We start from the raw sequence: 54,409 nt of genomic DNA, 5'->3' as shown, positions 1-54,409 counted from the left end.
CAAACCCCCTGATGATCTCTCCCAGCGGCTTCATATAGATGTTAAAAAGCATGGGGGAGAGGACGGAACCCTGAGGCACCCCACAAGTGAGGGCCCAGGGGTCTGAACACTCATCCCCCACCACCACTTTCTGAACACGGCCCAGGAGGAAGGAGCGAAACCACTGTATAACAGTGCCCCCAGCTCCCAGCCCCTCTAGACGGTCCAGAAGGATGTTATGGTCGATTGTATCAAAGGCCGCTGAGAGATCCAGCAGAACTAGGAAACAACTCTCACCTTTGTCCCTAGCTCACCGGAGATCATCAACCAGCGCGACCAAGGCAGTTTCAGTCCCATGATGAGGCCTGAATCCCGATTGGAAGGGATCCAAATGGTCCGCATCCTCCAGGCATGCCTGGAGTTGTTCAGCAACCACGCGCTCAATCACCTTGCCCAAGAATGGAAGATTTGAGACTGGGCGATAGTTGGCCAAACTGGCCGGGTCTAAAGATGGTTTTTTAAGAAGCGGTTTGATGACCGCCTCTTTCAGCGGATCTGGGAATGCTCCCTCACAGAGGGAGCATTCACCACCCCGCAGAGCCCATCGCCCAGCCCTATGTTGTGGCTGCAACATAGATTTATATAACGACATTATATCAGCAGTTTTATTATCCATTCCTTTTTTAATGATTGCCTTTTTCAGTCATCAAGCTATCCACTATGACCCCAAAGGCAGTTCCCACCTGCTCAACTTCCATGATAGTATATGTGAAATGAAAGATTTTTTGCACCAACATGCATAAGATTTCATTTGCCGTTCTTTCCCTTATGCCTGAAGAGGTCTTTTTGGAAATCTTCGCAATCTTTGTTTTATCCACAATTTTGCACCATCAGCAAACCTGGCCACCTCATGGTTCACCCTTGATTTCAGATCATTTATAGGGTTGCCACAAAATTCCTGACACCTGCAAAATTGTTGAGTGCTTTTTTTAAAAGGAAACCACCAAAATAGTGATTTTAAGCTTATGGAGCTTTTCCCGCTTTTTCCATAGCATTGCCATACATCTGGGTTTCCCCTGACATTTACAAGTACGCAGTTTTGGCAACCCCCCCATGCCATTTCTACACCTTAAAACTAGGACATGTCAGGGATTTTCCTGACGTATGGCAAGCCCATCACTTAGGAGCAACTTGAAACCCCCAGTTCCCAATCCCATCCTTGGGAGACTCCGGCTTTCCCCATCTCTCCATTCACAGAACTGTCCACTTATTGCTACTCCCCGCTTCCTGCTGATTAACCAATTTCTGATCCGCCCGAGGACCTCTCCTCTTATTCCCTGACTGCCGAGCTGAGCTCATTCACACCTTCCCACACGCCTTATGCACACGCCAACTCTTTGAATGGAAATGCCCATTAACTTTGGGGAGGCGGGCGGCGGCGGCGGCCTCCTCAAATACATTATTGTGTTGGCGAAGAGAATGCCCGTTGCCAGAAAGGCTGAGGTTGCCAGAAAGCGCGGGCAGCGCGTAGCTCCGCCCCGCCGGCATTAAGCGCTCGCAGCTCAGCGAGCTTAGAATAACTTTCCCGGCCCAGGCTCGCCGCCGCCGCCGCCGCCTCCGGCTTGGTGGAAATGGGCTTTGGCGGGTGCCAGCTTTACGGCTTGCCGCGGCGGCGGCGGCGCGTTGCCTTTCCTGCCCCGGCGGTTGTGTAACCCCGCCACGTCCCCTCCCAGGCGGCGGCGGCGCGGCCAACCGACGGGCCGCTCTCCACGCGCACGGCATCTTCTCTGCCTTCCCTCCCCAGGCGCTCCGTTTAAAAGCGGCTCTCCCCGCCGCCGTTTCCATCTGCGCGCCTCGGCGAGCCAGGCGGCCAAGCGCTCTGCTTGCAAACCCTTCTGCCTCGCGCTCCAGACGCGGCGCCTTTCTCCGCCGGCTTCCCGCCTTTTTCTGAGAGAGAAAGCGCGCCAAAGCGATGAGGGGAGCCCTGTGGCCTCTGGCGCTGAGCTTCTTTTGCCTGCTGCTGCTGCTGCTGCCGCCGCCCGGCTGCCGGGCTCAGCTGTACGGGCGGCGCTTCGAGGAGCGGCCTTGCCCCGAGCGCTGCGAGCGCGCGCGCTGCCCGGAGCTGCCGCCCGAGTGCGCGGGCAGCGGCGAGTCTCTGGACCCGTGCGGCTGCTGCCCGGTTTGCGCCGCGCAGGAAGGCGAGCCGTGCGGGGGCCCTCCGGCCGGGGAGCCGTCGTGCGCCGAGGGGCTGCTGTGCGTGGTGTCGCCCGGCGGGCCCGGCGTGGCTGCCTCGGCCACCGTGCGCCGGCGGGCCAAGGGCGGCCGCTGCGTGTGCGCCAGCAGCGAGCCCGTGTGCGGCAACGACGGAAGGAGCTACGGCAACGTGTGCCAGCTGCGGGCGGCCAGCCGCCTCTCCGAGGGCCAGCGCCAGCCGGCCGTCATCGCCATCCAGCGGGGCGCCTGCGGGCAGGGTAAGCCTCTAGCGGGGCGGGAAAGGGCTCGGAGCGGGGATGGCGCAGTAGGAGGACCCCTCGGGCGCGCAGGGCGCTACCCCTGAGCTGGCGTCCCACGCTGGGCGCATTTGTTTTTCGGGGCGCTTTGCATATGGTCAGGAGCTCTTACAAAACAGAACCCGACGGCTTCCCAAGGCTCAGGTCTTGTATGGGGAAAAAGGGCCAATTCAGATAAGGCAATCAAATGAAGGTTGTAGCCAAATATAATATTTGAGAGCCCCCCCAAGTTTAGTATTGCCATTCAAATGGTGGGTGCTGGAAGAATGGACAAACTTTAACGATTACTTAGCTAAATTTGTTAAGTTAAACTAATTGGAAATAGCTTGCAGGCAATAGATTGGCTTAGGAATTTATATATTTAACATGTACAGTTTCGAACTGAAAAGCTATAAGGATGTTAATGGACTAAGTTAAGTTTATAAAAATTACGATTTGGAAAGCCGTTATAAGGATATGCATGGAAATTCAACCAAGGGGAAGCGTGGAAGTCACTTAACAATGTCAGTAAGTGTAATTTTAATAGGGTTATGATTTATGTTTGTTTGTGTGTGTGTTTTGTTTGTGTATAATTTTGTGAAACTTTTTTTGGAAAAAAACAAATGGTGGGTGCCCACCGTGTTATGTGATCAATTATGTGGGGCGGGGCTTACCAGCCCCCACCCCAGTATTTTATTCAAGTTGGCACCCCTGTGGAAACGTATGAACATAAAATAAAGAAGAAAATACCGAAGAGCGCCAGCAGGCTTTCCCCCTTTCGTTAGCTATGTTCCTTTAAAAATCAATCAAGCCATCAAAACCTCAGTTGGTTTCCTGCTCAGTATTGAGGGTTTGTGTGTGGGGGGGTGCGCTTCTTGGGCTACAGTTCTCCAGCGTCAGCATCCACCTGTCTTGTGTCCTATTTCTGGCCTCTAATGGTGGTAGCACAATAGAGAGAGCTCTAAAGTAGAACCATGGGGATTACTGATATGCAGATGACTCAGAAACCAAATTCCCTGGTCAACACCTTGGAGAGTTCACATTATTCTCTCCCTCTTCTCCCCGCCAATGTGAACAATAGTTATGAGCCGTAACACTGTCAGTGGAGAGGAGAAAGTGTGCTCGGAGAGACGTTTGCATATGGGTCGATGTGGTCTGATTTAGGAGACGGGGAGAGGTAGTTTGTGCTTGTGGGAAGAGGACAGGGGTAGGACTGGGTAGAAAGGTCATGAACTGGAAACAGAGGCAGGGGAAACATCTCGGCTTGATGCTGAACAAAGAGAAGTGAGTGAGATGAACCTGGAAAAGCCCATTTTTGGATAGGCACACTGAGAAGTGATCTGATGGGGATGGAGGGTTTGTTTTTGTTCATTGTTTTGCTGGATTCTAGAGTGAGGGTGGGGAGTGTGAAAGAAGCCAATGTTGCTCTAGATTTTTGTTGCTTTTTAAAAAAAGTAAATGATCAGTAATATAGATTTGATTCTTCTCATTAAAAAAAAAAGTACAATGGCTACCTATAAGCATATCCTCTAATTCTATTTTACAGTGGCCTGCTATGAAATGTACTAAATATAATGTTATGAAGCAGTTGAGCAAGACAGCATAGGGTGGGTCAGACTGTCTGTGATAGTGTTACATCCATTGATCATAGTCCCTTGAATATTTAGAGCACAATCCTATAGATTCAGATGTCAGCCTGTTGCAGCCTTCATCGTGGATAATGTCTCCATATCTCAAGGAGCTAGTTTTCTGTTACTTACACTTGAAATCTTACACTGTCTTTTGCTTGAGGGTCATTAAGGGCCAAATTACATAGCAGGTGAGTGCTTGCTTAACTCTTTCTACTTTGGCCATTTCCCTGCCTTAACGTCCCCTCACCAGCTGCTTTTCCCCTTGCAGGGCAAAATATACAAATATACAAATACTTATATGTTTCTTCTGTGGCCAGAAAACCATGCAATGGTGAATGGAAAAGCAGCCAAGAAGAAAGGGTTAATCAGTCTCCTTCCCTCCATTCAAATTTCCAGAATCTTCCAGTTACTTTTCATAAATATCTATATTCATATTAAGAGACAGTTATGCATTTGCTGTGTAACATTTGGCTTGGCTTGACTCTAGCTAAATATTTTCATTTGAAAGAATATTATTGAAAATCAACAAGAATTATGCCTTGACTAATCTGCTACCTGCTGTCTGCTTAAGGCTGCACTCCCACACACATTTACCTGGGAATGAGTCCCACTGAACACACTAGGTTTTGCTTCTCAATCAACATAGGGTCTGTCTGTAAGGCTGCAGTCCTAGCACAATTGGGAGTAAAGACCAGACTAGATGCGTGATAAATCTGTGGGCAAAAAAGGGTCTGCCATTGTTTCATTGTAGAGTGGTATTGTTGAGGTGGGGTGATTTAAAATGATCAATCCTTCCCCCTGCTCACTATCTAAAATGATTTTTTTTAGCTGTTTTTCTCCCAGCAATAGAGGTTGGTTCATTAGGGCCAATGGGTCACTGCCCTACAAACATCTTGTCTCCCCTTCCTCAGCCCTCACCTGCTTGCCTTCTTATTTACAGTCAGTCAGGGTGTGGTTCTGCCTGTCTCAGGGTCTGGCTTCCTGTCTTCTGCCCCATCAGTCCCAACGATTACTAACCAATTACTAACCACCACTGTCTCCCAATGAGGCTCCATGAAGTGGATAAAATCCCTTTAAAAAGTGGCTTGGGGTGTAAATGGAGGGGATACAAGGATTCATCTCTGTCAGCCCTCTACCTGCACTTTAAATCATCTCCACCCAACCTGGTTTAAAGAGAATTAGCAGGACCTGAGATAAGTTGTACCACCACCCTGCCCATTTGCATCCTAAGTTCTGTACAGCTCAATTTGTAGGTAAATTGGCCTCGAGGAATCTGGCTACATGCATGTTATACATTGATAGCTAGTAACTGTGGATCATCTGGTAATACATGCAGTGAAAAGTTCATTGGGCTGGCGACAGAAGTTTTAAATCTGGGATTCTAGAACTAAGCTATGTGGTCTGGAATGCACATAGACAACTTGAGTAACTTTGAAGTACCTCCATCCTCCATTTATAAGAATGTGACAGAAAGGTTATATAAACATCTGGCAGACATTGGGATAGAAGGTACGGGAGCAAACACTTCATTCAAAAAAGAAAAGCCTGAAACCACATTTTAATGAAGTAGAATAAATAGCTGCTTTGATGTTGGGATATATCTGTTCTTTACACATTAAGCTTTAAGGAATCTATTTTCTTTCTAGAGTCCCCTTCCCCCAGTATATACAGAAACACACTTCAAGCAGCTGTTGAAGAAAATCAAAAGTGGTTGCTAGAACCTTTAACCATTCATCCATTTCTACATTGCAGTTTTTCATGTTTACATACTGTTTTTTAAGTCCTTAGACTATTTTACACATTTCGTATATGAAAATAATATGGGAATTTACTTTACATGAAACCATCCCCCACAGCAAATGTAGCTGGAAGGCTTAATCTAAACTTCTGTGAAGAGCTTTATGACTAGGTGCCCTTGAGTCAAGTGACATCATGGAAAATATAATTAGATGTGCAAAGTAAGCAGCAACAGTGGGATGAATGGTTGCCATAAGCCTATGGACCACTTCTTGGCAATACTAAAACCCATCTCATCAGAATCTGCACATTATTTGTTAGTTTGATATGGTGCATTTTGTTCGAGGGTAGACAAAATAAAGTTCACAATGTCATTTTTATTAAAGTGTATAGAGTAATCAAGCTGATCAGTGCTGAGAACCAGCAGGGAGATCCAGCATTTTTTTTTGGTCAGGGGAGATTTGAGCCCAAATCCTGCTCAGCTAAACTTATGATTGAACAGAGGTGCATATGATTCCACTTTCATGCAAGTTACTATTATGTAATCTACTTCACAAGACTGTTGCATGCAGAAGGTTGTAGGTTCAAGCCTTGGCTTCCCCAAACCCTGGAGAGCTGCTGCCAGCCAGTGTAGACAGTACTGGGCTAGAAGGACCCAAGGGTCTGGCACAGTATAAGTCAGCTTCCTGTTGTTGCAAAACTGTATTCTGTGTAGGAACAAAGAAGGCTTCACTGCAGTACTCTTTAAGTGATTAGGGTTCAGGATTAGGTTGTGTGATAACACAACTCTTTCATGTTCAGCTGGTATATAAATTTACATGTGTGGGTTAAACCACAGAGCCTAGGACTTGCCGATCAGAAGGTCGGCGGTTCGAATCCCCGCGACGGGGTGAGCTCCTGTGCTCAGTCCCAGCTCCTGCCAACCTAGCAGTTCGAAAGCACGTTAGTACAAGTAGATAAATACCGTAGGTACCGCTCCGGTGGGAAGGTAAACGGCATTTCCGTGTGCTGCTCTGGTTTGCCAGAAGCAGCTTAGTCATGCTGGCCACATGACCCAGAAGCTGTACGCCGGCTCCCTCGGCCAATAAAGCAAGATGAGCGCAGCAACCCCAGAGTCGGTCACGACTGGACCTAATGGTCAGGGGTCCCTTTACCTTTACTTTATAGCCCTTTGAGTATGGTGGGACTTTCTTAGAATCATAGAATTTTAGAGTTGGAAGGGACCACGTGGGTTATCTAGTCCAACCCCCTGCCATGCAGGAATTTTTTGCCCAAGGTGGGGCTCAAAACCATGACACTTGAGATTAAGAGTCTCATGCTTAACCGACAGAGCTATGCTCTACTGACTGAGCTTTGCTATGTAAGCATCAATAGAACTGAGCTATCTGTGACCTAAAGAGCCTTCCAGCATTTTGACGGATGAGGCTGGCCTGACCTTGTGTTATAAATTACTGTTGAAGGCTATATGCCAGCTAGAACATGGTTTGGCTTTCCAAAAGATTAGTCATGTATTATTGATTCAAATGATTGTGGTCCTGAGGTTGTCTGATTAAAAAAGAAAAGAAAAAAGTTTCAGAATGGATGCAGCTGCAACTTTTAAAATATTTTGCCTCCACCTCTTCAGTCCATAGTTAAAACAATTTATTTTATAACTAAATATAAAATAAACTCCTGTGATGCTGCTCTTCAGGAACAAGCAAAACAAAATATTTTTTGTACAACTTTTAACTGTTCAGGAAGTTTTCTTTTGTATCCTTATTGAAAATGGCAGTGCCCGTTTGTATCATGTTTTGTTTAAAATTTGTATTGTAACCAATTGGGAATAATTTGAAATCTGTTCATTGTAATTAGCAGTGTGATCTCAAAGTCTGTCTTTAAAAAATGTTCGCTTTAAGCATCACAGCAGTACAGCTGTCTTGTCCCCACCAAGTTTAAACATTCCTAGTTGCTGAAGGAAAGTTTGCAGAGCATTACTAATTCCTGATCTATGCTGCTGCAGGGGGTTTGGGTATGTGGATATTTCCCTTCTGCCCAGCTCTACTTGATCCTGCCAGCAGAATGTGATAGGCATAAGGCCCTGAAATGAGGCAGAGCGGACAAAGGGTGTGTTGGCCTGGGTCCTAACCTGGACAAGCAGACAGAGGGGTGTGATTTGGGTCTCTGTGCTGCACTAAAGCAGGTCCTCAGTTACAGAGGGGGTTGTGTCACTCCATTCAACCACACAACTTCCAGACTGGGAGTTAGGATTGCCCTTAAAACTTGTTTTTCTATCCCAGAAGGCTAAGAGTGGAAGATGTAAAAGCAAAATGGAAAAAAGTTCATTACTTCCATTCAGTACAAACCCATGCTTGTTAAGTGTGTGCCTATGACTCACACATCAGTACTTGAAAAACATATTGCTTTCAACAGCAATAGAGAAAGCAATGCACAATCAATACATTAGCAAACACAAGAATCTAATAAAACAGCAACAATCATAGTAGCCAGCGGAAAAACCACTAACCTCAAATTCCTCAGTAGTCTTATAAAAATGTACATGAACCAGAAACTTAAATGGATGCTCTGAAGCCTACTAATACATGTATATCTTCACAAACTCTCCAGAACCCTACAAGGATTTATAAAAGGATAATGATTCAAATGTCTTCCTTGTGGAAGCTTCCACTTGTCCTCCTGAGAAGATATGAACAGATTTTAACAAAGATACAAACTTAGATCATTCAGTCCCTCTAAGGATCCATCCCCTTACAGATGAAAGGATTTCCATCTCTCATGCACATCAAACTATACACATGGGTTTATCTGTCCTTTTGATCATTTAACTTGGCCTTTTCTGAACAGTAGAGGCTCAGAGAAGTTCTTCTGTTTCCTCTGTAGTCCCTTGAAAATCTGCTCCTGTGGGTTGGGGGACACTTGGAAGTGGGGGTTGGGGAAAAAAATGCCCTCACATGTGAACAGAGGAGCAACGTGGGATCTGAGCCCAAAAACTTACCGTACTCTGTTGACTTCTGCTAATAGTGCAAATTTCAGACATTTTCAGAATTCTTCAGACACTGGCTGATTTTTTCCCCTCTCAGCAGCTCTGACATCATTTAATTGACAAAGTTGGACAGAGCACTATTTAAATGTTGCCACCTGTCTAGTTTTTGACCTGATTACCCAGTTCCTAGGCTTCTCGTCTGGTTTTTAGACATCTCTTTGTCCCCCCCCCCCACTACTTTCCCCCTCTTGACTGTAATGTGTGTGCTATGAATATGAGCTACTTAGGAGGTTGGTTTTTTTTTGAGAAGCAGTGTATATGCCTGCATTTCCTCCGGCTGGGGCTTTGTCTGGATGTTAGTAGGAACTAAAGAGAGGGACTGGAAAAGCAGGTCTCATCCCTGATGCAGCAAAAGCAACTTTTGGGTACTGGGTTTGATCTTTTTTATAGCAACTTATAAAGGATGCTTGAATGGCCTCAATAAACAATCGATTGTATAATTCTGGGTATTTTATTTCATATCACTTTCTCAGGGAGTACACTGTTTCCCTTTTTACAAAATGAGGTTCTTAATTAAAATAAGTTTTGATGTAATTCCCAGGATTAACATTGTTTGCTCCTTTTTCAAAAGCATAGCAATGAGTTGCAGTGCACAGTTCTTTCCTCCCTCCGTTCCCTCCTTTTTTGCAAGCGCTTAATTGGACCGAGAGATTGAAATTCTCCTTTGCCCCCACCGAATCACCGCCTCATAGGCAGGGATATGAATGTTGTGTGCTCTGCTATTGCTCCTCAAGTGCTTTTGCCTGTCTGGAATGTATCCTTGCACTGTGACAATGGCTCTTGCTTGCCTTAATGGAGGGTTGTGCATGCTTAGAAACCCAGTGCTTTGGCATTGCTGGCATGTAGCCTCCTGTCAGATCCATTGCCTCACCCACCTTTGCCTTTTGTCTGACCCACTGGCATGTAACCTCACCCTCCAGGCTGGAAAAGGTCCACCATCATCTCCCTATTTGTTCTGCTGACTGATGAAGCTCCAGCCGAATGGCCCGGCCACCTGTTTTGTGGGGAGAAATGTGTTCCTCAAACGTTTTTTTTTGGGGGGGGGGCATGTTGTGTTCTTTGTGCGGCTGGTCTGCTTGCCCATGCTTAATAATCAGCCTGTCTGAAAATACTATGGATACTTGAAAAAACAAATGTTAATAAGACACAAGACTACTAAAAAAAATTAAAACTCCATATTCAGATTTGTTGTAGCTGCAAAACACTTGCCTGAAAATAGGTCATCTTTTTCTGAATGCAGCTTGAGATATGGCAAGGCCCCAGTGGAAGAATGCTAAGAATTGCTATAGACATACCCTCGTTGTATGAACTTGGTCTGCTGATGGAATAATCAAGACAGTATTTTCCTGGAGATTGCAAATGAGGGAAGAGGTATGCTAGATATGTTGGATCTAATACAAGCAAAATTTTGTATGATAGAACCAGTCCCTTGACTTTTGCTCAGGCGAGTTCAGAAAAAGCTACTGAAGTTTCAGAGCGTATCTCGGTTGAGAGGCAAACTCCATGAACTACACAAGCTGCGGCCCTGAACCTGCCGTGCTGGGGGAATGTTTGCTATAATGAAGTTTCACTAATGCAAAAGGTAAAGGGACCCCTGACCATTAGGTCCAGTCGTGACCGACTCTGGGGTTGCGGCGCTCATCTCGCGTTATTGGCTGAGGGAGCCGGAGTACAGCTTCCGGGTCATGTGGCCAGCATGACTAAGCTGCTTCTGGCGAACCAGAGCAGTGCACGGAAACACCACTTACCTTCCCGCCAGAGCGGTACCTATTTATTTACTTGCACTAACGTGCTTTCGAACTGCTAGGTTGGCAGGAGCTGGGACCGAGCAACAGGAGCTCACCCCGTCGCGGGGATTCGAACCACCGACCTTCTGATTGGCAAGTCCTAGGCTCTGTGGTTTTAACCCACAGCGCCACCCGCGTCCCTTAATGTAAAAGATAACTATTTGCAAATACAGTGCTAAAGTAAAACATAATTGCTCCTTATGTACAATAGATGCCCCAATCTAGCCATAGTAACCTACCAGTAGAAACAGGTTCTATGTGCGGACCTGCTTTAGGAGAGCTTCAGAAGGCCACTGGACAAGGAAAGTGTGTTTTTGTTCAGCATCCTGCTATGGACTGGTGGTCCATTGGTCAACTGTTGTTGTTTTTTTTAATGCCCAATTTTTCCATCAAAAATGTTTGCAAGTTGTAAGATACAAAGATTCCACGTGTTAATGTCACATCTCCCTTTCTTGGTTTTGTAACTACACATAAACATATTTATATGTAACACATTATGCCTAAGGCTCTAACTGCACATGCCATTTATTTTATAATTGCTCTTGAATGCATGTTCCTCTGCTCAAACAACAACAACAACAACAACATTGCTACCATGGAACCCACTCTTCTGAACTGAGGCCCTAGCATGGAAAAGGTGAGGAGTAGGGAGGTTTTAACCATTTGCAATCATCCAAATCTGGGTCATGTCCCTTCTGCCTTCCATTGACAGAGGAAATAAGCTCCCATTAAAACAGGAGATTTGAAGCAAATTGCTACCATGAAAGCCAATGGGCCCCATTAGGACCATAGTGGGGGACAAAGGGTTAAAGCCCTATTGTCACCTAATCCAGATTGGGCACTTCATGCTGATAGGGGCTTTTTGGGGGGGGGGGTGAAGGGCTTGTACTTTGGGGTAAACTACAAAGTAAAGTACGGTATCTTTTTTTGTAATAAATTTTTACCCATTTTCAATTACAGTTCAATAATAGCCTCATTTATAACAATATAAATTTATAATACAATTATTAATACCAATCATTTAAATACCAGTAAGTAAACTGTTGTCACCATTTTCTCTCTCAGCCTGGAAAGAAAAGTGGTCTATCAAACTGCAGATGACTCAGTAAAGAACCTTAGTTCCTTGGTAGCTCACAAGTCTCCTTTCATCCTTCCTTCCAGCTGAAGATATATGAGCAAATATACTTCCAATTAAATTAAATTCCAAGTCCTCTTAGTGTTATTCAGTTCACTTTGTAGATAATAAAGGATGGGGAAGAACCAGCTCTAAGTTTCCATCTAAACCTTTTGCAAAATAGAGCTTCCCTCCTTTTTTCCTTTTTTTTTAAACACAGAGTTTTGTTTGATGTTATATTCAATATTTATAATCCAATTTCTTCCATCCTCACTTGTACAAATATAATTTGAACCAGCATTCAGAGGAGGGCTGCTGAATCATAAATGTAGAGAAGAAAACATTAAATAAAGAAACAGTAGCCTCCCCTCCCCCACCATCTTTTGCACCTAATGAAGTCTTACCTCAAGTTCAAACCTTGAAGTCCTTGCAGTTGGTTTGTTCCACAGTTTGTGATCTCATCTCTTCTAGCACACGCCTGTACTTTAGTCCAATTAAGCTCTAATTAACAGGAGAATCTCTGCTTCTTAATGGTGGCATTGGAGGGTTTTCAGCAAGTCAAGTGCTTTCACATTCAGTACCCCCCTGCCCCCACCCTGCATTCCATGCTGGAGCGAGAGCCAGGTACTGAGACAAACTGAGTGAAGCCGTTCTCCCCGTCCCTGGAGGGAATGTGCAAGGATGATTGTTACCCTGAATCATCCTTGTTTTTCCTTCGCCAATGATCTCCCGCTGTCATGGGGGCTGCCTCCATTAAGGCAGAGCGGAACCGGAAGCCACAAAGTAAAGTATCTTGTGTACTTTGGCCTTGTGTGTATGTGCACCATAGCTGCAGAGTGTTTGCTGCTAGATCGTGCCAATTTTATTATGAGGTTGACTTTCCCAGTCCTTGGACTACTGCCTGGGGAATAGAGTGAACTTCTGAGACCACAGTAGCTGGCCATTCTTGGTCTAGATGATGAATTGTAGTATGAAGTTCTCTGTCTCTCAATGTGGCCCTTAGGCTGAACTGCCCCCCACCTCAAGTTCTGGCATGCCAAAGAAAAGCAAAAAAATTACAAAGCAAAACACTGATGAACTGTTTCAGCGCATGCTAACTTGCTCATGTATTGCATCCCATTGAAAAAAGTGAAGCAAGTAAGCTAAAGCCAACTCTGGCCTTGCTACTTTCTACCCATGCACAAATCAGATGAAGATGCATTCATATTGATTTCTAAATTTAGAGCAAGCCTTGGGAGTGAGTGGACAACTATTAATTCAGGTGCAGACTTTTAAAAGGTTGTTTTGATTGAAAACTTGATTATCCTTTCTGTTACACAAACGTTGCTGAATTATTACCAAAAGCTTATTATGCCAGATTTAGGAGAAACACATGGCTGGAAGTAGACTTTCAATGTGCTTGCTGAATTCCAGGAATAAGATGTTGTAAATGGGATCTTGGATTTCAAACATGTATCCAGATAAATTTGTAGCTAGTTGTGAAACAAACATAAAATGATTAAACTCCTAGGCACTTATTTTAGTTTGCTTTGAAATTTGACTAAGATTTACAAAGCTTCAGCGCTGTGTGGGAGCTGTCTTTTCCATCTGTCTGTTAGTATTTTAGGTTTTTTGTTTTGGTCTTGTAGGCTATTTTGTATTTATTTATTGAGACATTTCGTGGAGACAGCTGGCTCTTTGTGCCTACAGCAATGATCTCTGGTGTACTGAATATTAACACTCATCAAACATTCTCTTTCACTAGAACATTCTACTAAATGGAATAGCTACATCCTGTTTTCCAAAAGCTAAATGTTAAAAATTTACATAAAGCCCAAATGTGGGTGCACATTTTTGTTATCACATTGAGTCCCATTTTCCTTTGACCATTTTATTTCCCTTCAGCATGGTTTCCTGGCCATCAAAGTAGAAGTAATTATGAAAGCCCCATGTTTTATCTATTATGTTATTAATTTAATTGGCAAAATGAGTAAGAATTTACTTTTCAAATCAAAGCAGGTAAATATAGATAGAAAGTAGGTCATGGATAAAGAGTTGGTCACATTGGCTTGGTTCAGACCAACCACCAGACCACAGTTTAGTGCTATATGAATGTGCCTCAAACTCCCACATCCCTTCAACTCACATGCTGTGATTGCTTTCCTTACCACTTGTTTACAAACCATAGTTTCCATTACATGTGAACCAAGCAAACCATGGTTTGGCAACATACAGGAAAGAGTTGGATTCACAGTGCACCAGGAGAAGAGTATCTGTGTGAGGGTGAGGCTGGTTCATGTCCTGCTGAGCTACTGTTTCGTGTTAAATCTGAACTGAACTAGCATCCTCTTAAAATCCTGATGGTTCAGTTTTATTAACAAAACATAATTTATATTTTAAGACATATTTAATCTTGGCTAAGGGACGCGGGTGGCGCTGTGGGTTAAACCACAGAGCCTAGGGCTTGCCGATCAGAAGGTTGGCGGTTCGAACCCCCACGACAGAGTGAGCTCCCGTTGCTCGGTCCCTGCTCCTGCCAACCTGGCAGTTCGAAAGCACGAAGTGCAAATAGATGAATAGGTACCGCTCTGGCGGGAAGGTAAACAGCGTTTCCATGTGCTGCTCTGGTTTGGCAGAAGCGGCTTAGTCATGCTGGCCACATGACCCGGATGCTGTACACCGGCTCCCTCGGCCAGTAAAGCAAGATGAGTGCCACAACCCCAGAGTCATCCGTGACTGGACCTAATGGTCAGGGGTCCTTTTACGTAATGTGAGTTGCTCATGCAGGCAACCCAAGGGAGTCCTCGCTACAGGCTTTGAAATAGGTTGGGCCAGTGCTGATGGTCCACAGCCTGACTGGTGAGGGTGTGGAACAGGATGCAGAACTGTGCACTTCATTACCCCACCCTCTTAAGTGAGAATCCCCAATTACGCAGCTTAAGAGTTAAGCTGCCACATTAACAAAGGCTAATGCTAATCAGGATTTGCTCTTCGTTAAGCTTTCTTTTAACTGAGGTTTGACGCAAATTCAGAATCCCACTTAAGAGAAAAAACCTAGCAAGTGCTAACTGTGGCTAACATTAATGGCAACAAATAACTCTTAAGGATGCATAATGCCAGTGGGTAGAATTAGTGGTATAAAGGGGAATCCTGTGGTTGGTGTATGATCCCTTAAACACCATTAAAGATGGACCGAATTATGTCTGCAGGAGCTTATATTACTTTTCAAGTTTCCTCACTTTTCACCTAAGTTACTCTGTTTGAGACAGGGTCTGTGATGAGCCTAGTCCTGTCTGTTTCACTGTCCCCACTGCATATCTTACCTTCTTAGAAATCATTTCCAGCACTGTTCCATATATTGTATCTGAGGCTCCTGAGCAGAACCTTTGTAAGGCAGACCCTTTAATGCTGGAGTTCATTTGCTATAGAAATGCCCAGATCCCCATTTTTCATCAGCTACTGAGTATCTGTCATTCCTGGGTTATTTTAGTCATTTGGCACTGTTCTCCTTGGTTTATTTCCCTTCCTGTCTCGTCAGAAAGCTTTCTTCCTCATTGATTTTGAAGATCAATAAATGCTTCTCAAATATTTCCACTGATGTAACTTCCAGACAGCTTTGATGGAGCAAATGTAAAATGCAGTAAATAATGTTAGGAAGCCCACTGGTAATATTTGGTAATTTTAAGGGTAGCTTCTTTTGCAGTTTGCCAAGTTTTAATTAAACTTCAGGCCAGCCATCATTGATGGAATATTATAACCATTTCAAAAGTAGGGTTGAGAAATTGTGGTTAAATACTATTCACCAAGACTATTGCAGCTGAGAATAGAACCGTTAAGTCACGAATTGTCAACACCTACTTTAAGCAGTACACTCACTTTTCTTTACCAAGAAATGTTCTATTTTCCTGCTTTTCTTGCCGATGTTTTGTAGCAGCTGGTACCACTATAGTTGTGAAGATGTTCGGCTGATTCATACACCACTGACTGTGGTTTACAATTTAGCAGGGAAAAGACTTCCTGTTTAGAGCCAAGCTATTCCTGCATGAAGGAACAAACATGACTGCATTCTTTATTTTTTATTTTAAAAAATAATTAAAAGGGACTAGCCTAGCCAGGAACTGGACTAAGAACTGTGAATCCCAGGTTCAAATCTTAACTCAGAGCTGTTTCATCCATTACAATTTCCAACATGGAATTGTAGTGTAGGAAAAAAGTATGTATATTTTCACATTTGAAGTGCAATGAGTTTTTCTGCTCAGACACACCAGATGGGCAGGCAACACTGAAAATAAACTTTAGCCACACTTAAAATAGCTTTATGCTGTCATATTTTTCCTCCTTCCACCCCATCCCTATTTTGTTTTGTGCCATGTATTTAAAAGCAGGTTCCATCTTGTTTTTATTATTATTATTGATCTGCAGACTACACGGGGGGGGGTCTCTTTTGGCTGAGAAGTAGAGCAAAAGTGCTACAAACAAACCACTCACATTGAATGAATTTATCCTATGTAGAGGTCAAAGAAGTGCCCATTCATTAGTTATCCAGAGTTTTGTTATCCTATAGCAGATGTTAAGCAAAACATTAGAAATAAAGGCTGTGTTCATGGAAACAGACACAAATACTATTTTCTGTAGTGGTTGTTCAGGACTAAGCAGCTTTATTATTTACAAATAAAGAAGAGTGCATCCCCTTGTGTTTTACAATGTTACATAAGGTTTTCTATTAATGACGGTGTGCCTGTTAATCTGGTTTCAATTCACATGTCCTGGTAGATAAAGCAGAGCCAGGGAGAAGCACTGCAGATTTGGGATTGTAACTAAAATTATTAAATGGTTTATTGATATACAATAGAAAACAGAAAAAGAAATATGTGAATTGACCATATAAGAACATAAATGGACATCCATCAAAGCTCTGCAAGATGGATAGCCTATCTCTGATCCTCCAGATATTGAATTGCATTTCCCATCAGACCCAGCTAGCAAAGCCATGGTCAGTGATGTAGTGCAGCAACACCTGGAGCCTTAGCCTAGCACCCTAGCATCCCTGCTGTATAGTGTAAACAAAGCAGTACAATATCACTAGAATCATCATCATCAAGCCTATGCAGTGCGAATAACAGCATAACCATAAGAAAATTCACAAACCAACTATAATTTGCATAAGAATAATTAGCAAAGCTACCAGTAAAGAAATCTGAATAAGAATAAAGCGAGGACCTATTTGTCTCTCCAGCCCATTTCAGTTTAAAGCACTGTTTTACCACTGCTCCCTGAAGAGCAGTGGTCCTTGCGTTGTAGCAAGCTTCTCTACACATGGAAAAGTAAGCTGTTTGAGGCTCTCCAAGTATAACTTAAAAAACTCCAAGTTAAACAGCTTGACTAACAGTGCTGCTGCTACTTAGGAGAAGGTTGGGGTGAACACGTGTCTTCTGCAAGATCTATTACAGAGAACTTTCCTTTTATTATGCACAGAGAATTCAGACTATTACTTCCATAGATTTATTGCTTAAATATATTTTTTATGGATTGGTAACACTGTTCAACAGCTTCTGTACATACATTATTTGAAACATGAATGATTATGTCCAATCAGCTTTCCCTATAGTTCTCTCTAATCGTGGTGAAACATCCTATGTTGCATTTAAATAATTGCTCCTGTTTTCCAAACACTATAATTACTTTCCTTACCCAAACTGTGAACTTGCATCTGAAATGTAACCATTATGAAGAGTAATATGTTAAAAAATAAGGACTAAAAGAGAAAAGGAGTGCCAATGTTAGCTTTTCCTTTCCGGGGGGTGGGGGTGGGGAATCCCTGGCATTGCTTTCATACTGAAGTCATACATAACTTTGGTTTCTGTGCAGAAAACGAGGTATGCTCTGGCTTCATGAACAAACTGGCGCTGATCCTATAATGCTGTTCTTTCTCATTGTCTTTTAAACTTTTTCTTTAAGGTCTATGGAGACCAGAATCTTAAGTAAAATTTAACTAGCTCTCTTCCATGGGGCTGTGGACTTTCTGTTTTTCAGAAGCTATCCATGTTGCCACACAGAAATCTATTGACCCTCTATGCACATCACCATAAACCAGGGTTGCCAACTTTTCTGGGCCTGCGGGCACATTTGCTAACTGAACAAACTGTGGATGCCACAGACATGCCACAACCTAGCACATACCACAGCTTATTCTATTAGCTACAGCAGAATGTTTTTTCACACCTTTCTATTTTCAGCAGGGGGAGGGGACCCTGCAGGCACTAGGGAATGCCTCTATGGATCCCTGCCACAAACCAGACACAATGGCTAAGACCCAGACTAAGTACTCACTGGTTTCAATGGGAACTAAATTAAGTCTTAAAGACGTAATTTGTCCCAATGACTTCAGTGGGGCCTATGCACAACAAATTTAGTCTGCTTTGTGTCTGGAAAAGTACTCTGGAGTAAGAGGAAAGCCTAGATGTTCTCACCATCTGTAACACATGCAAAGAAATGTATCTATTTTCTACAATTTTTGTGTGTGATGAACAAGGAACTTGCTGTTGATGGAAACCAAAACCTGAACATAAAGACTTATAGTGTTAATATTCAACTTTGAATAATGCAGTAGTGAGTGCTTTTGGTGGCTAGGTCTATTGAGTGTTTTTGGCATTGCATTTCTCTTATTCAAGGCCTGTTGGTGCACATGCAGTTCCAGCCCACTTTCAACTTACGTGTAGGATGGAATATGCTTAAAAGGCTGTTACCCATGTGCTGGGCAGTGAGTGTGCAAAATCAAGAGCTGTGGTAGTGGCCAAGTGGGTGATCTATCAGTCAGTAGGTTTTGGTTCAAATGTGGCCTTTGTCATTAACATGCTAGACAAGCCACTCTCTTGTCAGCCTAGGCTCCTCTCCCATTTTACGTATGGGATAATAATGGCCAATCTTACAACTTTGTTGTAAAAGTTATATTGTATCAGTATTAATTATTATTATGTGCATCCCACATTGCCACAATTTGAGGTGTTTCTGAAGGATAGCCTTCAATACAACAACTCTAGCAAAGTGTCTCTAGCAAAATATTAGCATAATGTCCATGAAATCTAATGCCATGGTAAATCTCTTCATCACTAAAGAGCTTTAAGATTCACCTGAAATGTGTGCATGTATATGTAACTGTTAAGTTGTGGATGAACATATCAGACGACACAGTGATTCTTCAAACAGCTCTTGTTTATTCAGAGGCCAGAACAGAACTGAAGGGTTCAGTCAGCCTGCTTATATAGAGCTCCAGTACAACGTAACTGTAACAATTTTCTAAAATTATCCAATCACTGAACGTCACTTTCGATCCCTTATTTGCATAACTATCTACAGTATCCTCCTGCTGGCCCAGTGTGAGAACTTCAGTACATAACAGTAACAGAGACTGAAGGTGTGCATTGGCAAGATCTTGCAAATTAAACTAGGGCAAGCTTAGATGACCCAATCTCACTGCTCACAAGACATCCAATGAGATCATTGCTGAGGCTTGGTGAGTCCTGCTTAATTTTAGTCTGGGAACACTAAAACAGATGGACAGAAATGCTGTGGATTAAAATGAAAAGGAAAAAAAAACTTTATAAAAGATGAATGGCTATGGACAACTGGTAAACTGTGCTCCTGTGCATTTGCTACTTTTTATTTCTCCTTCCTGCCATGATTCTAGACTGACAAAGAGCAAGGATGGGGACTGGGAGAATGGTGTGCAACAGAAACATCTTTTCCCATGCTGAGAGACACTCTGAGGAAAGCACTGTCCCCTGAGAAAATAGCTTGAAAAATTGTGAGGTTCTTTCATTTGTCTTCAGCGAGGAACTTGAGAATGTGTTTCTTAACTGCTCACAGAGTTCCATTATGAAAGTCCTAGCAATCTGTGTATGTAGAAGGCAAGATGTTTTCCATTAGATCAGTTTCTCTCCCCCACAACATCTGTTGCAAAATTGTGTTATACAACTCAAATGGTTTGCGCAAGAATAACGTAAGATACACAAGAAAAGCCCTTCTGGATCTAACCAAAGGTACATCTAGCCCCAGCATCCTGTTTCTAACAGTGGATAGCCAGATGCTTCTCGGGTAGCTTGGAAGCAAGGCATGAAAGCAGCAGCCCTGCCCATTCCACCCCAAGATACAATGCTCCACACCTTTATTTAATATTCATGATTGTAGCTGTTGATAGGCCTGTCTGCAAATTTGTCTCTTAGACAACTCTTAAACATCTTGCCATTTTTATCTTCTGGAAGAGAATTCCATAAGTTAAGCATGTGTTGTTTGAAGAAGTCTTTTTTTATCCTTTATTGAATATACAGTGGTACCTCAGGTTACATACGCTCCAGGTTACATATGCTTCAGGTTACAGACTCCACTAACCCAGAAATAGTACCTCAGGTTAAGAACTTTGCTTCAGAATGAGAACAGAAATGCAGCAGCAGCAGGAGGCCCCATTAGCTAAAGTGGTGCTTCAGGTTAAGGACAGTTTCAGGTTAAGTATGCACCTCCGGAACGAATTAAGTACTTAACCTGAGGTACCACTTGTACTGCTAATCGGTTTCACTAGATAACCCTGAGATGTAGTATCAAGACAGATGGAGGGCAAAACCCCTTTTTCCAACCACTTTATTCACAGGTAGATATAATTTTATAAATATTTTATTACCAGTTGAATTAGCCTTTTCTCTGAAGAAAGATACTCCAAATCCTGATCTTACTGGTTGCCCTCTTCTCCAGCTTTATGGTATGCACTTTGAGGTGGGTTCAGTAGAACTGTACAGAGTATTCTAATGTGGCATTATTATGTATCTTAATAAAAAAATTCCTTCCAGTAGCACCTTAAAGACCAACTGAGTTAGTTCTAGGTATGAGCTTTCGTGTGCATGCACACTTCTTCAGATATGTATCTTAGCTGTCTTGTTTTCACCTCTGTCCTAATAATCTCTAACATGGAACTTGCCTTTTTCACAGTCAATGCATACTCAGAGTTGACAAGTTATTAAGCTGTTCAACATGACCAAGAGCTCTTTCCTGGACAGTCCCCATCAATTTAGACCCTTAAACCTATAGAAGAAGCTAAATGATTTGCATCTTTGTGGTTCATTTTACACATCTCTTCAATCTCCAGTAATCCCTGTACATATTTGTTATCAAGCAGTCCAACTTGTCTTGGTTTTTTGTTTTGCTTCTTATTATGCGTTTGAGCCCCACGTTGGGCAAAGCATACCTGCATTGCAGGGATTGGACTAGGTGACCCTTGTGCTCGAATTTGAATTTGGACTTGGAGAAAAACAGACAGAAAGTTTAGGCTTGACTCTGCTGAAATGTAACATTGATGTGGCCGCAAACTTTGTTCTTTAGGGATCCCTGCAAGTTATAGGCACACCCTAGATTCCAGTATGCTCCGTGTTTATATTTTGTAGGTATTGCAAAGGCACCATAAGTTTCACCATATGGGATAGACTCTGTAAAGAAGCTACCCTTTGAACCTCCTACTGTTTGGGAAAGCTGGTCGGGGGCTGCTGTCTTCATAGCATTATCATGCCTATATATCTAATTAACAAAATTTAAAGACAACTGGTTCAATAGTCATCTTTAAATTTACTTTGCCCAGTATACAATGTGTGGATGAATTAATAGTTGAACTATTTAGTGTAGTGACTGCCCAGACAGTGATTTACACTTATGTGACACTTCAGAGAGTTAACTAAATGCTGGGAGATCTGGTTCCCCACCTGTCCTCCCCACCCCCGTCACTAAATTATGAAATGATGGTTTGTCATTTCTAACCATAGCTAGGTATCTCTTGCCTGCTGTTACTTAGAAATCCCATGGTTTTTGTTCCGCTGCAGTTGCCATTTCTTAAAGTAAGACAGGAAAGGAATTTTCATGGAGCACAGCAGTCAGCTCTGCCTCTCCTTCCAAGGAGAATGTTTACTCTGAAGAGCCATACATTCATGTTGCAAATAGATAAAAACTGGATAGATCTAAGAAAGGGATAACTGTTTATAGAACTCTCATCTTGTATGTTGTGCCAAAGTTTCGTTTGCTGCAAAAAGACAGAAACACTATTTCATTATGAATAGTGTTTCTGTCTCTCCTTTTTTGCAGTAAATGTAACTTTAAAACCACATACAAGATGAGAGTTCTATAAACAATTGTCAAAGCAATTGTATTTCCTTTAGGATGTGGTGGCTTAATTGTTCTGGTGCAGCATCACTGTTGCATTCCACCCCAATCTCCAAGCAGTACAGGATTCCAGGGGTTCCAGGCACTTACTCAGGGTTCAGTTTCTTTGGAATGAGGGACAGTGGAGACCATGGTGTCTTTATGATATCTGGTTTATTTATACATATATACAACCTGAACCTACAATGGTTAATGCTCACAGCTTTAACAACCCCAGAAGGTCTTGTTTCTCCCAGCCTTGGATTCAATCAGAACTCAAGCATGGCACTCACTCTCTGGCTTCTGTTTGCTTCTAGCAGCTTCCTTTGTCAGACTAACTACCCATACCAGGCCCTTGCCTGGCTAATTCAACAATGGAATAAAGCATTAGGTTTTAACCCTTGCTAGATCCAAGAATTAGAAGGGATTCATACAGCCTAACCTACCCCACAACTCACAACAGTACTTTGATGAATTGAAGGCTGTAACTAGCGCTGACACCTTATACCTGTGTAGTCTTTTCTTAAAGTGTTTCATTTGGGGGGGGGGTTCAGTTTATGGGATTATGGCTCATGTCCCAGCTAGAAAAATTACTGTTGTTGGTTTTTGGATCAATAATTTAGGTCTAGGGAAAGTCTATTGCTAAATATTTTGGCAGGCTGTTGTGGAAGTATTCCTAGAAATGAGACACATCTGTCAGTTACAGTGGTGCCCCGCAAGACGAACGCCTCGCAAGACGGAAAACCCGCTAGACGAAAGGGTTTTCCGTTTTGGAGGCGCTTCGCAAAACGAATTTCCCTATGGGCTTGCTTCGCAAGACGAAAATGTCTTGCGAGTTCCTGCAGGGTTTTTTCCCTTTCCCCCCTTTTTCCTAAGCCCTAAGCCGCTTATCAGCTGATCTGCTAAAAGCCGCTAAACCGCTAATAGCGCTAATCCGCTAAGCTGTCAATGGGCTTGCTTCGCAAGACGAAAAAACCGCTATACGAAGAGCCTCACGGAACGGATTAATTTCGTCTTGCGAGGCACCACTGTATAAGTAAAACAGAGCAGAATCATGAAGAGTGGTGGCCAGAAGGATCTGGGCCATCAGTAGCAGCTGATGGGAGACAGGAAAGTTAATTGAATTGAGCTATAAAATGCAATTGTCAGGGCCCGTGGGAGGTCTGGCTAATGTGTGGTTTTATGTCCGGGTCCTGTAAATGTTGTTTTACTGAAGTGAACATAGAATGCTATTATGGGTCATTCCCATAATAACCACTCCCTAGAGGTGAGTGTACCTAACCCTGTTCCTAGCAGGACGCCTGGCACAATGCAGATTTCTACCCAGAACTCTCATTTGTGCTGCAGTTTGCAAGCAGGTAGGAAACAGCAGCAGGTGGGAGTGCCACTGTTTCTTACTTTCTTCATACTCTGGACAAAGGAGAGAGGATGCTTAATCTCTTTCAAGCCCTCTGTGCATGCCAGGGTGACCAGCGGGAAGGGCTCATTGTTGTCACAAATAGACTGGCTAGTAAGCCAAACCAATGTTTGTTAACTCATGTAGCTAATTATACATAATTTTAGCAGTGTGTAAAATATATATTTTGATAGGAGAGGAGCCTCTGCTGAAACTGTGATGCTACTATATTAGATGATATAAGTAGTTCTTACCTGACATTTGTGAGAAGAGCACATAAGAGGTGAGATAAGTGGCACAGTTGTGCACGGCTCTGCTATGTAGGTGAGGATGTTTATGATATGGTGATATGTGAAAATGCCCTGCCTTGTGGCAGCCTCAGAGGTGTGGTGACTCATTTGATAAATATGGGGATGCTAAAACTGAGTAATCTTCTTTGTAATATAATGAGACCCAGTGCTTTTATTGGAGCAAGTTCCCCCCACCCTCACAATTTTATTAATTAAAAATAATCTCAACAACAGTCTTGTTGTGACCTCTTAGACTATTTTTTTAAAGAAATGTTTTTCATAGATATCAGCTCTGTTTTTAATATGAGTATTTTGCAACTCTTTATTGCTGACATTGATGAATTATGACAATTGTTTTATTTTTCATTCCTCAGGCCAGGAAGATCCGAATAGTTTGCGGCACAAATACAACTTTATTGCAGATGTGGTGGAGAAGATAGCACCGGCTGTGGTTCACATTGAATTGTTTCGCAAGTAAACAAGAAATCCAAGTTTTATTATTTAACTGGAGACTTTATGGGTTTTGTGTGCTGTTGTGAAAAACACTGATGCTATATTTTAATGTTGTTTATGAATATAACATTATGTGTAATGTATGAATAGTATAGCATACATTATTTTCTTAGTGACCAGCTTTTTTAAAAAAAGTTAATGCATTAATATATGTGTTGCGAAATTCCTTTATGTCTCATATTCTAAGGTATCATAAAACCAAATATATCATAATAGTGTGTAATGGTCATAGAAGCAGATTGTCTTTGCTATCTTCAGAAACTGCTTTGCTTCTTGATCTTGAAATTCCATGTCTTTTAGACTGCCTTTTTCAAAGAGGGAAGTTCCTGTTGCCAGTGGGTCAGGGTTTATTGTTTCCGAAGATGGCCTGATAGTTACAAATGCCCATGTGGTTACCAACAAGAACAGAGTGAAAGTGGAACTGAAGAATGGTGAAACACGTGAAGCTAAAATTAAAGATATTGACGAGAAAGCAGATATTGCACTAATAAAAATAGACACTACGGTAAGTCAATTATGAGCAAGGGATTATTTATGCATCTGCTATTTGATTGATATTGCTATATTCTTACATGAAAAACTAGATTTATAGCAAATGATGGGCTTGTAAAGAAGTATGAATATATTTACATGCCAAATATATAGTTGAATCAAGTTTAAATAAAACTTTCAACCATATCAAGATACTTAGGATGTCAGTATAGCAACAGATTCAATACATTTTGATTTGTAGTCATTTTAAAATTCACCTCCTGTGAGAGTGATGCAGTATCAGTCATCAAAAGGGTCTAAAACTTTTTAGGGCTGCAAACTGGCAAAGTTGTTCAGCAAGACTAAAAAATAAAGTGCTACATTTTTTTAAAATCCCCATTTCATGTGATTTTGCAAGCATGTAAGAGCAACTTAGCCATAGTATGAGGAGCTGATATAAATGCCAGAACCAGTTATTTGAATCATAGAATTGTAAAGTTGGAAGGGACCCTGAGGGTCATCTAGTCCAACCCCGTGCAATGCAGGAATCTCAGCAAGCAGTCCCCAACCAATTTGAACCCATTCTGGACCCTGATTGTGCAAGGAGATTTATTGCTGCACCATTACCTATTGTTACCCATCTAGAAAGAGAGGCAATGATTGGCTGTGATAGAAATACACACAGTTAACATTGATTCAGTATTGCCATGCACACATTGACATACAGTCACATGTTTCTACAGCCGTGCTTGGACCTGCTGCTTGTGTGCAAAGGCTGCACATGAGCAGAATAGGAATAAGCATGCTAAGCTCTGCCCCCATGTCACCATGGCTGCTGCCCACCACAGGTTAGGGGGGCAAAGTCTGAAGCAGGGATAATAATAATAATAATAATAATAATAATAATAATAATAATAATAATAATAATAAATTTATTATTTATACCCTGCCCACTCTGGGCGGCTTCCAACAAAATATTAAACTACAGTAGTCTGTTAAACATTAAAAGCTTCCCTAAACAGGGCTGCCGTCAGATGTCTTCTAAAAGTCTGGTAGTTGTTCTTCTCTTTGACATCTGGTGGGAGGGTGTTCCACAGGGCGGGTGCCACTACGGAGAAGGCCCTCTGCCTGGTTCCCTATAACTTGGCTTCTCACAGTGAGGGAACCGCCAGAAGGCCATTGGAGCTGGAACTCCGTGTCCGGGCAGAACGATGGGGATGGAGACGCTCCTTCAGGTATACAGGACCGAGGTCGTTTAGGGCTTTAAAGGTCAGCACCAACACTTTGAATTGTGCTCAGAAACGTTCTGTGAGCCAAGGTAGATCTTTCAAGACCGGTGTTATGCTCTAAATAATGTACTGAGTCCTCACTCTACCTTCCAAGTTGCAGAGAGCAGACAAAGGGGCAAAGGTTAGTGAGCTCATCCCCACTCCTGCGAACATATGTGCAGCCCACCAGAAAAGGGCTCATGCATTTTCAATATCTACTTCCAAAGTCTGCTACCCTTTGACATGCAGTGCTCTGAATAAAGAATGCTGAGATGCTATCTAGGGCTGATGAGACGATGAGTGATGCAGTTCAACGACATGCAGTGGGCTGGCCTAATGCCATGGCTGGACCTTTTATTGTGTATGAATCTGAATATACTCCTACCACGCACTTTTCAAGCTCACATACAAAGAAGCGCTTCTAACGCACTGTCAGTATGGCTGGCAAATTATTTTTGCGGCGTCAAAACAGGCTGTTAATTCTGCATGGCTGCCTTCTTAACATGGGGTCACCCTGGGGCAAAAGGTACTTGCCTTTTCCAGGGCGATGCTTCCTCCCGTTCATGAGCCCTACAGAGTCCAGCTGGGAGCACAGGCTGTTACTGTGCAGATGTGCCCTAATTCAGTACTGCGGCCTTGGAAGGGGAAAGCACAATTAAGACATAACTCAAGTTCTTTGGAAAACATCTCCTGGCATGTGTTTGATTTCTGTCCGAAAACGTAGCAAGAATAATGTTTGTTTATGCCCTAGAGTGCACTCGGGTTTTCATGTGGTGAGCTTGCTTTGCCACTGTATTCATGCTATTTCAAAACCTCGCTTTAATGCACTGCAGGTGTGTGTTTGTGTGTGTGTGTGTTGTGTTATACAATTTGGCATATTTAAAGGGACAAATGCTGTTTCGTTTTCCATTGCTAAGTGCTCTGGGAAAATTAAAACACATACAATACTTTATTCAGTATTTCAAACCCTATTGGGGCTATTGATCCAGCAGTCATTATCACGTGGCTCCATCCTACTGCCTGGATGCCTTTTTTTTTTTTTTTACTGTGCTGCATAAATGTTTTACTTAAATATGCAAAGAGAACCTCATCCTCATGGGGGGAAGCATAGCTTTGAAGTGATGTACAGCGTGTTTGGGATGCCATCTTTGCTCTTTTTATGTATTATTAAGGATTTTTATGCCTGTAGAACAGGCAGTGTCGGGGCATATATCTACGATAAAGAGCTGTACACATATTTAAAAATATTAGCTCATTTCAGATAGCCGTGATCAGCATAGGTAATGGGGATTATCCTCCCACAACTTTTTAGGGATCTGGAATGCTGATTCAGTGCAATTGAGAGTTAGCAGAAAGAGTGAAATAAATATTTTTTAGTTTACATTTCCCCAGAGGTTTGGGAAGGAGGAGTTAAGAACATGTTATATCTATATAGAGAATACAATGGGTGGATCTTCCTTAGTTTACAGTGGTGGATACTGCTGCAAATTGGAGTTTTGGCAAGGATTAACAGAGGAAGTAAGCAGATGGACATATACAGTAGCTGAGTTCAGCAATTTCCTTTTAAGCATTGTTTCCTGGATTATTTTATGTATTGTTTCTGGAAAGGGTGAAATGCTCCTGTGAAATGCTGTTCAGTTACAGTATTTTAGCTAATGCAAAGAGGCAGGGCAATCCAAAGGGGGCAGAGGAAGGAAAATCTGAAGCAGAGACTCTTCCAAAGCCAAAGCCCTGCTGGATTTATTCTGTGAACCGCCCTGAGACCTCTGGGTATAGGGCGGTATATAAATTCAATTAATAATAATAATAATAATAATAATAATAATAATAATAATAATAATGGATTTAGCACTGGCAGAGCAGAAGGTGGAAGATCAGCATTTCTACCAACTTTCCATGCTTTTTTATTCTTATTTGTAAAAAAGCTTTGGTCCCAATGGAAAGAAAGGTAAGTTTATTGGCCTTAGGGACTGTGTACTCCCCAACCCCCTAATCCATGGGTAGGCAAACTAAGGCCCAGATCCAGTCCAATCGCCTTCTCAATCTGGCCCACAGACGGTCTGGGAATCAGCGTGTTTTTACATGAGTAGAATGTGTCCTTTTATTTAAAATGCATCTCTGGGTTATTTGTGGGGCCTGCCTGGTGTTTTTACTTGAGTAGAATGTGTACTTTTATTTAAAATGCATCTCTGGGTTATTTGTGGGGCATAGGAATTCATTCATTTCCCCCCCAAAAAATATAGTCTGGCCCCCCACAAGATCTGAGGGACCCCCTGTTGAAAAAGTTTGCTGACCCCTGCGCTAATCTGTGCCAAAACACATCCTCCAAAGCACCAGAGGAGGAGGGATAGCTGTGGAGGTTTCTGCAACTGCAACAAGGATGCTCCTTCCACAGAGAAGCAGATTCACAAAACCTTGTGGCCCCAGGACCTTAGGACTGCATGCTAGGAAGTTGTATGTAGTCACATCACACATAACTAAAATCTACGTAGTTTCAAAACAAGTAATTTTATATGGCTTTCTGAGAACATTTCAGCTTCTCTGCATTACATGCAGCCTATTAAACTTCATTTTGTTCACTATATGCTGCATTCTTCAGTTAGTTTATTAGTTCAATTAGTTTATTCCTACTAAGGGGAATATGTTTAACAAAGATTCTTACTGGGGATGTTAGACAAGTGCTCTTCTAAGTATAAGCATTAGACAATTGACTAATGAGGTAAAAACTTACCTGCAGTCCCTTCCCTGCTATTTTGCCACTTACACTTTAAATAAATAAATAAATAAATAAATGCTTAATTTGTATAGCACATGGGCTTATTTATCACTTAATTTGATAGTAATATTTAATGCATTTAAAAATGATTGTTGACTGTATGATTCTTTTAACTGTATTTCTGAAGCAGAAGGGAATATTTCCTCCTTTGGCCAGATAATGCAAATATGAGTACTAAATTCTGTCATGGGATATGGAATGTCTGCGGTAAAAAAAAAAGCACAAGGCGACTTACTCTAAAGATTCCACACCACTGACATTTCTAAAACTGCTGTGTTCTTTCATTCCCAAGCATGCAATTTTCCTTTAAGTGATGGACTTCTGCCTTAGGACAGACTGCTTTTCTAAACAGGAAAAGAAATTAAATAAAGTATTGAGTTACAGGCACCAGTAGAATGAACTGGTTTGCACTCACTAACCCATTTTTCCACGGAAAAGAATTTAGCACAAATGAGAAACAGATCTGTTGGGATGTCCCCTTCAGTTTCCATAAGGTTGTGCTGACCAAATGGAGATATATAGTAATATGGGATAATTTGAAGACATATTGAAGAGTGAAGGTTCTTTATTAACTTTGTTCTCTAGGGAGGGAAGTAAAAATTTATTTCTGGAAAACTTAACACAAGGGAAGCCCAAGAAAAGAAAGGGAGCTGTGAAAGTGAAACCATTAGTTGTCTTGTAGTGAGTTAGTCAACTGGTTCATCTAGCTTCAAATCATTTTTTGATTCTCTCTGACCAAATAAGTCAGTCTCTCTGTCTCTGTCTGTCTGTCTGTCTGTCTGTCTGTCTGTCTGTCTTTCTCCCTCCCTCTCTCTCTCTCTCTCTCTCACACACACACACACACACAAACCAAACACATATTCTAACAAGCAGTGCAAATAGGACTTAATGGAACTATAACCAAAGGGTTAATAAAGTTTTTCTGTTCCTTTAGCAAAAATAAACAGGACCAAAAAAACAACAACCCCTATCATGAATGCAGGTCACATATTGTGATTACATGATGACTGGTTGAAAGCCAAAACAAATGGAACTGAACAGACCTCCCACATGGAAGTTTCCATAGAAGAAAGCATAGAGTTGGAGTGTTCACCTTAGAAGCCAATAAGTCCTCATAGATCACTCTTCCCCTTTCCTGAACAGTGAGTGGTTCTCCCTAGACATTTTATTAATCACTTGGGCAGCTTGACTATACAAAACATGGCAACTTGGACTTAGAAATGTTGCCTCTCTTAGCTCCAAAACAAGTTCCTGAACGTCTTACCAATTAGTTGTCTGAATAACACAGTCCTGGTAATTGGGATGGATGCAGGAAATGCATCTCTTTCCTATTTAGAAGTTGCCAGAAATGTGCAGAGCTCTAAAATTACTCTCAAGGGTCATAGAGAGGATGCTGGTGGACACTGCTTATTTTTGACTTCTCTGATTTGAAGAAGAAATCCAACTGAGCAAACAATCATGTTCATTTCCAGTGCTTATGAAGTCTCTATTAGACCAGTGGTAGGGAATCTGTGGCATTCCAGATATTGCTGAACTAAAACTCCCATCGTATTTGTCTATTGGCCTTGCCAACTGATGAGAGTCAAAGACCAACATCATCATCCCTAGCTAACAGGGCCAGTGGTCAGGGATGATGGGAATTGTAGCCTCAAAACATCTGGAGGGCCGAGTTTGGCCATGCCTGATCTAGAGAGTCACAAGTTCCCCTTATCTGTTGTAGATGAATAATCTCACCCACTTTGAAAATGCAGCTAACTAGATTGATACTGGGACTAGTTCATAAGAATGGGAATGAACCTGTGTGAGCATCAGGACTCATATACTTCCCTCTTCGGCACAGTTGCAAGATCAGAAGCAATGGTCCCATTTTTCACTAAGCACCATTTATGTTTGAACAAACTGTGCTTAACCTTAACTGTGGTTTACTGAAACAAATTAACTTTGTATTTATGAAGCTGGCTTGTTTCAATAACCATAGCCAACATTAACCACAGTTTAGGGTTTAAAACAGAAGTGAACATTTTGGTTCACTTCCTTGTAGTTTCATCAAAGGAGAGTGCATGAGTCCCACACTTGTCTAGGCTCATTCCCTTAATAACTATAGTTTCTTGTGATGTCTGAAAGCAACCATAAATCATATAATGTTTCTTATTAACTCAAAGTGTTCTGAACTAACCTTTGAAGTAAGGAGGCCTGGTTACTGAAAGGAGGATGGTTTGTCTATTAATTTGCAAAAATGATTGTGTGTGACATGATCTAGTGTCTGCTGCAATATGGTGTAGAATCAGCCTTCCTCAACCTGTACCCTCCAGATATTTTGGTGTACAATTTCTATCCGCCAGAGTCAGTATGGCCAGAGATGAAAGGAGCTGTAGCCCAAAACATGTGGAGGACACCAGGTTGGTGGAGAATAGCGCAGATGCTTCTGTGCCAGGAGACCTAATTAGTTCCCTACCTGGCAGTCTTTTTTGCCATTTCACTGTTTGAGGTTTGCTTTTAGGGAGGTCTTAGTCTTCTGATGTGTTTTGAAAATAGCTAGTGACTTTTGCCACAATTTACTAATAGAAAAATTACCATCTGAGCATGTGAAACAGCTTTTAGAGCCTTTTTTGTTTTTGTTTTAAAGAAATCTGCCTCCATTAGATCTCTTAAAACCACCAAGAGGTAAACTTATGAGAAGAAACATTTTGAGGTCCAGTTATACGTTTTAGGGTCAAGATCACTTCCACATGTTTTGTAAGAGGTACCTCTGAAACGCAACCAGTTTGTTTTCCAGAACTGTTGGCCATTAACATAAACACACACAGCTTGCTTTGCTGCTTTCCACACAGGCTGTGTACACAGAAAAATAGCCAAACCCCCCTCTGGCCACACAAATACAGTAACTGCAGTGCTACAGAGGGGAAGAGAAACCACATGAATGGATCAGACAAATAGAAGGGAAAGCAGTGGGTGAGAGAGAAATTAGGAGGGCAAAAGTTCGCCTTCACTTCCTACTGCTGAAGCAGGTAGGCCTCAAGCAGTGTTGGTGCCCTAGAATCAAGTTCATCACCTGGGTTGGGTTTGGTTGGGATCAGAGAAAGCCTGCAACTTGTTTTAGAGCACCAGGCCACCAAAGACTCAAGGGTTGATTGTGGCAACAGTAATGAGGCAGACACTGATACTGGATTAAACTATTGTCACAACTTTTATTGTATACAATAACAACAACAAAAGTTACTAGGACTAGCTAAATTATTAGGGGTGGGGGCCTCAGTCCTGACTCTTTGCACCTGATGACTGGTCTGGCTGTCCATTCCTGCCCCTTAATTACCAAGACAGGAGTTTGACTAATATAATAAAGCATGCAATGAAAATCTAGTAATTACCCCACTAACTACTCAAAAAGCCACTCAAGGGAAGGCGAAGACCATGCACGTCTTTGTCCAATCGGCATGGTGTCCAAAAAATTGTTCCTGGCTCCCTTAGAGAGCGACCCTCAGATGACTGAGGTAACTGTACTGTAATTCAGTTGTGACCTGCCAGGTTTTGCTAAACTGCAACTCCCATCAGCCCCAGCAAGCATGGCCTATAGCAAATGGGAGTTCTAGTTCAACAATCTTTGGCAGGACAAAGGTCCCTCACACAGGCCTTAAATAAAGGGAAGCAACTCAACTCTTGGCCCTGCCTGACATTCACTTGTGTCACCTGTCTTTGGCTGCCACTAAATCTGCTTGACACATCTGCTTGTCTGTCTCTGAATTTTCTTCTTGCCCCATTTGCTTCACTAAAATGAAAAGGGATAATAAGTTGTGCATTTTCCCAGTTGTTCAGGAACAGCTGGTAGGTGTGATTTCTTACATGTGTCACCCTGACTTTCCAGTTTATTGAAAACAGGAATGTAAATCCTTGTCTTAAATCCACTGCATCCTCTTCATAACACTGGCTCAGTAAGATGGTTCCAGTTACAGAATTTTAAAAATTATACAGACTGTGTTAGGCATTAAATAGCTCCGCACATCACCGGAACACCGGACAAAGAATCCTAGTGATTTTGTGTGTGTGTGTGTGTACACACACACACCATATTTTTCCGTCTATAAGATGCCCCCATGTATAAGACAACCCTTAGTTTTGGGGACTCCAATGGGGGGAGATGGCCCCCGTGTATAAGACGCCCCCAAATTCTGGACATTATTTTTTAGCTGTGAAATAGAAATACCATATTTCCCAGGTCTCTACATCGCAAGGTGCCCATACGTCTGCTGTCTTTGTGAATTTGTCATCTTGCATGTGTGCATCACATTCCTCTTTTCCTCTTCACTACTGCCCTTTCATCTCCTTGAGATTTGCTTACCACTTTCATCCATAAATTTGTTCTCAATATCACATAATGGATTTGATATCCTGCTGATGCTGTGTTTCACCTCTTCTGCATCTATTAAAAAATAATTGATACTTATTTCCCTTACACGTTTGAGGGTACAAATCAATGTTTTATTCGGTGAGTCATACTTTGGCAACACAGTGTAAAGTAATTTTACTTTTTTGTATAGGATTTCTTCGCTGGTCTGATCTGTTAGACCGTGTGAATGCATTGCAGGCTTGTGAATATACTGACTTTGGAAAGTATATTGTTTTTCTTGGCATCTTTTAAAGGAATAAAATAAGCATTCCTGACTTAATATAGTAAGGGCTGTCTGAGTTTTGGCAGCACTTCTGCTAATAGATTGCTGCCATTTAGTTCAGGCATTTCCCAGGGTTGCCGCTGCTACATGTTTTGCAATTCACTGTCAGCTCAGTGTATGAATTATTCTTTCTGGGAGTGGGGGGGGGGGCGTTGAGGAATCAATACTATTATTTAAGAAAAATAAGATTTATAGAGTTCTGCTCTCTTGTATACTTGTTTATGAATTTTCTGTAAACTTTCAAGCTGTAAGGCAAATAAAAATTAAAGCCACTTTTAATTCCTCACTATAGACATCAGTTTTACTGCAATTATTTCAGGAGCGGACCCTATTTCAGTTTTCTCCATAAGCATCCACAGTAAAGTATTAACTTCTTACAACCAAACTGGCAACATTAATATGGGGGGGGGGGTGCAGTGCTTTCCCGGCCCATGTTCCTGGGAGTTATTTGTGTTTCAGAGGAAGTCCCTATAGGCACCAAAAGGAATTGAAAGTTGCACCTACTTTGGCTTTTAAATTGTTGAAGATAGTTCCCATTCACAAATATACCTTACTTGATTCTGATCTCCACATGCAACCAAATGAAGTTGCAGAATCCCATTGTGATAAATAAACTGCATTTCTTCCTTGTACTTCCTGCAAGTAAAATAACTAGCACATAAGGGGAAAAGATTCTACCCCAGCATACTTCTTGCTGTGCTGGTTTTCTAATCAAAGTCAGTGATGTGGCAGACTTCTAAATTGGAGGCTGGGAGATTAGTACTAGATTTTAGAGTCTGCCTTGACCTATATTAGATTGAATTGGCTCCCTTTGAAGCTGATGTAAGTGAAATCTTGGCGCTGTGGTCTAAACCACTGAGCCTAGGGCTTGCCGATCAGAAGGTGGGTGGTTAGAATCCCTGTGACGGGGTGTGCTCCCGTTGTTCAGTCCCAGCTCCTGCCCACCTAGCAGTTTGAAAGCACGTCAAAGTGCAAGTAGATAAATAGGTACTTCTCTGGTGGGAAGGTAAATTGCGTTTCCGTGTGCTGCTCTGGTTCGCCAGAAGCGGCTTAGTCAAGCTGTCTGCAGACAAACGCTGGCTCCCTCGGCCTATAGAGCGAGATGAGCACCACAACCCCAGAGTCGTCTGCAATTGGACCTAGTGGTCAGGGGTACCTTTATCTTTATTGCCTCACCACATTTCCAAATGCACTGTGGATGCCCCCATCACTATCCTGCTATGCAGCAAACATAAAATCCTGCACTTAATTGAGTGTTGCTGTCCAGGCTGCTGGAAATCTAACCTTGCAATTACTTCTCTTCCTCCATGCCCACAAATGCTGGGTGCAAAGCTTTTGAGACTAACTATTTTAACATCAGCCTTGAGTTTCAGAATTTGAAATAATACGTGCTGGGTCTGTGTTTTATGAACATTACATGAGGCCACACGATAATAGGATGATTAAAGGAAGGAAGGAAGGAGGGGCGCACAGAAAGGAGAGAAACAATGACTGTGGTTTGCTCTGGGCTACATAGTTAAGTCAGTGACTCAGCATGGGGAGGGAGGGCACTTGGAAAGATTTAAATCTAGACATATCCAGGCTTCTTTCATTTACTCATTATATGCTGCTGGAAGGCATTTAATTACCTCCTCTGCTTTAATAACTCTTTGCTACCCTGTCCCTGAATATTGTAAAAAGATAAATTAAAAAGCAAATCATAATTGAAGCTTCCAAAATACTGGGCCTTCCCTGCAAAAAAATATTCTACTCCATATACAGGAGAGAGAGTAATACTGTTTTCAAAAATGTATGCATTGAACAGCTTTCCTGTTTCATTTAAGCAGTCGTGAGGCTGGGATCTATCTCTGTTGTACTCTATAAAACACCATGCACACCTGGTGGTCCTGCTTAAATTAATGGATTAAATAAATAACTTCAAATTAAGTTCCTTCTTTGAAATTGGTGTTTATCAGTTGTCAACAAACTGACTCATATTAGACTTTTAAAAGCACTGTGATATTTTGCCTTTTTTTTTTTAGCTTCAGTTCCCCTTCCTTTGTCATTCAGAATTTATAGTTGCTGTTAATTCTTTTTATGAGGTGGGAGCATTCCTTTGACATGTTTTACTGTAGATTGCTTTCTAAAATGCTAACCACTCTTTGAGTTGATCTAGCAAGCAAGAGACATTTATGACTTGCAATATGATTTCGGATACACAGCCTATGCTGGATTAGGACCTGCATTGGCAAAAGGATTCTGTTCACATGGTTTCTGGTACAGGGATCAGGTATACAGAATTTGGCACTGAACCGGGAACCGTGTGTGCAGAACAAAATGTATTAAGTCATGTCTGCCAATAGCTGCAGCAGTGATTACCTTTGCAAACCATTCCCCTTTCCCCACCTTTCCCAAACAAGTGGTAGCTGCTAGTTCTATTAATTGCTTAGGCAATTAGACATGAATGAAAGTCCACTGCTGTGCATGCATAACTCTGGGTAGCACCTATATCACTCTAACACAACACAGAGTTTTTATCCTAATCTGAATTTTTTTGGCCCTTTTGGCCTTTTGGGTATTTTTTTTATCTATTCCCATTCTAAGAACCTTTGCAAAGGTAAGGCTTAAATTACACCACTCTGTGCTGTTTATGCAAATGTATTCCTGGTTATTGTTCATGGAAGAGGCACTTGTAATGCAAATGAGCATTTCCCCCCATGTAGCACTCCAGGTGTCACAATATTTGTGCTCTTTGACTTAACTTTAGAATTCAACAGGATTTCCAAAAAAGAAAAAGGGAAGGCCGCCTTTACCTTACATAAATTGATGATGACTGCCATGTTGAGGAATAAGAGGAAACTGACAAATGAGCGTCTCACACATGTTCATTTGAGGATTTCTGCCTTAAAATGCCTTAAACAAAAGATGCAGAACTTGGTCTCTTCTGGAAACTCTCTGTACATGACACATTCTGTGTTTTATAACATCTGCTGAGGAAGGGAGTTTTGCAGCTGATTTTGTTTTAACCCCAGAAAGAGAAGGCTAACTCTTTCCAGAAGGCATGTTGAATCCCACAGATGATCTTGAGCCAAGTCATACAGTACTTGACTTTGAACTAGTGTTTCACCAATATTGGCCCAGGCTTGAAGACTCAGCACAACTGCAAATAATTGCATTACTCACCAACTATTTATTATATAGCTCGTTTTCTTGCCAAAAATAACCCGAAGCTATGAAAATATGTCTCTGTCTCTCAGGAGATCTATTACACTTATCAGGGTTTGATCTGATAGATGAATCGCTTTAGACAGATCATAGAAAACATTTTGTTTCAGGATTCCCACCCCCCTTCTCTCTGCCTCAACATAATATTTCCCTGCTTTAGAAGTTTTGTGGAGATTAACAATAAGTGCTATGCTTAGGGTGTTCCAGTTAAGGGTGAACTGGCCTATAAATAATGCTAATTTATATCTCTAAATGGATGGACATATTCATTTGTGAAAGATGTCTGCAAGAAATACATTAGTTTAAAAGGATTAGATTAATATTTTATGACTGGCTATATACTTAGTTTGCTGATTTGCTTTTTTTTAGCCACGTCAATGGGCACAGCAGTGGAAAGGACTTTGTGAGAGATGGGGCCCTTGGCAGTGATCAGGGCTCCAAGAGGGAGAAGTGCCATCGCTTTAGCATTTCTACTGAGACAGCAACATATCCTGAGCCAGTGGTTGTACTTGGCTACTGCTGAACCAGCAACTGGGCCTTTTTGCATTTGCTTCCCCTTAAACAGTTCATTAATCAGACAGTAGAGTTTGCCCCTCCTCAGAATTTACCTGGACTTTTCTATTCTCCTTCCCTTTATTTGTCTCCTCTTGTGCTTCTAACTGACAAACAGTATACAATGCAAAATTAAAATACTATGCTAGAAGTGTCATTAATATTACTTAATTGTTTAATTGTTTAAAGTTGCCATTACATTTACCTGATATAGGAGGAAAGCTGGCTGTGCTTATATCTTGATTCATTGTTCAAGTTACTATTTAAGTTGCTTGAGTTGCTATTGACTAATGATTATTTTGACCCTCTCTATTCTTAGGGGAAGTTGCCAGTCCTTTTGCTCGGACGTTCAGGAGAGTTACGGCCTGGTGAATTTGTAGTTGCAATTGGAAGTCCATTTTCTCTTCAAAATACCGTGACTACTGGAATTGTTAGCACCACCCAACGAGGAGGCAAAGAACTGGGACTTAGAAACTCTGATATGGACTACATCCAAACGGATGCAATTATCAATGTAAGTCACTTTCCACAAAGCCATTCTCTTGCACTCATGGTTCTCATCTCAAAATACATTCAGGTTCTGTTGCTGCCTTGTCATTCATCCCTATAAAGTTGATGCATTAGGATTGGCCAAAATTGTTTCTTGGAACATGCAAAGGAAGCAATTTGCAGTGATCTTTCTGGTTGCTCTTTAAAGAGACATTTATTATTATTATTATATTTAGCTGAATTCTCTTAGAATTATTAAGTGCAGGCAATGTTCATCAGCGGTCTTTAAAGATCCATCAAAGAGTTTGCCAAAATATCACGTTGCTGTTCTTTTGTTGGCTTTTTTAAAGAGACAAGCTAGTTTTTGGACTAATAAGACATCAACTTTTAGTGCTTCTTCTGCTAGCCTTGAGAGAACAGGTAATTCTCATGGAGAATTCTCGGTCTAATTCTCAGAAAGTTGTGCTAACTTCCTGTAATCTAGGAGTGTACAGAATTAAGAAAACAGACATATTTTCCTAAGCTTCGTTAGCAAGGCCATCAAATAAAGGAATCAGTGTCTAGCAGTTCTTAGACTAAAAGAGAGGCAAAGGTGACCAGGAACTTTACTGGAAAAAAACAGAAGCTCTAGGCATGTTTAAAGAAAAGCATCAAAATTATCACTGAAATTTAGTGGTCTTTCGGATAAAAGAATACTAGGTAAAAGACCTCCCTGTCTTGTTTTATTCAATGAATGGCAAAACTGAATCCCCTGATTTAAGTACCTCCACACAGGAGACCTTTATTTTGGCTGCTATGGTAGTTTGTTTGGTCTGTGGTGTGCTTTGGCAAGCCTTCCATATCAGCCCCCTTTGAACTCCCTGTTCCTTCTCCAAGATCTTGGCTTCATGCTTTTGTGCCCTTCCGCGCATGAGATTGCATGTGCTACAGTTAAAGCAGTCTGCATTTTCTTTCAAAGTGTCATGCATTGATCGTAAAGGGTTTTCTTTTCTCCAGCCTGACAATACTGGAGGGGGTCTGTTAATCCTTAGCCCGCCATTGCAAAGTTTAGGCATTCTAGGCTACAGAAACTATATCAAGTTTATTCCATCCATGTTTGTATAGTAACCTCTCCATAAGAGACTGCTGTGCATAAATGAATGTGAACCCCTCTCTCCCAGAATGTTTTGTGTAGCAACTCTATTTCAAAATGTAAAGAACTGTTGTAAATGGGGGGGAAAGAAAGATTAAATACATTTTTTCTTCTTCTAAATTTACAGTATGGAAACTCTGGAGGACCTTTAGTAAACCTGGTAAGAGTTCCTTTCTAATAGTACTTCTAACTGGTGTTTTGGATTTTACTATTGATTCTCTTGCCTCTCTCCCATCCCTTTTCCCCATATTGGTAGAGGAAGGGTAACAAGTGCCTGTACAAACATCAGACTCATTAATCACTCTTTAATGTTGGTGCTGGTAAATGGTGTGATGCTCTTGGAGTTCAGTATTCAAAACATTTACTGTGTGCCTATTTCAAAATGAACGTAATACGTAGCATATTTTCTCAGTGAATAATAATATTCTTTAGGATCTTATTTCCACCCTGCTCCGAACTAGGCATATAAGCAGACTCCCTGTGTCAGTTTCTTATGTTTACCGCATGGTTCTCTCTACCAGCATGTTAGCAATATGATTCTGTGTAAGTCAGAATTAAGCCCCCAAGGGAGTCAAAGGGATGCTGACCCTTCTGGTATTAGTTTGTGATATTTCAGTGCCACTGTCTGCATAGCCAGTGGACTGTGAGCAACTCAAAAGCTTGTGTGGTACAAGAACATGGAAGACTTGTATTCTAATGCCATGAATAAGACACTGTCTGTTGGCTTTGCTTTGTTTTGGCAAAATGGAAATAGTAGAGATTGGCTTCACAAAATTGATGAAATGTATTATCAAGATTTGGAAACCCCATTCTGTGAGGCAGTGAAAAGTTTTGCATAAATAGTGGCACATGAAGAAGTTCAGCCAGTTCTTTTTAACATGCTAGTTTGACAGATAAACGGATTAGAGTCCTCTGAGGATTGCCTTGACGCCATCGTTGAAGTCTTCTGGTTTTTGTGTGTGACTTCACATTTTCCTCCATTGAAGGCTATTTGGCAGCTTTGGCAAAATTATTGTTGTTAAAAAGAAAGTTTTCTGTGTCATATCCTTTAATAGAACTATTGTTTACTCCAAAACCAAACAGTCAAAATACCTGTAAGGTTCTGTCCATTTTGATTAAGAAAGAAATAAATAAAAACTCCATTTAGTCCAGCTATGATGATGGACTACTTTCTTTTTATTATTATTTCAGTGCAACAGAGTCCCTTAAAGCAAACATGTTGAGTAAGTCTTGTTGGAAAAATAAATCTTGAAACCAGTTGAAGGAAAGTTTTTTGGTTAGTTTAAGAGAAAGTATCAAGCTGTTGTGCAGAGCATATTTTTGCAGCTAGAAAAGACTGGGGCGATGCCTGATCTCATAACCAAGTCGTTCCCTTGAGTAGAACTGTCTGTCCTGGTTTGCAACAGCTGTCTCAACTCTTGGGCAGTAATGTCCCAGCTCTGCTACCTGACTTTGAAGATGCCAGGAATCGAACGTGGAGCCGTATGCATGGAAGCATGTCGCATTGAGCTTGCTTGTCTTGATGTTAAACCCTGGTCCTTTCACACTCAGGAGTCTCAAAGTGGGTGGGGAAGAAAAAGAGTGAAGGATGCTTTCACCCAAATGAAAGCGGGGGGGGGGGGGCAGATTTAATTTTCCAGGGTACATTCAGTTCATGATCAGTTTAGGAACAGGGAACTATGACAAAGAGATCACATGCAAGGTCAGCAGCTCAGATTAAAGTGTGATAGAAATTGCAGTCTTTATTTGGGCCGCTCATGCTTACTTAATTATTCACACTACTGCAGGATGGTGAAGTGATTGGTATTAATACTCTGAAAGTCACTGCTGGGATTTCCTTTGCAATACCATCAGACAAAATTAAAAAATTCCTCACTGAGTCACACGACCGACAAGCTAAAGGTACTGTACTATACTGGTAAAGTAAACCTTCAGTCCTATATACATTTACATGAGAATAAGTTCCACTGAATTAGTTCAATCCTACATATATCTGCTCTGAAGTAAGAGCCATGCTACACAGCATACAAAAGTCACAGCACTTCAGACTTCAGGAAAAGATTCTCCCACCAGCAGATCTTTCACCCTTGTGTGCTGGTTTATTATAATATTGTTTATGTGAGGTAGTGTTCAACAATACTACTTCCCACTTATATTCTGAAGTGGTATCTCCCACATCATTCTGCTTCATTGGGGCAGAATGTCTCCTGTTCAGATGGGAAAGGCGAATCAGAATAAATGCTACATTTTCCTTCACAAAACAGGAAAAGCTGTAACTAAGAAGAAATATATTGGCATACGGATGATGTCTCTTACTCCTAGGTAAGTTTAAAAATTACTGTGGGTGTTTCTGGACAAGGAATATACTAGCCTGGAACTGCAACTCTTTGTTGACACCAGGCCTGCTGGCTTGGCCCCAGGACCATGTGTGCTTGGGGCTGCACACGCCATGGGCACAGATGTGTCCAACATCAGCACACCCCGTAGCATGCTGATGTCATATGCGCACGTACATAAGTGGGCATGCTGACATCAGACATGCAGGACCCCACGGCATGCACGGCCCCAGCGCAAAAAAGTGTGGGTGCCCAGCCCCATCATGGGGAATGTTGTGGGGGCTGGAGCACCCAGGGCTCCCCACCCACCCAGAGCCTATGGTTGACACACTTTTATGGGGGAGTCACACGACGTCTCCTCAAAATGCTGCCCTCCTTTGTTTTCTCCATATGGCTTCCATCTTTTTTTAAACCATTGAAAGCCTTCTTTCCCTCTTTCTTAAATACAATGTCTTTGATGAGTGGACAAAGAAAAGGTGTATTGAGGCAGGAGGAATGGTATACTGATGATATGGTTGCTACTGCTTCACCATTTCCTGTTTGCATGGTCCCTTTATCCATTACTTTTCAATGAGAGTTTTGCCAGCTCTGAGGCGCTGCTGAGGGAAAGATCAGCTGGAAACTCTTTACATCATATATTTACATCATAACAATTGTTTATTATTGGATCATTATGTGTCTCCATTCATGTTCTGGATGATTTTCATTTATTTTAAATTTTCAGTTCACTTACATTTTGCGGGTGGGGAGGACATAGTTGGACCCTTGTTTATTTTTCTGGATTACCATTGCCATACACTGCAGCCCATTTTTAAAATTTGCAAAGCCAATGGACAGATGGTTTTCATCTTTTCCCTGGCAATTGTTAAGTAGCAGAGCTACTTAACAGAAGAGCTAGAGTCTGATATTCAGAGACATACAAAGAGTTTACAAAATCTGCCAAAGAAAGGAGAAAACATTCTCTGCTTGCAAGCCTCAGATGCTTTCTTAAACTCAAAGGCTTAGGACATTTCTAGATCTAAAGCAATACTGATTTCAAAAACCAATATAATTGCAAAACGAACAAATTGGTAAGGCAAAATTTCCTGTGCACTTCTACCCAGAATAATGTTTCTCAATGGCGGCGGCATATTTTTCTTTCTTTCTTTAGACTTAGGAAATTTGCACAGGTTACGTCAAAAGTAAAAGAGTGGCCTCTATGTTGTCTTGTTTTGCTTTTCTGGAAATATGTTTCTTATTTAACTTGATTGGGTTTGTTTTTCCTAGCAAAGCTAAAGAACTGAAGGAGCGCCATAAAGACTTCCCTGACGTCATTTCTGGAGCCTATATTATTGAAGTAATTCCAGATACACCAGCTGAGGCGTAAGTTAAAGAACCCCTTTTATTCAAGAACCTGCACCTATTCACTTAAAGGATAAACACCTAGCAGGCCTTTAACTATGCTGTTTAATGGCAGGAAAGTTCTTACCCTCAGATGACATCTGCCTGCTATTTCAGGAAATCTGTTGGTTTCCCAATACCATAAATCTAGAAGATGATTTTTGCCATTTTACCATTTGTTAGAGACTTGAGCAATATTTAGAAGAGCGAGGGAGACTAATAGACTGTTTTTCCCAGCTGCTATGCTTATGCAGTTGCAAAAAGTTCACATGGCAGGATCCCAAAAGCAAGCCCACAGTTGTCCCAAAGCTGGGAGCTGACCCAGCAGTTGCCCTTATCACTGCTGCACTCAGTACTTGGGTACGGCTACGGTATCATGTGATTGTGTCATGCAGTCGCTGCTGGAACAGGGTGAAAGTTGTAGCTACTGGAGTTCCTTGTGTAACAAGAATAATAATTTGTAGATATTATTTGCATAGCATTTTCACGGGGCTCCTGATAGCACTGAGCTCTGCAAAGTAGACCAGTGCTTCTTTTAAGTTTCCTGTTCCCCTGCTTCTCGCAGCCCACACCTGAACTGTAAAGAAGTCAAGATGGGGTGGTAGCTCTTTGCAGGTCCCATAGCAGGGAGAGACAAAGCAACATCGGTTTACGGTGGTCTCCGCCGCCTGTTCCGCCTCCTCCTCTGCCTCTCCTGGTCCTCTTCCCTGCAAACGATCCACACTTGTCCTCAACGCTCATCCTCTTGATCCAATGCTCCTTCGTCACAGCCCTTTTGGCAGTGCAGCCTGCTCTTATGCCCCACAGGTGGCCTCCTGGGGCGCTGTGCTCACTAGGTCTGCCAGTAAGGCACAGCCCACATCTCTGGGGCCATCTCTGGCCCATTCAAATTTGGCAGGCAATCCTGCCAGCCTCTGACACCAGCCGAGGCCAATAGAGACCATGCAGGGCTGAATTCCTTCCCTCCTCTGTTCTTGCGGCCACGCTTGGCCTCAACAGTCACCACCATTGGAATACAGTAAGCACTCTTTTTTCCAGTGGTGGAATGTTCTCCCCAGGGAGACTTGCCTGGCACCTTCATTACATTTCTCTTCTTCCGGAACCTTTGGCTAATTAAACAATCTATGGCCTTTTAAATGGGGGTGGGGTGGGAAGTTATTATTTTTGTTTGTTATTATGTTGTGCATTTTTGTGATTTTATATTGTAAACAGCCCTGTGTTCTTTGGATGAAGGAATAGAAATAATAATAATAATAATAATAATAATAATAATAATAATAATAATAATATAAATAGATAGATAGATAGATAGATAGATAGATAGATAGATAGATAGATGATAGATAGATAGATGATAGATAGATAGATAGATAGTACCCTTCTCTTGACCCATAGGCACATATTTCAAATCCTTGTGACCCCCATGCTCATTTCTTAAAAGGGGGGGGGGGGTTCTGTGCCTCGTTGTTGCACAAGTAGCTTGAAATCACCAGTAATTTAATGCATGCAATTTAAATGTTTTTATTTGTCCTGCATACTATGCTTGTTTTCATGGAGCTGCAATAAGAGAGAGTGAAATAAAACTTTCTCACTTTCACTTTGGTGTTCCCCCTTAAGCATCATAAAATGGCAGTCCGTACAAGAACTTCTGTGGGGAGGGGGAAAACACTTCTGAAAGAAGTGCTTGTGTAAGGCATTTCTCTGCATGAGACAGTAGCTTGTGACTGCTATAAACTGATTATGTTTAGGGGTTGAATCATGTCTCATCCCGCTAGCTGGGTTAATGTTTCCATAACTCGGAGCCAGAATTTGTCTACAAGAAAGGGCAAGATGATACAGGGAGAAAGATGCTGTATCCTCTTCATTTTCCTTAATGCTGTCAATGACTTCTGCCAACTCTGTTCAAACAGCACCATCCAGCTTGATATATGGATTTATTCTTGCTGAATAAGCTCAACTTTGATTTTTCTGTCACCATTGAATGCACATAGGTTAGAGTAAGGAGAGGAGCTAAGACTACACCACCTAGAGAGCATGTGAAATCTATTTTGTGTAGTAGCACAAAGGAACTAGAAAGGCAAAACTTTCTAAAAAGGATCTAGAAAGGCCCCAGCTTTTCAGAACATGTTCCTGCCATTTGTCCTTTTGAATAGCTTCTCTCTCTAGGTCTCTCTATCTCTCTGTCTGTCTCTCATCACCTGTTTTGCTAAAGATCTGTTGTATTCTTGCTTAAGAGTTGTGGGTTTGGTATCTTGGGGATGGCTGTTACAGAAAGCAGATATGTTTCTTGCAGTTGAAGTAATTATTTTCCACCTCTTTGTATTTCAGCGGAGGCCTGAAAGAAAACGATGTGATTATAAGCATCAATGGGCAACCAATACTCTCTGCCAACGATGTCAGTGACATTATCAAAAAGGACAATACACTCAGCTTGGTAGTACGTAGGGGCAATGAAGACATTATTTTAACAGTGATACCTGATGAAATTGACCCTTAAGTAGAAACATGAGCTGGATTTCATGTTATCTGTTAATAGCAAGCAGTGGACTGCTTATATTATCTCTGTGCTGGTACAGGAAACATTAGACTTTTGACCAACAACCTGCATGTTCAGTGGAAATGTATTGGCCAATAAAATAATTTTCATGTAGTTCTGAGGTACAAAACCGATGCAATCTTCAAGATGATACTTCTGTTCTCTATGTATGCTTTTTATTATCTACAGGCTGCTCCTTTTGTTAATGTTATTTCTGTGGTCAACATCTGATCCCACCTACGTTGCAAATGTATTATTACTTTGAACCAAGGCTTTCCCAAAGTTAAACCACAACCAAACCATACATTGCATTGGTGGTCCCCCCCCCCAATAGCTTTAGTCTTCCTGGAAATACAACTGTTTATATGAGTGACAGATGACTAACATGTTTGAAATGCTCACTTGTACACACGCAGCCCGAATGATATTTCCTTACTGAACCCATGCTGATTTTTTTTAAAAAAAAGAATACTTGTTTTCCTAGTTTAATTAAAATATTTCCAACAGTATTGTTGTTTGTGTTTTCCTTGATGAAAATTTATTTCTGGAAGAATGTTTTTTTCTTTTTCTTTCATGATGCCTCCTTGACCTAAATTCAATGCACTGCATATAGAGATAAATAATTTCATTACATATCCTGGCAGATACAAATGGCTTATGTACAACTTCCAAACTCACCTCTCTTCACTGTACTCAAAGACTGATGTTAAATTTTTAGAACCACGTTTGTCACATTGATGTGGGTCCCACATTGTGAAGTGGGTCCTTAGCGAGCCCTATGAAGGATTGTCTCAGATTGCAATTTTGTGCATTTAGAAAGAATGCTAAGTGTGTAGTAAAGCTTGTGTTTACTACTGCCCATGGCATGGTTTGTTTGTTTTTTGCTATGGATTTTATTAAATTGATTTAAGAATATGAGAGGAGCCCTGCTGGACCAGACCAGAGGCCTATTTGGCCTAGCATTTTGCTGCACAGTGGCCTCCCAGGTGCCTATGAGAAGCTGAAAGCAGGACATCAGTGCAAGAGCCCTCTCTCTCTTATGCTCCCCAGCATCTAGCAAAGCATTCAAGTCAGTGGTGATCATTATACCCTGCAGTAGCGAATTCCATAGTTGTAACCATGCATTGTGTGAAGAAGTATTTCCTTTTGTCTGTCCCGAATCTCCCTTGATGATCAGGCCGACCACGGATTGTGATTTTATTTTTTTTACATAATATCGCTATTGAATTAATGTGCTGCATATGCATAGATTGACCTTAGTAGTTAAATGAGCATTCAGCCTGTGGCTCATTCTAGATTTAGAAGGCCATTCATGTGATGATTCAGTCAATGCATATTAATGTAAGCTTCAAAAGGCAATGTACTGAACTGCAGGCACTGCAGATTCGTTCTAACAATGCGCAGCTTACAACGGCAGTCCTTTACACCCAGTGCCATGCTTCTGGAACAGCAGTTTTCCAAGAGTGCACTGTGGTTGTGCAAACAAATGGAAACTTGTACTATAAGAGACTTCTGAATGCTGTGTCCCTAGTAGGTTCATACACTCTTAATAGGCTGTGCTGCTCCAGTTCACCCATCACATGCCAAGCAACTGGAAGTCAGATCCTGTAGCTAGAGGCAACTCTCCCTCTGAAAGCAGCTTTGCAATTGCACTCAGATTGGATTTTATTGCATTGACATATGATTGCACAGGTGCAGAGACCCTCTTTGTCTGTCTGCCTTCCTCTGCTTTTTAACACCTAATTAATTCTCCTTTGAAACTGACAGTCCGTGACTCAGTATGCTGACTAATGTAATAGGATTCTTATTCCATGCTTTGCCATTTCAACTACATAACACAAACATTTCACACACTAGGAGGATGTCTGGATAGAGTGTTGCTTTGCTGCTCTCGACGTGGTGGGACATGCCTTCCTTGTGATCCTATAATGCACTGATGGAGAGATGGCAAATAGGACAGGTTTTTGTTTTTTTAATCAGTGAATCAGTTCCAACCCTGTGGTTCATACCTAAAAGCACCCTGTAAGTTGTTACACTTAGCATCTATTTTCTTCCTAATCATGCTATTATTATTAGCTAAAAAAGGTAAAGGACCCCTGACAGTTAAGTCCAGTCGCAGACGACTCTGGGGTTGCGGCGCTCATCTTGCTTTACAGGCCGAGGGAGCCGGCGTTTGTCCGCAGACAGTTTTTCCTGGTCATGTGGACAGCATGACTAAGCCGCTCCTGGCGCAACGGAACACCGAAACCAGAGCACTGCACAGAAATGCTGTTTACCTTCCTGCCGGAGCGGTACCTATCTACTTTTTGGTGTGCTTTCGAACTGCTAGGTTGGCAGAAGCTGGGACCGAGCAACGGGAGCTCACCCCGTCATGGGGATTCAAACCACCGACCTTCTGATCGGCAAGCCCAAGAGGCTCAGTGGTTTAGACCACAGCGCCACCCGCGTCCGACCAAGGTTCATATTATGACAATGTATCCAAACAGTAACAGTTTGGGAATTTGCTCTTTTGGTCAGGATTAGTCTATCATATGACTTGGCTTTTAATCTTTCTGTGCCTTTTCTGAGGAGCCTGGGTTCATCCTATGGTTTGAATTTTTCCACTGGTAAGAGCACAATGGGATCTGTGCATATATTTTGAAAGAAAGATGGAGAGAATCAAGGAAGTAACAGGAAACGCTTAGAGAACAACCTATATTGCCACCTAGTGGGCAATAGATTGTCTTTCACTAGGTGTTTTGGCAATACCTGTAGTTCATTGTTCCTCTGAGTTACTTGTAAGTAACTTGGGTAAAGCTTAGCTTTCTTTACCCAGTCAGGTGCTCTCTTCATCCCTGACCATTGTCCATGTTGTCTGGGGCTGATAGTTTCTTACTGTGAGACCTGGCTGCTGGATGAGATGGGTCCTTCACCTGATCCATCAGGTGCTTGTTACATTATCCTTGGAGTTGTCCCAAATGTCTGTAGTGTGCCAGACTTAGAGGACTGTAGCATATTAATTATTGTAGGTGAAGCAATGTGTCATTTATGATTTGCATGTCTTTGACATGTGTAAATTGTGGATTCCAGAAGGGTAGCCCTGTAGATGTTTTTGGAAGCACAATTAAAAATCCTGTGGTACCTGATATTTATTTCAGCACAAAGTTTCCATAGGCAAGAGCCTACCTACTTCATTGTACACAGCATCTGATCATTCCTCAGATGAGGAAGGCAAAGGGATAAATGAATCTACCAGTCTTGGGGAGAAATCTAGAATGAAGCACAAGTGTTGTTAGGTTGCATGATGGTCAGATGTGTTAAGCTAAAACCATAAGAAGGTTGAATGCACACGTTCAAAAAGAGACCACTTTTGAATTTTCTTTCTGAGACTACATTTGCAGCTATTCTAGGCCAGTTAACTTTTAGATGGCTGAGGTTTTAGATGGCCAAATAAGCCCTGGGTGATACAGTGGTACCTCGTGTTATGTACTTAATCCGTTCCAGAGGTCTGTTCATAACGGGAAACTGCTCATAACATGAGGCGCACTTTCGCTTATGGTGTCTCCCGCTGCTGCCACGCCGCTGGAGCACAACTTCTCGCATCCCGAGGCAAAGTTCACAACAAGGGGCATCTACTTCCGGGTTAGCGGAGCGTGTAACCTGAAGCATACATAAGGGGGACGGTACATAACACGAGGTACTGCTGTATTCTGTGTTAGTGATACTCATGGTAGACCCAATAAAATAGATGAACAAGTAACTTAAGACTGTTGATTACAACATGACTTAGTTTGATATCACTCCCTATATTTATTGGCTGACTGCATAGCTAAGTGTTTAATCTGACGTATTGCAAGTATTCCATTGCTTGCTTGAAGTGGAAAATGATACTAGTCAACATATTTGAAACTGTATTGATTGTTCCCTGTAATAGTGCTGGTATTTACTCTAAAACTCCAGACCAGTCTAGATTGGGTAGTAGTTTCTCCTTTCTTTGCATGGCTGAATCATCATTGCTGACTCACCATGTCATCCACACTGATTGAACAGCCAGTGTTACTTGCCTGAAAACTAGACAGATGCTAGTTGGCTTCAGCTACTGGTGGTTTAACAGCCTCAGCCCAGCTCCATTTAGTAGCCATCTATAGCTTCCATTGGCTTTCTAGTAGTGGAGAACAACTTTATATGCCAGACTTATTGCCACCCCAGCACAAAATTCTCTTCTAAATCAAAACTAAATCTTCTCTTAATCACAACCAGGATAGCAGTGTCTCAGCTGAAAAGTAGAACTGGTTGGAAAAATGTGCTCAGTGGTACATTTCATTAGTCATGTACATTGATATTGCAAATTAGTAAAGCAGTAGGATTTGCCAGTTCTTAATGTCTCTGCAGAGCCCTGCAGATGATTTCCATTTCTTTTCCTGACTCTTGACAGGCCCCTACACAAAAACCCTTCTCAACCACCATTTCCTATTTCTCTGACTCAGTGATATACAGTGATGCAGTGGATGCTGTAAATTATCCCTACAAAATGTGAAAATGCAAGAGGAAGTTCATCTATAGGCCAACATGTCTGGGATGTAGTTGTAGAATGTGAAGGTTGAGGCTCTTTTGTGTGCGCTGGAATAGTGAAGCTTGGAGAGGATATCTGCGGTGAGGAATCCTGGGGACTGAATAACTAGGATGAAGCTACAGATAGGTAGCCGTGTTGGTCTGCCATAGTCAAAACAAAACAAATTCCTTCCAGTAGCACCTTAAAGACCAACTAAGTCAGTTCTTGGTATGAGCTTTCGTGTGCATGCACACTTCTTCAGATACACACAGGATGAAGCTAGTTAAGGTTGAATGGAAGAAGGAAGGAAGGAGTTGCAGGCTAAGAGAGAATGCGAGAACACTAGGTCTTAGGAGTATGACTGTGGAGGGAAGGGAGCACTTCATCTTGTGCACCAAGACTAATCCATCTTGTGCACCAAGACTAATCCATCCAAGCTGTAAGTGACTACACAAGCCCTTTCTGTAAATGTTTATCTCAAGGCCTTTCATATTCATTCTATACATGTGCATGTTTTGCCACCGTGCCTTAGATAATGCAAAATCTTCAGCACTCTGAACTTGACTTATATCAATGGAACGATGGCACACAGATTGCAATGTACATACAAGAAAGTATTTTTTTTAAAAAAACCACACAAACATATCTAATCACTGTACAGATGCCATCAATAATGTGATAAAGCATATATCTGAAGCCATGCAGCAGTTCAGATGGCATAAGTTCAGGATCTGTGAATGGAGATCTGTGAATGGCCATCACGTGAGCACCAGAGTCCTCTTACTTCCTGTAGTTTCCAGCAACTGATATTCGGACACATTACTGCCTCCAACTGTGAAGGCAGAGCATAGCCATCACAGCTAGTAGCCATTGATAGCCGTCTCCTCCATGAATTTCTCTAATCATCTTTTAAGTCAGACCATTGATCCTTCTAGCTAGGTAAGCAGGGGGTGACGGCAGCCTAGCCTCCAATGGAAGGGAGTTCTACAATCTGGGAACAAAACAAAATAAAAAAATTCCTTCCAGTAGCACCTTAAAGACCAACTGAGTTAGTTCTAGGTATGAGCTTTCGTGTGCATGCACACTTCTTCAGATGAACACCCACCAAGAAGGCCCTCCCTCATGTCCTCTATGACTGAACTACGACCTTTTGCCATATGGCTCTGATGTAGCTAGACATGGCCTCTTGAGAGCAATTGAGCATGAGTTCGTCTCTGTAGGATAGGGTGGTCCACCACTCCAGCATCAGCCCTGTGGGGTAGTCTAGTAGCCTTGGGGAACCCATCCTTATCCTTTTTCTCTACAGCCACCACCCATTTACATATCACCTAGGGCCAGGGGCACAGAATTCCAACTGCCTTACAGTGGTCTCCTGTATGTAGGGGAACAGCCATCTGAATCCCAGGTTTCCTGCTTGGCCATTTCAGCCCCTTTCTCTCTCCTAGGCACCTTAAGAATTAGTAGCACAATTCAAGTAGCTGAAGCCACATGGGAGGTTAATCAGCCCTTAAATGTAAAAGGGAAGGGGAGTGGAGAAGTAGCAAGTGTGCAGCTCACAACTGAAACAAAACAACATACCATAATATTGGTCTTACCCTATTGCAAACTGACATTGCAGAACTTAGTCCCAATGGTCACCTCCCGTGCTGGAAGCTTCAGCTATCATTTGCAGGTTGAGGGTTCAAGCAGGACAAGGATGTATGACCGCAGTCCATCTGAAAGGGTTTCTTACCTATGTTGGTTCTGACTAACAGCCGGCGCTTTCCAGCCAGTCATAAGTCATGTCAGATTTGGCAGGCAGAGTTTCAACATTGAGGGGCTCAGGGAGATGGTAGACACCTCCTGGTCACAGATAACTTTTGGGAGCAGGGGGTGAGGGTTATCAATGGTAGGAATTGCCAACAGAATTTCTTGATCTCCTTGCTAGAAGGGATTTTTTAAGGAGCTTTGTGTGTTTAAGGAGGGATCTGCCTTATTCTCTAAGCATAATAGAGGGCCCAGAGACCAGGCTTTGGCAGATCCATGACTAACTGCTTTCATTTGTTTCCATTTGACTTAGTTATATGACTAACTTTAGCTGGAGTGAGGCACATGTTAGAATTAAGAAGAGGCCTTCTATTTCACTTTTTTAAACAAACATGGATCATACAGGAATGCCATCAACCAAGTACAGCAGAGCAACCCATCAAACAACAGTGCTATACTCTACTCTAAGCAGACAAGGGTTGTTGCTAGGGAGCCTTTTCTGATGTGCTGGATTCTATAACGAATGTGTTTCTCAATTATTCTTGTGGAGGCATGCTTTGCCAGAACTGAAAATCTATGCTGTTTTTTCTTTTAAAGAAAAGATATGTGAATAAGTGCTGGCAGGAAACTAGTATTCTGTTCATGGATCTTTCCAATGTGATTACTTCCATGTGTTTGCCTCAGAAACTATTCACGTGGAATAAGAAGTTGACTAAACTGTAGACTAAGCAGTTACAGATAGGTAGCCGTGTTGGTCTGCCATGGTCAAAACAAAATAAAAAAATTCCTTCCAGTAGCACCTTAAAGACCAACTGAGTTAGTTCTAGGTATGAGCTTTCGTGTGCATGCACACTTCTTCAGATACACTGAAACAGAAGTCACCGGACCTTTCTATATAGTGAGAAGGTGGGGAGGGGTATTACTCAGAAGGGTGGTGGGAATGGGTGATTGGCAGATAGCTGCGATGAGCCTGTTGACGACTCTTAACGACTGCAATAGGTCTAACAGGAAAAAGCAAGGGGTGACAAAGCCATTTTTCACCTTCTCACCCCTTGCTTTTTCCTGTTAGACCTATTGCAGTCGTTAAGAGTCGTCAACAGGCTCATCGCAGCTATCTGCCAATCACCCATTCCCACCACCCTTCTGAGTAATACCCCTCCCCACCTTCTCACTATATAGAAAGGTCCGGTGACTTCTGTTTCAGTGTATCTGAAGAAGTGTGCATGCACACGAAAGCTCATACCTAGAACTAACTCAGTTGGTCTTTAAGGTGCTACTGGAAGGAATTTTTTTATTTTGTGTAGACTAAGCAGTGTAGCTGCATACAATGATACCGCCAAAATAAAAATATATGTCTGGTCAGTATCTATGGAACTCCTGTTGATAATACAGTGGTACCTCAGGTTAAGTACTTAATTCATTCCAGAGGTCTGTTCTTAACCTGAAACTGTTCTTAACCTGAAGCACCACTTTAGCTAATGGGGCCTCCTGCTGCCGCCGTGCTGCCGGAGCACGATTTCTGTTCTCATCCTGAAGCAAAGTTCTTAACCCAAGGAAATATTTCTGGGTTAGCGGAGTCTGTAACCTGAAGCATCTGTAACCTGAAGCGTCTGTAACCTGAAGCATATGTAACCCGAGGTACCACTGTCATGACAGATATGATTCTAAATTAGTATGCCTAGTTATTCCTAAACAATTAGTAACCAGAATGCTATTCCTAAACAAGTAGTAACCCGAATTGTTTGTGGACGAAATTGGATGGGAGCAGAGTATGTGATCCCAAATGGCTACTGAAACTTCATGAAGCCTTGCTTATGGTTAGATTACATATAACATTGCATAAGAAAAAGCTTGATCCATTTAAAAAGAATGTTTCCATTTTGAGAGTGTATAAAGGAAATTGTAAAATATTTAGGAACTGAGTTTTTGACTCATATCCATCTATATACCTTGGATCTTAAATGCCTTGGCTCCCAAACAAATCGGCTCCTGAATGATCGAAACCTGGAAGTGAGTGTTATGGTTTTCGAACGTTCTTTTGGAAGCCAAACATCCAATGAGGCTTCTGCAACTTCCAATTGGCTGCAGGAGCTTCCTACAGCCAGTCAGAAGCTGTGCTTTGGTTTCTGAATGTTTTGGAAGTCCAATGGACTTCCAGAATGGATTCCGTTTGACTTCCAAGGTATGACTGTATTTCTATAGATTTTATGGAAGATTGATGCTTCTAAACTGCCCACTCTGGGAAGCTTAGTTAAGTGTGTTTTACTGCATGAGGCAAACTTCATTGAAGGAATGGTCTCCTGCAAGAAGTACAGTGGTGATTTTCGCAATGTAAAAGAAACTATGTACCTGAGCATATAAGAGCAGCATGCTTTTACTTCCCATTTATAGCAGGGTAATACTCATAAAGGCAAGATTTATTTTTTTTAAATCACGATCAGAGCAATCCACTTTATTTATCCCTTCCCTGCAGCAAAATAACCATTGCTCAAGGGAGCAAAAACCTCACCATAAGGAAGTTGTTGGCACACAACTTGAGCTTTATTATGTTGCACCACCCACTGCAAAACAACAATCATCCAGCTTGCAAAATAAGTGACTTTAACACGAGCAGCATACTGAGTGGGTGAATTAAAATTGCCTGGTCATCAGCACAGCAGATTCTTATAATTACATCTTCAACATGCTCACTAAATATATGCACAATTTATAAACATAGTTGCAGAAAGCATAGTGCCCCAAAAATTCTTTATGCTCTCAAATCCAAGCTTGAAAAGCTGAGTAAGCCTAAGGTGTGGCATGTGTGTAAAAGTGCAGCGAGATGGAATCCCAAGCAGAGCAAATACCACTTCCTAAGCCCTCCTGGCTTGTTCCAGCCAGGGTAGAAGGTGGGCAGCCTTGTCAGGGGACCTGGCTCCAGATTTCTATTTTGATTCCAGTTGCTGTCAAAACCATGATACCATGTCAAGGACTAGTAATTTTTTTTGCCTTTTGGGGGGACAGTGTTGGGGCAAAGGGAGCTTTAGATCCCAGGATCACCTGCAGTCTGCCATCACACGCCTCCTTTCAAGTCCTACTGCCAGTGGCACACCACTAGTCATGCCCATGAAGTTTTCTGCAGGTGTACAAGAAGCTCCTTCATGTGCATAAGTCCCAACCAGCTGGCAGTGGAGTAGCACTTGTGCTACAT

At 41.9% G+C, this 54,409-nt stretch overlaps 1 protein-coding gene across 1 annotated transcript; it reads left to right on the top strand.

Annotated features, from left to right (window-relative positions):
- The first annotated feature begins 1,920 nt into the window (after positions 1–1,920).
- Positions 1,921–45,451, top strand: HTRA1 (HtrA serine peptidase 1). The gene is made up of 9 exons (XM_081863856.1): positions 1,921–2,450; positions 23,993–24,092; positions 24,432–24,636; positions 37,389–37,583; positions 38,818–38,850; positions 40,478–40,592; positions 40,955–41,012; positions 42,293–42,388; positions 44,735–45,451. The coding sequence occupies exons 1-9, from the start codon at positions 1,952–1,954 to the stop codon at positions 44,901–44,903; spliced, it is 1,470 nt and encodes a 489-aa protein (XP_081719982.1). The 5' UTR covers positions 1,921–1,951; the 3' UTR covers positions 44,904–45,451.
- Positions 45,452–54,409: the final 8,958 nt, after the last annotated feature.

Source organism: Podarcis erhardii (genome assembly GCF_964252035.2).
Source record: "Podarcis erhardii genome assembly, chromosome: 5".
NCBI classification, from domain to species: Eukaryota; Metazoa; Chordata; class Lepidosauria; order Squamata; family Lacertidae; genus Podarcis; species Podarcis erhardii.
This window is presented reverse-complemented; position numbering and strand designations above follow the sequence as displayed.

What these genes read in the sequence shown, in the direction of transcription:
- HTRA1 (XM_081863856.1), top strand. Translation starts at nt 1,952, where the DNA reads ATGAGGGGAGCCCTGTGGCCTCTGGCGCTGAGCTTCTTTTGCCTGCTG. An exon ending in GCGGGGCGCCTGCGGGCAGG is followed by an intron (nt 2,451 to 23,992) that starts GTAAGCCTCTAG and finishes TTCATTCCTCAG; the next exon opens with GCCAGGAAGATCCGAATAGT. An exon ending in GAGGACCTTTAGTAAACCTG is followed by an intron (nt 38,851 to 40,477) that starts GTAAGAGTTCCT and finishes ACACTACTGCAG; the next exon opens with GATGGTGAAGTGATTGGTAT.